The sequence below is a fragment of the Hemicordylus capensis genome, chromosome 3 (genome assembly GCF_027244095.1).
Source record: "Hemicordylus capensis ecotype Gifberg chromosome 3, rHemCap1.1.pri, whole genome shotgun sequence".
In the NCBI taxonomy this organism is placed as follows: Eukaryota; Metazoa; Chordata; class Lepidosauria; order Squamata; family Cordylidae; genus Hemicordylus; species Hemicordylus capensis.
Genome location: NC_069659.1, coordinates 347,599,451 through 347,671,325, shown reverse-complemented (window position 1 = coordinate 347,671,325; position 71,875 = coordinate 347,599,451). Strand labels below are relative to the sequence as shown.

General features: G+C 46.6%; 3 long non-coding RNA genes across 5 annotated transcripts in view; 1 reads left to right on the top strand and 2 right to left on the bottom strand.

The window, feature by feature from the left end:
- LOC128349236 (uncharacterized) overlaps window positions 1–2,093 on the bottom strand; it is a 4,737-nt gene extending 2,644 nt beyond the window's left edge. The window contains exon 1 of the long non-coding RNA XR_008318645.1: window positions 1–2,093. This exon is cut by the window's left edge and continues 549 nt beyond it. This is a non-coding gene — a long non-coding RNA (uncharacterized LOC128349236).
- Window positions 2,094–33,115: 31,022 nt separating this feature from the next.
- Window positions 33,116–51,300, bottom strand: LOC128351585 (uncharacterized). The gene is made up of 3 exons (XR_008319893.1): window positions 51,028–51,300; window positions 38,213–38,314; window positions 33,116–35,388 (listed from the first exon to the last, which is right to left on the bottom strand). It is a non-coding gene; the product is annotated as an uncharacterized LOC128351585 (long non-coding RNA).
- Window positions 51,301–51,740: 440 nt separating this feature from the next.
- LOC128351583 (uncharacterized) lies at window positions 51,741–71,157 on the top strand. Of its 3 annotated transcripts, XR_008319885.1 has the most exons (4): window positions 51,741–55,966; window positions 57,810–60,028; window positions 60,969–61,099; window positions 69,037–71,157. It is a non-coding gene; the product is annotated as an uncharacterized LOC128351583 (long non-coding RNA). The 3 variants fall into 3 exon arrangements; XR_008319884.1 differs by lacking the exon at window positions 69,037–71,157 and having other exon boundaries at window positions 60,969–61,122; XR_008319886.1 differs by lacking the exons at window positions 57,810–60,028; window positions 69,037–71,157 and having other exon boundaries at window positions 60,969–61,122.
- The last annotated feature ends 718 nt before the right edge of the window (window positions 71,158–71,875 follow it).

Below are 71,875 nucleotides of genomic sequence, written 5' to 3'. Positions count from 1 at the left end.
GTGTGGAGAAAGCCCTAAACACATAATGTAGTCACTGGCCATGATATAATTAAAAGAAAGATCAGAAGGATTATCCACTGAGATGTTCAACATGGAATAGCTGTTCTTTCTGCTCTAGTTGACGATTGGGCTGGGTGGGATTCTTGTACAAATTCTGTTATTAGGAGACCAAAATGTCCTTTCCTAAAAGAGCAAAAGAAGCCCCTCTGTCTGTCCCTAATTCCAAGTGCTGAACATGGGGAGTGCATGTTTTCTTTACTTATGGTTTCTGGCTAGGGAAAGAATTCCCCCTTAATGCTAAGGCTGTAGAGGAGCAGGGGAGTTGGGTGTTTTAGCCAAAACAGCGAGGTCATGGCGGACTCCTTTCAGGTTGTCAGTACTTCAGGCAGACTCCTGGCAGTGACTCACTTACTAAGGCCTTGTCTTATTAAATGTCAGGAAAAGTTACTCTTTTCCAAGCTGCCTGGATGACTTCTTCTTCTTATTTTTAAAAATAGCTAATGTTTGCAAATTTGTATGCTGGAGCATCATGGGCAGAATTGTAAAGCAGGAGGAAATCAAGAATTACAGCTGTGAATATTGATATATTGCTTTTTAACAACAACAACAACAAATTCAAATCTGTTCACACAGAAATAAATAAATAAAAAGAATAGCATGGCTCCATAACCCCAAAGAGCTCACAATCTAAAAGAAATGTAAGGTAGTCAGACACCGGCAACAACCACTGGAGGGATGCTGTGGCCGGGTTGGATAGGGCCAATTGCTCACCCTCTGCTAAATATTAGAGAATCACCATTTTAAAGATGCCACCCTGCTGAGTTAATAGGGGATTGTACCTTAAGTGGCGCAGCGGGGTGGTAATGCTTGACTAACAAGCAGAAGGTTGCCGGTTCAAATCCCTGGTGCTACTATATCAGGCAGCAGCGATGTAGGAAGTTGCTGAAAGGCATCATCTCACACTGCGTGGGAGGAGGCAATGGTAAATTTGTCCTGTATACTGCCAAAGATAGCCACAGGGCTCTGTGGGTGCCAGGAGTCAAAATCGACTTGGCGGCACACTTCACCTTTACCCTTTATTCCTTCCAAGCCCTTGCCCAAAGTCAGGGCTGCCTAAACACTTGCTCTTTGGAGCTCAGAGCAGGAAAACTAGACCACAATGAGCCAAAAGCAAGGAGCAGCTGCACTACATAAAGTGTATAGAGCGCAATAGTTCCAGATGGCTCATGCAAGCCAACCAAGTCTCACTCTGCAGGGGAAGTGAAAATCAATGGGGGAGGGGGAACAAGATCCAATGTCCCCATATCCTAGTGTCTACGGACTAGAAAGTCTACAGGATAAGCTCCCACCTCCAATATGGGGTAATAAAACCAGCTGATATACTGCGCAACGCAATGCATGAAGTGGAACATAACATCCACACAGCTGGCAAGCACTAAAATTGCACAAATGGAGTTGTGCAATATTACTGCTGTTATATATAATGGCTGCACTGTTGCAGAGGTCTATTTGCAGAATTTTGTGCTTGCACAACAGCACTCTTGTGCAACTGAGCAACTGTTGCAATCCACTGCATGCATAATGTTGCTCAGTATGTTGGTCACAAATCTATCTTATATAGTTGTTGTAAAGGATACTGAAATAATGTATGTGAACCTATTCTTCCTTAGCTTGTGTCCCCCGCTTCCACCATATTGAAGGACCAAAATAGGCTGAATTAAAATAGATTAAAATAATAAAAATGCCCATTTTGCCCATTTTCAAGGAGGAGGAGCAAAACCAGCTAAAATGTTCATCAGAATATGGGCAAAGCATTGCTCTTACTCTTATTTGGCTTTGTGATATCGCATAGCCAATTCTGACTTGGTTACATGGTAGCAATGCATACTGCCCTTTCTCTGATTTGGTTTAGTGATGTTCTGTAAGCCAAATCTGACTGGATGTGTGCCAATATGATACCATCATGGTCTCTGTGAGATTCCCTGATTGGCTGGGATAAACTTAGGAAAAAGTTCCTGTTTCATTTTTATTTTAAATGTTGTCCTTGGCCACATTCACACATAATGCAGAACTGCGTGTCCAATGTACCTGCATTTCCACCCCATCCCCACCCCCTGCTCTCCTGTCTGCAGTCAGACAAAATGGAGAGTGTCCTCTCTGCACTCAGCAAGCCTGCTGTGGGGAACCTGCTGTGTGGGTTTCCTTCTTGCTTGAAGGGCAGCCCACACAGCCACTCCTGCAGGGAAAGAGTGAGGAGCTTCCTCCCTCAACTCCACTCCAGCCGAATACAGCCTCCAGTGCTGCATTTGGACACAACGCAGGCTTCACAGACCCTCATTTTTAAGCTGTGAAACTCACTACAAGCTGAGGGTACAAACTGGAGTCTTTGGAAGGAAAGCCTGGGTCGTGAGGGGGACAGGACCGGAGTTGCACGAGTTCGGATGTAATGGGGAGGGAACCTCAGGCTCCTGCAACTCTGGTTCCCTGTTATGTGTGAATGTGTCCAAAGCTTCAGACTGGGGGAAAGGTATCTGTGAACAAAAGACAGACAGACAAAAATATGGCACAATCCTGTATATCTCGGCTATCCAGCAGACTCCTCAGATGTCTTTATTTATGGGACATGAAGGATGGGCAAACTTGGCCCTCCAGCTGTTTTTGGACTAAAACTCCCAGCATCCTTAGCCACAGTTTATTGTGAGTGGTGAAGTCAGGAGCTGTAGTCCAAAAACAGCTGGAGGACCAGGTTTGCCCCCCTCCCGAATAGGGAGGGATAGGGGAAGAGTGGAGAGGGTTTTGTGAATGATTGAAACATGAAATACTGTAGTTGGTGTTGTACTTAATGTTAAAATTGAATAAAACTTGAATTACTACTACTACTACTACTACTACTACTATTACTACTCCTAGAGCAAAAACACAATAAAAAATCCAGGATCACCAGCTTGTCTAATCTGGGGCAACATATAATCCCAAATATGGTGATTAATTGATGGTAAGCAGAATCCACCCATCTCAAAGAACTTTTTAAAATATTGGGCATTCTTAACACAAAAATAAACTTTCTAGGCGATACATAACTCATCTAGCCCTTCTTTAGAATCAAGTATTTACTATCGTTGCAGTGAATTTTCACCTGAATCAAAATTCAAAGTGAATTTAGAGGGTACCTTCCCAAGTGGGGGGGGAGTGAAAATTTTGAGGTACTGGTCTGACTTATTCTTGGGGTAGAGTGAAGGGAAGTGCAGTTGTAAAACTCAAGTGAAGAAACGTTAGCAAGTTGTCACCTCACAGCATGGCATGCTGGGAAGTGGGTTGACTTGGCAACGCTGTTAGTTAAGCAAACTTGACACGTGAAAGATACCAGGCCCAGGCCTTGAAATCTGGACAAAACAGCCTGTAGAGATGGCTTTGGGGAATTCTCTCTTACAACCCGGGGAGGGGTATAACTGTAAAGCCAAATGAAATACCACAAGCCAATCCAGGGTAAACACTCAGGCCTTTCAGAGCTGTTCACAAAGAGCAGATGGAGGGAGGAGGGAGGGAGAGAAGGGGGGAATGCAATGGAAAGGATACCGAGGAGGAAAAATATGTAAACAGGTCTGAGCAACACCAAATGGAAGGAAGCACCATGTGAAGGGCGTGCCTTCAGACTCTGCCTTGCCTCATGAAGGAGCTGTGTTCTCTCCACTCGCTCACACACACACAACACACACACACACACACACGGTGGTAATGTGGCACAGGGCTGTGATGTAGCCCTGCAACGGCAGTCATTTGCTGGCCTGGTTTCCATAACACTGTCATCTTCAGCCTTGAGAACTTGGCAAAAGGCACACTCAGCAGAAAAACGGGTTTCGTTTTCTCAGTTGGCCAAGACAGCTCTAATTCCAGCTGCTGTCTTCAGCAGACTTGGGCTAGCTTTCCCCCTCTTGGTTTACCCTGTGGCACTCCTTGGGGCTTAAAACAGGCCAAACAGCCCCCTTTCTTTCAAACCCGGAACACATGGAGGGGACTCACTGGTGGGTCTTGACATGAGTTGTGGCACAACTTCGCAATTCAAAGCAGATACCAGTCGCATAGCCGTCAACCACTAACTTTTAACAGTGGCCATATTTTGAACCCTTTCTCACGATTGGAGAAAGGGCTCAAAAGGGGAGAGGGAAGGAAGCTTAGAAATGCTGACCTCCCTTGCAGATGACCCTTCTGGCTGGGCGAGCTAATCGCTTGGCCAGACGTTCATGGCTGCTATGGCAGTTGAGAGGTTGCTGGGAGGTTTGGGGGCTGGAAGTCCCCCAGAACTCCCATAATGCACTGAGTGAGGGCACTGTGCATTATGGGGAGTCTCCCGATGCAGGCTGGAAGGCTACCCATGTGTAGGTGCCACACAGAGCAGCAGTTAGCAGTTGATCAGTTAGCCAGGGGTGAGAGCGCACTCGCACCCTGAACCCTGGCTAACAGCTGGGGTCCCTAAAGGATTCGCCACTATGCTACCACCGGAAGCCATGCAGCTCCTGGCTTCCTTAGCCCAGTTTTGCCTGTGTGTGAGAATAGCCTCTTTGTTTTGAGCCAGGACTGAAAAACTAGCCGCATCAGTCCTGCTTACTCCAAGACATATGCAAAGGGATCTTTTCTGATGTTGTGAACAGCAACCAGAGCTTTGGCAGAGCTATCTGCATGGTCAACTCATACCCCAGTTAACTGGACAAAGAGGTACCTTTTTGATGGTGCTCATATTCATCAGGGGGAGAGCAGCTGCCCCTCTCCGTCCCAGCATAGCTGTTGCTGGTGCATTTCTTCTTAGGTTGTGGGCCCTTCTGAAATAGGGTACCATGGGCTCATTTCTTTTGCTATGTAAACCACATTGAGATTTTTTTTGTTGGAAAGCAGTATGTACATAGATTTAATAAGAGCTTCACTCCTATTTGCTTGTGCCAGTCTGCATGCATGGGGATGGGGGTGCAGCTTAATGGTAGAACATCTGCTTTAAATGCAGAAAGTCCCAGATTCAATCCCTGGCATCTCCAGGTAGGGTTGGGAAAGACTCCTGCCTGAAACTCTGGAGAAGCTGCTGACCGTCTGTGTAGACTGAGCTAGATGGATCAATGGCCTGACTCAGTAGAAGGTAGCATCATATGTTCCTATGGGAGGTGACAGTGGGGTCTCTGCCAAAGCTTCTTTTGCTATTCACAGAGGAAAGGAAGGGGTAAAGAGCTCTTTGCCTTTCTTGTTTACATGGGAGGAAATGGTTCATGTGCATAATGGGGGAATCCTTTGGATCAGGGCTCTGCTTGAAAACCCCCAGGACTAGATTCAGGACTCCTCTTCAGGAGGAGAGCTGGTCTTGTGGCAGCAAGCATGAATTGACCCCTTTGCTAAGCAGGGCCCATCCTGGTTTGAATTTGAACAGGAGACCTATGTGAGCACTGTAAGATATTCCCTTGAAGGGATGGGGCCACTCTGGGAAGAGCATCTGCATGCTTGCATGCAGAAGGTTCCAAATTCCCTCCCTGGCATCTCTAGGATAGGACAGAGAGAGACCCCTGCCTGTAACCTTGGAGATGCCACTTCCAGTCTGTGTAGACAATACTGAGCTAGATGAACCAATGGTCTGACTCAGTATATGGCAGCTTCCTGTGTTGCTATGAGGCCTTGGACTACAAGTTGCCCATCCGAACCATAGATCCAGGCCAGACTTTCCCTGCGCAGACAACATGCAAGAAATGACAGCATCAGCATCAGGCAGCAACAACGGAGGGGGAGGAGGGCAAGGCAGAGGGAGCACCCTGTGCCCTGTCAAACCTACCACTGCTTTGTAGCTGTCTTTGAGAATCATTAAGCAGATAGCTCAGGAAACACGCTGACGTCTCTGATTAATCTGCTGATTAGTAACATCCGTAGTCTATTTCCTGGGCATGTCAGAACTGGACAAGAGAGAAATTCTGTTTGCAGTGAAGAAAAGACCTCTCTGTGACATTTCTGCGGGGAAAAGGGAGGGACAATCTGGGCTTTAGTGTAGCGGCAAGGAAGAAGGACGACATTGCTTGCAAAGGATTTCCAAACTGCTGCATATTTTAAGTGAATGGTTGATAGTTCAGGCGATGCCATTAGCAAAATGGAAGCGCCTAGAAAGAGCTGTGGATTTAAAGGAACTATCTACAATGAAGCACATGAAGGACATGCATGGAGAGAACAGCCCGGAAGAAGTGCATTTGAGAAGATTCACCAAATGAAATTAAGCTTCAACAATCAAGTTATATTTTGTACCATATTTAATTAAAACAGGAGGCCAATCCATTGCCCCTGTTCATATAGTAAACATAATTAAGAAAATACACTGGATCTGAAACAGTGGCTGACATACAAAGCAAGGATGCACTGAGAACAGTGTAAAAGAACTTCCCAACTAACTGTGCAGCAACTTTTGATGCCCTCCCCTTCCCCAAGGAGCCCTCTCTGCCACCCGAACATATGTCCCCGAGGGCTGTGCAACCCTCAGCGACATACTTTGTGCATCCTTGCTCTGTATGTAAGTCATTCCCATTAAGTAGTTCCATTGATTTCAGTTGCAGAAAGTAAAGTGTGTGCCTATTTAGTTCTCCCACTGAAATTAATGGCACTTACTGGAAGTAAGTTCCATTGAGAGCCAGGCATAATGTGAGAGTTCCATCGTTGGAACTCCCAACATCTTTTTCTTTTACAAAAGCAGATGTAACCAACTCCCCTCCCCAGATGTAGATTGGTGATGTAATGAGGGAGGGGTCTAACCCTTCCCCCCTACGCCATGACCCCTATCCAAATCACTCCCCCAAAGCTGCTATTAGCTGTAGATGGGAAAACCTAGGTGTACAAAATTTTCTCCTCTGTGGCTAATAAATAGTAGTTTTTGAGGACATGGGAAGAGAGCTGGTCTTGTGGTAGCAAGCATGATTTGTCCCCTAAACCTAAGCAGGATGTGCCCTGGTTGCATATGAAAGGGAGACTAGAAGTATGAGCACTGTAAGATATTCCCCTTAGGGGATGGAGCCGCTCTGGGAAGAGCATCTAGGCTCCAAGTTCCTTCCCTGGCATCTCCAAGATAGGGCTGAGAGAGATTCCTGCCTTGGAGAAGCTGCTGCCAGTCTGTGTAGACAATACTGAGCAAGATGGACCTATGGTCTGACTCAGTATATGGCAGCTTCCTATGTTCCTATGTTCCTATGTTCCTACGAACTGGTGTGGATGCAAAGGGAATGAAAAATACATCCGTGATCAAGATCCCCTGTATTTTTTTTAAAATTAAAATCAGACATGGTGGGGGAAATCAGATTAGGACTGTAGCACTGAAGAAGAGTTAACTCTTTCCCCCAGCATTGTTCTGATTAAAATTGCTCCCCCAGGTGCTAGGGTTTAAAACTGCTCCCAATGGAGGTGCTCTGTTGAGGAAAACATGCAGATACCGATATTTTAAACACATATTGCTTTAGTGACATGATCCCAATCTGATCACTCCTCTACCCCATGGCTTTTCAAAAATAAATTAAAAAAAATAAATCCAAACTGTGAGAAATCAGGATCACAGACATCAGGGGTGGAGCCACCATTGGGCAAATGGGTTCAAAGAACCCAGGCCACCACCAATCAGGGGCCGCGAGTGTGGCCCCAGACAAGCCCCCCGTATCTGACGTCAGATGCGGGGGATGTTATTTCGGCCCTGAATGGGGCTGCGCGGCCCCATTTGGAGCCCAAATCAGACCATGCTGCATTGGGCAGTGCAGCCGGAGTGACTCTCCCTGCCTTAAAGGCAGGGAGAGCCGCACCTGGTCTCACTGCCAACGCAGCCGGGCCGATAGATCTCCGTCCCAAACGGGGCCATGCAGCCCCTGTTTAGGAGATAAATTGGCCCACGCTGCATTGGCTCTCCCTGCCTTTAAGACAGGGAGAGTCGCTGCGGCCCACGCAGCCCAATGCAGCGCAGGCCAATCTCCCTTCCAAACAGGGCCACGCAGCCCCGCTTGGGCGGGAGACCACATTCCCCTCATCTGACATCAGATGCGGGGGCCTGGCTAGCCAGCCCCCTGCGTCTGATGTCAGATATGGGGGGCGGGGTCACAGGGCCTCTGCGGCAGCCATACACGAGCTGCCACCAGCATCATTACGCTCCTGACAGACCTCCCATATGACATCAACTCGCACCATGAGTTCAATGAGATTTATTCGCAAGTGAGTGTGTATAGGATCACAGTCATAATGTGCTTAACCTTGGCTGGATAGTGTCATGTTTTTAAAGGCTTTTCTCTAACCTCAGATTCTGACACTTGAAACCTAAGCAATATATATACTAAGGCTGTTCAAGCTGTATCTGCCAACATTTGAAAACCAAAAAAGGGAGATGTAATTAGACTCCTCTTCCTGATGTTGAAATCCCCACCCCTTTCCCCCCAGTGCTTCACTCACAGTTGAAAACAGTTAAAATGTGGGAGATGTTTTAATATTTGCATTCATCCAGGATTGCATTTCTATAAGAAAAAAATATAAAAGAAGGAAAGATTATTATAGAAGGCTCATTTCATTGATAGATAGATTGATTAAACATATTTGTATGCCATCCAAAATTCATCTCATGTCCATTTACCACAGTGTAGGTTTTAGGACTGGTCAAAACATTCTTAAATTTTGATTCAAAACATTTCAATTAAATATATATTCATTAAATTGAAAATTCATGCTTGCATAATGTGGGGATTTGTTTGCAACCCTCCTCTGCAGAAAGTTTACTTGTCCTGTAGAAAACTGTTGAACTTCCCTAGAAAATTCTCAGTTTTTCCTCTTTGGGAAACACTGAAATTCATTTAAGATTTCACTTTGTGTGAAGTGTCTTTTCCAGCTCTACAGATGGACCTATATCTTCTAAGAAATTGCATGTTTATTATAGAAGATTTTCTGGCTTCAGATCTGAGCAGTGGCATGTAAAACCACAGGTTCTATTCATGGCATAAAATAAGTGTCCTAATTTAATTAATGCTATTTGCATCTAGACTATCTTGCATGAAGCTCAGGGTAGTATACAGAGAAGCTATTCTCATGACGGGGGGGGGGCGGTTTCCGCCCATCGTGAGAACCACCGGTCTCCCAGGCAAGCCCGGTGGTTCTATGGCAGCTAGCCCACCAAAGAAGCCCTCCCCTTAAACAGGGTTAGCGGAGCAAGCACTCCACTAACCCCGTTTTTCCCATCGTGAGTCACCACATTGTGGCTCCGCGTCACAGCAATACATGAGGAGACCCCTGCCGGGAGCTAAAACAACCCTCCCTGTGTCAGGGATCTCCCCAGAATACCCCACGCACTCATGCGAGGCATCTTGGGACTTCCGGGGTCTGGGCAGCCCCTGATCCCTGCAGGCCCTACCAGCTCCATGCCGGTAGTCGTGTGGGCGACCAATCCGGCCGCCCATCAACAAGTGGCTGCTCATCCAAAGGGAGAGCGGGCTAAGCCCATTCTTCCTGCAGAACCCTCCTAGGCTCTACACACAGATCATGTGCAGAGCCTCATAGAGTTCTATTTTATCTTCATAACAACCTTGTGAGGCAGGAGAGGATGAGAGATCAGTTACTTGCCCCAAATCGCCCAGTAAGCTTGATGGCTGAGAAAAGAATTTGAAGTGAGGTCTGCTTCGTTTTCCTAGTCTGAGTCCAATGTTATCTGTGGTCCATCCCTAATCTTTGCAAGGTAGGTTGGATGTCGAGACCCTTGAGAAATTTAACTTCTCTTACAGAAGCTTATTTGGCATCCCTAGAAAATTATCATATTTCTGCCTTGGGAGGAATCCTGAAAATCACTTTGAATTTCATTTGTATGAAATTTCAATTCCAACCCAGGGATTTGCAGAAACTCACTGAGAAATTTCACTTGCCTTATAGGGTAGATTCAAACAACTGCCTGTAAGTACTGTACTTACAAAGTAGGTATGAAAGGAACCATGTTACTGGGAGTGCACACTCCCATTGGGCATGAAATCTGAACATCCCCCCCCCTCCAGCTCCTAAGCCCAGTTACCCACTTCTATTTTAGATCTCACCAACTTTCTGCATCGACTTGAAATTCAGGATTTGAAGCTGGCTTGACAAAGAAGCTATTCAGACGAGGAGAAAACAGGGTTACCTCCTGAAAGCAGATAGAACTCTATTTTTACCTCATAGCAAACAGATGGGCACACGCTGCAAACCCAGCAGGGAGTGTGAGTGACAGACGATTAACATTTTAAGGTACTCTCCAGCCATTTGCTAGCATTGTTGGTCCTCCAGCCCCGCCCATGGCAACAGCAGTCCATGAGTGGACAGAGTAAGCATGTGACCCAAAGAGACCACTCAGAGGGCTCCAAACTGCAGTCCCTCTTTGCTGCTCCCTGATGGGTAGCCTCAGTTAACCCTTTCTTGGCAATTGCAGCACTGTCAAAGGAACTGAACTCCGTCCTGATGCCCAAAAGGAGAGAGAAGACTAGAGCAGCTGCAGCTGCCAACCAGCCCCAAAGGAAGAATCACACACACACCCAACGCACTCCTCAGATCCAGGAGGGACACAGCAGATGCCCCCTGGAGCCATTGCCAGATACCGATGAGAGCAATTGCAAGATGCCCCCATAAGTAGCCCAGGCACAAGGCACACTCCGTACACCACAGCATGATTTGGGAAGGCAGAAGGGGGAACCTTCCCCTCGCCCGGTCACCCTCCCTGCAGCTGTGGCCTCCGTGGCACACACCCCACCCCACTGTATAGTGTGTGTGTAGAAGGTAAAAAGGAGAACCCCACCCCCCCACTGCCGCCGTAGCCAAGTGTTGACTCTGCCTCCCTACTAATCTGCCACTGCCACCCCTTGCTAGCCTCTCTGGGCGTAGGAGGGTCGGCATGTGGGAGAGGGTGTCCCCATCACCCACCTGCCCTGATGCTGCCACTTGGCACTCTTGCAGTGCCAGCAGGGTGGGAGAGTGATTGGCAAAGTGTTGCCCACACCTGCACACCCTCATTGGCACTGCTACTCTCTGCATCTTGATGATGGTGCAAGGGTGGGTGGGTGGGTGCAGTGTCACACCGAGGCAAATTGGGCACCTGGACTGCCCCCGCCGTGAGGCCCTCCGCCGCTGCTGTGAGCCCCCTGCTGCCACTGCGAGCCTCCCCCCCCCTGCGATTGCCTCCATGAGGCCGAACCAGTGACCTTTGCATGGACAGTCATTCCAGCAGTTGCTCCCACTCCACCAGCAGATGGAAGGAGGAACCGGTGGAGCCCAGAGCGGTGTACTACATACTCAAGTTCCTCCTCACAACCCTGTGAAGTAGGCTAGGTTGTGAGAGAAGTGACTGGCCCAGAGTCACCCAGCAAGTCTCACGGCTGAATGGGGATTTGAACTCGGGTCTCCCCGGTCCTAGTCCAGCACTTTAACCACTACACCACGCTGCAGGCAAGGGCAGCTGCAGGCAAGGGCAGGGACACTCCTGCTCTTGTCCAGTGACTTGCAGGGGACAGGAAGGAGCACAAAAATCCCCATTCAGCCATGATACTTGCTGGGTGACTCTGGGCCAGTCACTTCACTCTCAGCCTGACCTACTTCACAGGGTTGTTGTGAGGAGGAACTTGAGTATGTAGTACACTGCTCTGAGCTCCTTGGAGGAAGAGTGGGATATTCTATATTATTAATTCTTCTAGATGGGCCATGTGCCCTGCGGGGCGGCTGGAAAGCAGTTTGACAGTTGGATCGGGGGTGCTGTGAAGCAGCAGGGAGCTCGGATGCTGGGGGCAGCTTTGGGAGCTGGACAGTTGGCTCTGAGGGCTGCGGGCGGCAGACGGTTGGCTGAGCTGCGCCGTGAAGCGGCAGGGAGCTCAGAGGCTGTCAGGCGAGCAGATGACAGTCCCTGGCGGTGTCAGGGGGAAGCAAGGACTGCGAGACAGATAGAAAGATGGAGGACAGAGAGCACGAGCACGAGTCTTGCGGTGGGGGGAGACTTGTGGGGGGGTGAGCGGGGGTGGCGAGAGCAAGCGAGTGAGAGCATTGCGGGAGTGGTGAGAGACTTGCAGGGGAGAGCGGGGTGGCAAGAGCGAGTGAGAGCGTTGCGGGAGTGGTGAGAGACTTGTGGGGGGAGAGCGGGGGTGGCAAGAGCAAGCGAGAGCATTGCGGGAGTGGCGAGAGACTTGCGGGGGAGAGTGGGGGTGGCAAGAGCGAGCGAGAGTGCAATGGGAGTGGCAAGAGACTTGCGGGGGGAGAGTGGGGGTGGCGAGAGCGTTGCGGGAGTGGCGAGAGTGGGGGTGGCGAGAGCGAGCGAGAGCGTTGCGGGAGTGGCGAGAGACTTGCGGGGGTGGTGAGAGCAAGCCAGAGTGTTGCGGGAGTGGTGAGAGACTTGCGGGGGGAGAGCAGGGGTGGCGAGAGCGGGCGAAAGCATTGTGGGGGTGCAATGCCACAGGCTCAGTGCAAGACCACACAGATGCTCTGTTCAGGGTCAGCTAGTAAAATGTAAAATGAATGAATAGTATGACATGTGTCTGTGCAACTATTCCCCTTAGGGGATAGGGCTGCTATAGGAAGAAGGATTTGAGCTCCCTGCCTGGCATCTCCAGGTCGGGCTGAGCGGGAATCCCGCCTGAGAGCCTCGGGAAGCCACTGCCAGTCTGTGTCGACAGTACTAAGACAGTACTAAGCTGGATGGACCAGTGGTCTGACTCAGTGGAAGGCAGCTTCCTATGTTCATATTTTCCCTTGGGCTCATTTGCAAGGTGCCTGCCACTTTAAGGAAGCTCAGTGCTGTTTGCTGGACAGGCTTTCCCCAAGCAAACTTCTGCTTGCTTTTCAGCCCACTCTGTTATCCAGTCTCTATGGTATCCCCGGGGAGGGAGCCTCAAGCAGCATTCCACAGTGTTCTGTGGCTCCACACGGGCACTGGGAGAGGGTAGGCAACCTCCCCTGCTTGCTGAACCTGGTTTTAGAGGAGGGGCTGGGAACTGGGTGACCCTCTTTTGACAGAGCCCTGTTTGGGAGTATGCTGAGGTTCCACACGGTAGTGCTAACCCCGCCTTCAGACCTCAAGCCCTGTTTTTTCTGGTCGTGAGAATAGCTTCAAAGTCAACAAAGGCTGCATTCGCACGTAATGAGGAATCAGAGTTGTAGGGGCTAGAGGTTTCTCTACTGTTACATCCAAATGAGTGCAACTCCGGTCCTGTTCCTTCAGCGACCCGAGGTTTCGCTCCAGAGACTCCAATTTGAACCCTCGGTTTGTAGTGAGTTTTGCTGCTCAAAACTGGGATTCCCTTCCTGGAGCATTAAGTGCGAATGCAGTACTGGAGGCTGCATTCACTCCAACTGAAGTTGAGGGAAGAAGCTCTCCCTCTATCTGGCTTAGCTCTGTGGGCTGTCCTTCAAGCAAGAACGAAGTTCGAACAGCTAGTTTCCCCTCGTCTCTGCAATCTCTCCATTTTGGCCGAATGCAGACAGTAGAGCAGGTGGGGGGGGGGGAACTGCAGCTCCATTGGACCCACAGTTCCAATATCTAAGGCAGAAGTGGGTAACTGGAATTGGGAACTGAATCTGGGCTGGTGAAGACACCATGCCCAACGGGAGTGTGTTTTATCTTTTGCACCTACTTTGTAAGTACTTGCAAGTAATTGTGTGAACTTGCCCAGAAGAACCTGTCCAATTTCCCTTGAAAGTTCTCAGATGTTCTTCTTTGGGTGGAACCTTGATATTCACTTTGCATTTCACTATGTGTGAAATTTCGTTCCCCTCTGAGTTTGCATGGCTCTGCCCATCCTTCTCATCAGTCAGAAATGAAACTGCTCATAAATGTGAAACTCTATAAAGCTCTCTGCAGAGGCCAGGTTTCTACCTTAGGACTGGCTGAAGGAATTAAGAAGCCTTGTTTCTGAAGAGGGAATTGTTTGCAGTCACAGACACTTATTGGAGAGAGTGAGTAAAGACTCCTGAAGGGCCCACTTTGGGGTTTATATTGGACATTCGACTTCTTCAATAGCTAGTTTTTCTACAACAAAATTCAATGTTTATTTCCAACAAGTGGCTGAGGGGAGGGGGAAGCAGGGGGAAGGAAGGGAAAGGAAGGACACTTATTGAATAATTGTGCAACCTTCAAGAAAAGCCATAAATTACCCAGCTCTATCTGTCACTATAATTTCCAGGCAAAGTCCTAATGAATCTTTCTAAACAATAGTGTAAGGACAGGTTGTAAAATGTATTGGACCTTATAAGCACTTGGGTAAGCAAAGCAGAAGCATTAATAATAACCGGGAGTCATCCAGAACCAAAACTGTGCCAACCACGGGGGCTGGACTGCCTAACATGGTTAAAACACAAAGGCCCAGTTTCATTTAGTAACTTCTGGCAAAATTCTCCTGAGGGGATGACGTTAGAAGTAGGGAGGGAGAAGAGCGAGGGAGTCCAGAGTCAGAAGTGCAAAGAGAGAGGGCTTTCAGAATTATGCCTGAGCAAACTAGGAGGCCCTGTTTCAAAAAACCTTTGCCCTCAGCTACATACAGTAAAAGAGGGTCCCACATTTATTGATTTTGGAGGGATTCGAAAGAACGGGAGAAAATATTTGCCGCCAGTTGTCACTTGAAAGGAGGAGAGCTGTAGCACAATCCATTGTTTGACCCTTACTCTGTGCCAGTAAGCCCTTTGCCAACTGTCAAGACGCCTGCTAGAGGAGGAGGGGAGAGCTCACTGGGGCTGAATCCTTGTCTGGAAGGAATTCGCAGCAGGCTGTCACCATCCACTTTATTTTAATGTGGCACAAACCACTCTTTCCACATAAGATTCCTGGGGGAGCTTAAAGTGGCAAAACCTCCCCCCACAAAAGTCTGCCATAAGCCTTCAAAGGTGTGCAACTAAGACGGGCACAAAATGAAGAGTAGCACACTTCAGCAACAAGGTTTTATTATTAGAGTAAAAGAAAAAGGTATACAATAAGGACAATTGTCTTTTCATGATTTTATTTATTTAGTTAGTTATTTAGTTATTTAGTTAGTTAGTTAGTTAGTTGATTCCTATACCGCCCTCCCAAAAATGGCTCAGGGCAGTTTACACAGAGAAATAACAAATAAATAAGATGGATCCCTGTCCCCAAAGGTCTCACAATCTAAAAAGAAACATAAGAGAAACACCAGCAACAGCCACTGGAAGGATGCTGTGCTGGGGCTGGAGAGGGCCAGTTACTCTCCCCCTGCTAAATAAAGAGAATCACCATGTTAAAAAGGTGCCTCTTTGCCAAGTTAGCAGATGACAGATCATGAGAGAGTTTTCATAATAATAATACAGATCGTAAGAGAGAGTTTTCATGAACCCAGCAATGCAGATTCCAAGCAATCAGTAAAGAAAAATAACTTCCCTCACACGTCTAACTGACTTGGTCCTAACTTATTACTTACAGGCCTTCCCATTTCCCCAGCAGCTCTCAGCCTGCTGCTCCCTCAGGGCCCTCCTTGGACAAAACTAACAGACCGAAGCTTTCTCTTTTCCAATAGGTGACTGAGTGTGTAGTTTCCACCCTGTCCTCTGGATGGGTACTTCTGCTTTGAATTCCCCGGGCTTTTTTGCCTTTTAGGAAAGGCCCACCATCCCAGCAGTCACTCTAAGTGAGGCCTAGTCCTCCCTGAAAGCTTCTCCATCACCACACCAACAGAAAGGGCCAGGAGCGCAGTCAGAAGTGAAGTTCGAGGAGCAACTCCTCACTTAAAGCTGGGGGAGAGAGGAAAGACATTTTGCATGCTGGGGGTATGGGTTATTAGGTTTGATGGAGTTCAGTAAAATAAAATGGTCTGCTCCCCATGGAGAGGGAGGTATGCAGACCATGCTGTGGATCACTCTTTAAAGTGGCAGTCCCTGCTTTGAAAGAGGCAATGTGCAATGTAGCTTTTGCCTTCTTTTGGCAAGCACCTTGCTGAGAGAGTGGGGAGGGATTGTGTTATGCTGTGGAAAAACCAGCGTTGGGGAAGGGCTGTAACTCAGCAATAGAACACCAGCTCTGTGTGTGTGCGTGTAGTCACAGGCTGAATTTCTGGCAGCATCTCCAGAAAGGGCTGGGAAAGATCCCATTCCAAAACACAGGAGAATTGCTGCTATTCCATGAAGACCAGGGGAAATTGTAGCTGGGGATGATAGGAGTTGTAGTTAAGCAACATATTGAGTAGCACAGGTTGGGAACCCCTTGAGTAGACAATACTGATCGGCATGGACCATTGGTCTGTCTTGGTAGAAGAAGAACTTCTTATGTTTCGGTCTTTGAGAAAATGGTGTTTTGGTGGTGTAGAATCCAGAGGAAAGAGTTGTGGTATGCAAGGACAAGGCAGTGGAGTGGAATCAGGAATATTAATAGTTTAATGAAATAGATCTTATGTACAGAGAGGCAAGTGCAGACTGTTTTTCATTGCTCTTGCTGCTGGTTGTTTATTAGCTCCATCTCTACTTCAGGACTGGAATACAAGTAACTAAAGCCCCATTCAAAAGCTGGCCTGGAATTGATTAACCAAAAACAACACACAGGTGGGAGTGCTGCCTTCTCCCCTGACGGTAATGGATGTTTACTGTGCCTGAAAGACAAGAATCCAGGATCGCCAACTGCAAATAGGATCAGGGTAATGATGAAAGAAAATTCCACTATCCCCTTTCACCTAGTTGTGTTACCTACAAAATCCCTAAAGGTCACAAGTTTCTGTTATAGGGCCCCTTTTCCTGGAAACAATACTTTGTCCCACCTAACTAGAGGTAAGCATCTGTTGACCATGCCTTGCCCTGCCTGACTAGAGATAAGCACAGATAAAGCTGATTGGTGTATTACTGCTGGTTTCTGCCTTATAATTGGTTCACCTTATCTACCAATGGCTAAGTTTTATTCTGCTTGTACTAGTATGATTAGTGTCTAGACCATGAAACCTTGGCCTCTCATAGGCTCTGTACTCAATCCTATAGCTTGTATGTAAACAGTATCAAATACTCTTGCCAAAAGCCTGAGGGTATGCTCACTTCTTGAAAGAGAGACACCGTGCATGTCATGATCAATAAAAGCTTGAACCTGATGGACGGTGTTGGCCTCTGCTCATTAAACGAACCCAGAGTTCCCAGAATTTCTCCTTCAGTAAACACAAAATACATCTTCAGATAACATATAATTAACTTTTGGGATGCAAAAATGTGGGGATAGTAATAAGCTTTGGGCCAATTTATACACTCAAGAGAATCAAGTGCTACAATGAAGGTTGTTATTCCATTATTCTCAGATCTGGGTCCCTTTCTGTCTAATCTAAAATGCATGGAAAATAGGTGAGATTTTTCTGGTTTAACATTTTTCTTGCTTCTCTTTCAGCAAGCATGACTTTGCTTATCTTGCAGAGTCTGCACTAAGATGCAAAACTAGCCTTGTCTTGAATCTCAAACCTAGCCCACTTTTGCAGCATCCCCGCAGGGAGCTTTTTGTTGTATGTACTAATTGGCAAGTACATTTTATTCTTTTATTATAACTGTTATTATAACTTCTATTGTTCTTGGGGCCATTTCCAAAAACCTGGCTGGTGCAGGTGGTAAAACCAAATTTGAGAACCCCTACCATATTCAGTAGGAACATAGGAAGCTGCCATATTCCAAGTCAGAACCTTGGTCCATCTAACTCAGTATTGTCTACACCAAGGCTGCACCACTAAAATTCCCACAATCCCTGACTGTTGGCCATTGTGCTTGGGGATGATGGGAATTGTAGTCCAAAAGTAGCTAGAGGACCAAAGTTGTGCAGCCCTGGGCTATAATGTTTGGCAGCAGCTCTCCAAGATTTCAGGCAGAAGTCTTTCTCAGCTCTACCTGGAGATACCAGGGATTTAACCTAGGAACTTTGGCATGCAAAGAGAGCTTCTACCGCTGAATATGACTCCATCCCCAAACCCTGTTCAGTCAACCTAATTCCGCAATAGTAAATGCATGCAGGGTGTGTGTGTGTGCATGCGCACATGCCGCTGGCCCTGAAGAATGTTGGTGATTTCCAGTAGTAACAAACATCTGAATCAGTGACAGTGTGATATGGCCAGTGCATGAAATGATGAAGCTGTAACTTGGTGGTCGAGCATCTGTTTTGCATGCAAGTGGTGTCTGGTTTGTGTTGGAGATTTGACTCCATAGGCATCAACTTTCAACATCAATAACATCTATTGACCATTAGAGACATAAGGAGTAGAGCTAGAGAATATAGAACTGCTCCCTTATAGAGATGTGTGAATCGGCTTGAGTTGGAACCAGTTCACCATCTAATCAGCTCGAGGGTTCACCCTAGTCTGGCTTGACCTCAAGACGATCCCCCTGGGCTGTTTCGAAGCTGGTCTGGGGTTCAAAACGTTTTGGTTTTTTAAAAAAAATTACAACTCACTGCTGGGCCTGTGGTAATTTTGCCTTTCTGCATGGTACTGCCATGGCTACAGGTGTGTCTCTGTGTGTGTCTGAAGCTTACCCCTCCCCCTGCCAGACCTCCCCCTTTCCGCACTGGAGTTGAATAGGGCAGAGGTTGGAATTCATGTACGTCCAAATGCGTGAAACTGCAGTTTCACGGCAAATATAACCTGTGGTTTCCCTTGCCAAACTGCAGTTTGAACTTTTGGTTTGTAGTGAGTTTCGCTGCTCTAACCTGAGGTTTGAAGGCGGTAGCATTATGTCCGGACTCAGATGCCATCATAACCAGGGTTTCATGTCATTTCTGGAAGTGAAAGCATAGAGAGTGCAGCCCAGACCCAACCAGGAATGTGCCCTGCCACTCCATGCCTGGTGTGCTACTTACTGGCTGCCACTTCGAGCACTTGTGCTGCCCCCCCCCACCCATCTCCATGTTCCTCAAGCTGTTGCCTGGCAACAGGGATGCCACTGGGTCCCATCCCAAGCGTCTAAGCCTGTCAAAAGGGGAAATCACATTGGGGGATGCCCGCTTTCCATTGTCTCTCTTGTTCCCCACCACCACCAGCAATCGTAGCAGAAAGGGACAGGATGGCAAGAGGGGCACGATGTGTTTTGTTCACCAGAAGTATGTTCACAAGCAAATGAAGTCATGGTGACACCATAAACTGGGCAACCTGGGCAACCAAGGTTGCAAAGATAATATATGGCAGGGCAGCAATACCTGGGGTCAGGTTTAAGAGGCAGCCCCACCCAGGAATTCTTGAAGGGCTCTGCTCTGTGTTTTGTACAATGAAGTTGAGGAGTAAGGACTCAGCAAGGTTGGAGTGAGCCCAGAGACAAGATTTTAAAATGCTCCCCCCCCCATTTAAGCTCAGCTCATGAAGTGAAGAAATCTTAAACGAGGCTGAATAGTGGTAACAAAAAGCAGAGTAACTCCCTATATAAGAGTAACTCCACATATAAAGCATATGTGTCACAATAGAACATCATCCTAAATTATTTTTAAAAAGGTTTTGTAAATTGTGGAGGATGTAAGCCATTTAATGGTACTAGAGAAAGACATGCTGTTCTGGTAGCTCCAGGTCTTAACACTCACATCAATTTCAGAGGATGAGTACAACTGAAGGAAGCCCGGGTAGGTGGGTGGCTGGGGGACTCAGTCATGTGACTTACATCTGGGGAGCCCCCCAAGGCAGTGGGTCCCCAGACAACAGTCTCCCCTTGCCCTATTATAGTTACACCCCTGGGCGCAGCCCTTTCCCCTTGGGTAAAAGCATGCAGACTCTGGCGTTACTCATGAGAAGAACCATCCAGCAGGAGCAGTATTGCCTGCAGTCACTGGAGAGTTTCTTCCTGTGTGATGACAGCGGATGCTGATCCAGAGCAGACCGCTCTCTCGTGAGATGACAGGCCATGGAGACACATATGCAGGCTGGATGGTATCTGTCGCCCAGCCTGGTTGCTCGACACAAGCAAACCGAGGGGAGAAGTAACACAGCATCACCTTTCCCTCTTCTTGCATGCCGATTTTGCCTGCAACGGCCAACCTACATTCCTTGGATCACTGATAATTTGGGCTCCCCTCACCCATGGTTCCCCGCGGCAGCCAATCTGCATACATCGCAATGCTGGTCCAAACCCAGGAAATTCAAATGAGAGTAAAGATCTATTCCCGGTCCCAGTGTTTCCCTAGTCTGCCCACCCAGGACCCCTTGGAGTGACCACTACACCTTGGGAGTATGACAGGGTTGCCTGGAGGAAGGGGTCATGGTGTGCAAGTTCTATTCTTCATTAGAGAGAATGGGGGTCCCACACAAATGGGGCCAGCTTGATTTTAATGGCCTACTTCATGAGAGTGCAGACCAATGGAGGCCCAAAGCTCACTGAGCCTTTGGTCCTCCCGACTGGACTGGCCCTCTCATGAGAGGCCTAATCCCCAGCTGGAAAGCCATCACAGGGGCAGGAGTATGCTTGGATGTTCCTGGACTCTTTGTCTGGGTCTGCCACCACAAGAGCATTCTTTGTCACAGTGGACCAGACCCCAGGATCCTTTTCCCTCCCTCATAGACATATTCCCTCTTTAAGTGTGAGACTGTTTTGATGAGGGGCTCTTCCAAGAGCAGCGGTGCAATGGCTGTTAGGAGAAGGGTTGAGATCTTCTGACAGGAGACGGGATTTAAACACCCTTTCCCTGCCAAGGGCAAGCAGTCCATCTATTCCAAAATGGCACAATCGTGCTCAGCATGACCAGTTGAAGCCTGTGGCTTCCAGCGGCATCTGGTGGGCCACTGTGTGAAACAGGATGCTGGACTAGATGGGCCTTGGGCCTGATCCAGCAAGACTGTTCTTATGTTCTTATGTTCTTAAGATCATGGCCAATGTCTACCGCTATGCAAATGTTCTGCTGCCTTGCCACTGTGAACACAACGCTGGCTGGTATTTGTTCCCAAATGGGGCATGTGGCCCCATTCACAGCACGGCCAAGAACACTTTCCCTGCCTTTAAAGGCAGGGAGAGTAGCTCCTGGCCATGCTACTAGCGCAGTGCTGGCCAGTATTTGCTCTCAAACGGGGAAAGTGGTACTGTTTGCAAGTGAAGCCACGCCTCCTATGTCTGATGTCAGATGCAGGGGGAGTGGCTGTGGCACCAGGATTGGCAGCGGCCCTGTTTCTTTGAACCCGTTCGCCCAATAGCGGCTCCGCCCCTGCCGTACAGCCAATCTCTCCTCTTTTCTCCAGTCTCACTGACTACAGAGAGGATACTCTCCATTATGTCCAAATTCAGACAGGAGTGCGAGGGGATCGGGGAGCAGAAACGCAGTTCCGCATTATGTGCAAATGCAGCTCATTCAAGAATAACCAGCTAATTATCTGGCTGCAGGAATCTGGTATTTTTATTATTTTTGAATGACAAGAAAGTAGGAAAACGCCTTCTATGGCTTTAAATGAAAAAGAGAAATAATTGTAGGGAGGTGAGGGTGCAGAGCAAGAAGTCTCTACTTCTTCCTGAAGTGAAATAATGGAGATGCTTCTAATGAAGAGTTAAATTGTACACCCTAACCAGCTGTGTGTGTGTGTGTGTGTCCACTAGTACATCATCACGAAAGTCTATATATGTCAGAAACATTTATAAATCCTGAAACCCTGACTTACGCCAACAAGATAAAGGATTTATTTGAAAAATTCATACATCATTCATTATTATCCTGCTTTAAATAAAATTGCTCAGGCATCCAATCAGAGGGTGGGAACGAGACCACATGACCTCTGTGACAAATCGCAAGCTGTGGCTATAATGAATAGATTAGTGAACCTTGTGAATAAGCCATTGGATGGAATTCATTTGCATAAGACAGTCAGAGAATAAATACATATTTTTATTAGCATTAGCATGAGTATCGTTTCTGGTAAACCAGCCCCCTCGGGGCCTGGCGACAGGAGGAACACGGCAGCTTTTGATGGGATTGTTTCAGAAAGCTGTGATCTGAGGGTACAAAAAGGCCTATGCTGGGATGGAAAAGAGGGACAAGGAGAGAGAGAAACAAATATACACAGAGTTTACTCAAAGCTACAGGGGAAAAGATAAGACAACTAAAGAGGAGGATGAGTTAGTGTGAATTAAAAGGTTACAGGAAATACGAGGACCTTTTATGGGTATCAGGGGGGAAAGAAAGGCTACAGAGACGGCAGGGTATTAACAAATGAGTTGCGGCCTAAAGTGGATGAATAGCTCTAAAATGGCTGTTACCAAATTGCTTCCCCCCCACCTTTTTAAATTGCTCTTTAGGAAGATAACTAAAGAGAAGAGGCAGTAGACAATTAGGGAGTAATGAAGGCCTTGTAAATACACTTACTGATAAAAAGCACGTAAGGGAATGCTTGACAAAGCAAACATATACAAATTGGCGGCTGGTCGAGGCAGGACGCGGCCGGAATTATTAAAGGGCTGATGTAGAGAACCAAAGATATTGCTCCTTTCTCTGTGTTTCTCTCTCGCTCTCTTGCTCTTTTGCATTAAGCTGATGCAGGTTGCTGGAGAGAGCTAGGCATGCCTTTGTGGGAGTCTGTGGATGCAGGTTGTCGTCATCTGAGCCCCTTGGCTGCTGTAGCAAACTCATGCCCCTTTGTTCTGGGTACTTCACAGGTAGGGGAAGGTCTAAACCATCACCATGGACCTCTTCTTCTGGACCTTGTTCCCTCAGATTGGCTCCTCTCCAGACCCACAGCTGAAGACCTGTCCTGCCTCCTCCTCGATGCTGCCTATTCTGCCGTGAAGAGCTCTCTGCATCGCTGGCCATCTCTTGAGAATGCCTTGCCTTGTCATGAGTTGTTGGTTGAGCCCTGTGAGATTCCCTTGTGCTCCCTGGCCCTGCTCTTCCTTCCTGCTGTTTCCATGGTGGCTCCTCTCCCGGCTTCCCACTTGTTTCTCCTCCCAATCTGACCCTGTGGCACTAAGATGTGGCCACCCAGGCTCCCCTCAGAGTCCAGCTCATTTCATCCAGGTCCTCATCTCCAACATAATTCAAGGCTTTCCCCCATAGAACTGTGTGTACTACATGATCCTGTGAGGTACCACTTGGTGCCTGCCACTTTCTTGACTTCTGGGATCAGTGACACCATCTAGAGGTCAGTTCCAGTCATGTACACTGTAGGTCTAATTTCAGGTATGCTATATTCAGTTCCCAACTGAAACCCGGTAAGCCCTACTCATTAGCCCTATTGCCATGTTCTGCTCAATACTCATGCAGTCTGTGCACAATGCTCACACAGATCTATGTGCAGGTACAGTTATTCATGTCGGCTGCATTTGCATGTAACGTGAAACCGCAGTTGAATGGGCCAGAGGTTCCCTGAACGTTACATGCGAATGTGTGCAAATGTGGTTCTGTGAAAATGTAGTTCTGTGTGGCAATATATTCGAGGTTTCATATTTCTAATTCCTCGGATTGTAGTGAGTTTCATCACCACAACCCCAGGTTGGATGCAGCCTGCATTGTGTATGAATGCGGAACTGCAGGCTGCACCCCCTTCAACCAGAGTTGAGGGAGGAAGGTCCTCCCTCAACTTCAGCCATGATTAGCTGTGCAGTCTGTCCTTCAGTCAAAAAGGAAGCCCGCACAACCAGTTCCCCTGCTTCTCTGTAGTCTCAATGACTGCAAAAAGGACACTCTGTTACATCTGAATTCAGATGGGAGAGTGCAGGGAGGGGGATTACATGCAAATGCCACATTCCATTATGTTGAATGCAGGTGCAACAGTATACTTTCTATCTGTGACTTGCATTTCAAGGGACCTGCACCCAGGTTCCCATGAGCACAAGTACAGTCATTCACATAAACCCATGTACAAATGTGCAGGTATCTGAACCCACAACATAGCATCCGAACAGGGCTATAGAAATGTACACGTGAGCCCTATTCAGACATTGCATTGCCCCTGAATTCCAATGTCTATACACATGGGAGGGCTCTGCAAGCCCAGGTGGGGCTGCTCATGTGCATGCCCTTCTTATGTAAAGTATCTGGAACCTATCGTGGGGTAGCAGATCATGGCACTCCCTGCATACTGTGTGTCACCAAGAGTACTATCTTGCCATTTTGAGAAGATTGTATCAGCCCCTCAATTTACCAATGGGCAGAAGATCTTTCTAAACTGGCTTCATCTGAAGCCACAACTTACCATTGTATATGGAAAGAACAGAGGAACATAGAAAGCTGACAAATACTGAGTCAGACCTTTGGTCCATCTAGCTCTGTATTGTCTTCACAGACTGGCAGCGGCTTCTCCAAGGTTGCAGGCAGGAATCTCTCTCAGCCTTATCTTGGAGGAGCCAGGGAGGGAACTTGGAACCTTCTGCTCTTCCCAGAGCGGCTCCATCCCCTGAGGGGAATATCTTCCAGTGCTCACACATCAAGTCTCCCATTCATATGCAACCAGGGGTGGGCCCTGCTTAGCTAGGGGGACAAGTCATGCTTGCTGCCACAAGACCAGCTCTCCTCTCCCTAGACTCTCATACTAAGATTTGATAGGACTATTAAGACTTATTTGTGGTAATTTCTTCTTTTTATTTCGGATTAAGAATTGTCCATCCTCCTCCCCCTCATTTTTGTTTCTTTCTGCTTTTCTCCCATACCCCCCCCCCCATCTTGTTTCTTATAACTTGGCAAAATCTGAATAAAAGTTGTTTTTTTTTAAAAAAAAATTGGAATATATGTACCTGTGTATAGATCTGCACCTGTGCATGCACAAGCCTGACTCAGGCATTATAAAACTGATGCATCCTTGCAATCATGGAAGTGCTGCCATCACAGGTAGTGCTCTGCCACCTTCAGGCAAGCCATGCTGTAAGCATGAGTGGCAGGGCACAAGAGTGATTGATGCAGTGGGGTCAGATTTCTTCCCACAACACGCCACTGTACACAACTACAGTGGTGCAATTTTATAATAACTGAACCAGGCTTGTGTGTGCACATAGAGAATGTGTGCATAGGGCCCTGGTATCATGATTGCTGGGACTGTGCATTAGCCAGCATTGTCAGCTGCAGGTGCATGGGACAGGTGACCATCTCCTGGATAGCAGGCCAGGGAATGGGTTCTTCTCAAAATTCAAGTGAGTGACCTCATCCTAGAACAAGAGTGAAGCAGAAACTTCAGATTTGGATATGAAGTCCTCCCAGCCTGTTCAGGTTGCAACCGATGCAATTCTCATGGGCATTTAATTAAGAAAATGACCAGGACCTAAGTTCAGGGAGGTGGAGCAGCAGTGTGACCTCCTGGAAGAAGAGCTAATCTGAAATTTCAATGACTCGTAATTTAGAGATATGAAACCTTCTCTGATACATTCTCTGATTTGCAAGCTCTACAAGTGAAATTCCCCTGGGCTTTTAATTAAGAAGAATGGCCAGAGAAAACAATCAAGTGGCCGAACCGGATGACTGAACAGAACATGTTTTGAAATATAAATTCAGCTCGGTTTGATACGATCACGTCACATGATGTCATACCTCAATTTGTGAGGAAACGAATCAAGGCAAGAGAGACAAAACAAAAGCAAAGGGAATTTCCCTGAGGGATGGGGTGGGAGACATGAACCCCCAAATTGTCAAAGTGTTCCAAAAAGAAACATGATTATTTCACTCAGTTTCACCTCTACCCAGAACCGAACAACTCAAAGTTCAAGGGTTATGCTAGTGCTGCATTTCTGCTTTGCCAATTGACCATCTTTCGTCTCAGAGCAAAGGCAGGTGAAAAGATCATAAAAGGAGAGTGATTTTGAAAATTAATAGCCTATAAATTAGATTCAGACTGCTTGGAGGAAAAAAACACAATGACCTGAGATTGTGAAAAGGAAATCTTGCAGCATCAATGGCCTCTACAGACTGTGGAATTATATGCCAAAAAAGATACGTTCAGAGGAACCCACACAAATCCAATGTAATTGCTGTTTTGTGTAGTATGTATCACACTCTCTCCAGAGGAAGGAAATGGGCAGATTAAAGATTGCTTGATTTCAGAAAAAAGAATGTATATCAGCATCTTTCAAAGCCTTACTTGGGAAAGTTAATTGGCTTGGCTGTGACATCGTCACCCCAGCTGAATTGAGGATGGAGGGAAAATGGCAAAATATTCATAACGAGATAGGGGAGCGGGGGAAGTGATGCCCCTGGTGACTTATTTGGGACCGCTATCTGGCCCAATTTTATGCAGCAAGTGCATTAGCGATTAAAGAAGGGGATAAATGGTGCACCAGCTTCATTTGTAGCGGAAGATCAGTTGGGACCATGTCACCAACACTGTTGAGCACGAGGTTTCAGGCAAAGAAAATTGCCGCGAGAAGGTTCAAACCCTGGAGGCATTTGAAGCACAAGTACTGTGAGTGGAGGTGGAACTGAGAAAACCATCGCTACACGCTCCGCTTATTCTTGAGTGACAACATGAATTCCCTTTGACATTTTGATTTGTTACATATTCAAGTGGTGAATCACAGGGTGGCTCTGGATGCTACCCAGACATGTGGAGGGGGAGCAAAAGGGTGACTTGTGCTTCTTGTATAACACTCAGAGCAGAAGCTTGCTCAACTCCCTTGCAGGGAGATGCATAAGCTGTAGCTGCATCTGGAAAGCAACCCTTTCTCCCATTTCTGTGAAACCAGGCCAGCCCTAGATGATGGTGGGTCCTTAAGAGTGAGATCTACAAAGCCCCTCCAGGGCAAGGGAGCTAACCCACAGCCCCATTGAGCACTTTATCAGCCCTCCCTGCAATTATCCTCAGTAGTTGCTAGGGTGGATTAAGGATCATGCTAGAGCAGGGGATGGCAGCCTATGACGTGTGTGTCAAATGCGGCATACACTATGATTCTGCATCACACTCACATCCCTGACACCCCCCCGCCGCCGTGCCCAGGTAGTTGATAGCCCTGGGTGGGCTGGAGCTGATGTATCCCTGCTCTCACTTCCCAAGCCCAGGTGCCGCTCCTAGAATGTGTTGTCATTGCCACACACCCAGTGGGAGGCTCGCTCGGGCTCCTCTGAGCTGCCTCTGTAGCTAGCGGAGGCAGTGGCAGTAACATTCTGTGACCCTCACGTCCAAGCGAGAGTTGAAGAATGTGACTGCCATTGCAGGGGAGGAAACAGCTTTTTGGCTTAGGCAACCTCTCAGAAGTGGTGCTCGGCACACCATTTTCCAAAGGTTGCTGACCCTTGTGCGAGAGCTTAAGGAATCCTGCAGACACACACAGGCTCCAAGTAGCTACTGCCGGGCCTTGGCCAACCTCCAAGGTAGGCTGCAGGTAGTGGCGGGTGGGATGATTCAGAAGCAGGCAGATGAGGATGAATGGGGAGCAGAGGCCTCAAACCCAGTCAAGGCAGGCTGGGATTGAGTACCCTTGCTATCTGTACAAAGAGGCGCCTTTTAAAGTGGTGATTCTCTAATATTTAGCAGGGGGCGAACAACTGTACCTATCCATCTCCAGTACAGCATCCCTTCAATGGTTGTTGCTGGTGTCTATCTTATGTTTCTTTTTAGGTTGTGAGACCTTTGGAAACTGGCAGCCATTACTAATTGTTTTCCTGTGCAAACTGTTTTGAGAACTTTTGTTGAAAAACAGTATATAAATACCTGTAGTAGTAGTAGTAGTAGTAGTAGCAGCAGCAGCAGCAGCAGAGTAGATGGCTGAGGATAAAAAGGGCCAGAGGCAGAAAGTGTGGCTGAGGATGTGTTGCTGGTCAAAGGCAAGGCAAGGCAAGGCAGTCTGTATAGCATCTCAGGAAGAGCTGCTCAGACTGAGGAACCCTGTTTAGAACAACTGTGATATGGAGTCAGCCAAGTCCCGACTGCATTGTTCCTAACTGCAAGGCCCCGGAGCAGTGTCCTGTCCCCTCTAACCGGGATTCCCAGATGTTGTTGACTACAACTCCCAGAATCCCCAAGCAAAAGCCATTGAAGCTGGGGAATCTGGGAGTTGTAGTCAACAACATCTGGGAATCCCGGTTGGAGGGAACACTGCCCCGGAGCCATTGGTGGCTCTCATCAACTTATCTCATCTTAAGTGCAGCTCCCTAATTATTTATTAGGCCTGTACTCTGCTACAGAGTAGGGCCCCCTAGCACTAGAGGTGACCATTCCCATCCTGCAATGTTGCCTTTTGTCCAGTACCCATAGGGCTTCTTTAAGATAGCCCTATGGTAGCCCTGTCTCCAACCTGCCCTTTTGGGGCAAGGTGATGGAGCATGTAGTGGCGTCCCAGCTCAGAGGGTTATGGATGATATGGATTATCTGGACCCTTTTCAATCTGGCTTCCGCCCCGGATATGGGACTGAAACTGCCTTGGTCGCTCTAGTGGATGACCTACGCCGGGAACTAGACAGGGGGAGTACGTCCCTATTGGTTCTGCTGGACCTCTCAGCGGCTTTTGATACCATCGACCATGGTATCTTTCTGGACCACGTCTCGAGTGTGGGAATCGGAGGTACAGTGTTGGAGTGGCTCCGGTCCTTCCTTGGGGGGAGGGTCCAGAAGGTGGTGCTGGGGGACTACTGCTCGGCTCCGTGGCCATTGGCCTGTGGGGTCCCGCAGGGTTCGGTTTTGTCCCCCATGCTGTTTAACATCTACATGAAACCACTGGGAGAGGTCATCCAGGGATTTGGACTGAGCTGTCAGAAATATGCAGATGACACTCAGCTCTGTCTCTCCTTGTCACCGGATCCTAGGGAGGCAGTGGATGTCCTGAATCGGGGGCTGGAGGCTATTATGGGTTGGATGTGGGCTAATAAACTGAGATTGAATCCGGGCAAGACGGAAGTAATGTTAGTCAGTAGGAGAGCCAATTGGGATGAGGAGATTTTACCGGTTCTGGATGGGGTTGCACTCCCCTTGAAGGAGCAAGTACGCAGCTTGGGGGTATTACTGGACCCGGCTCTGCTTTCGGAAGCTCAGGTGGAGGCGGTGGCCAGGGGTGCCTTTGCATGGCTTCGGCTAGTGCGCCAGCTGCGTCCCTTTCTCGAGAAGGCAGATCTGGCTGCAGTTACCCATGCCTTAGTCACGTCACGGCTGGAAACTGCAGCTAGTGCAAAATGCAGCAGCCAGGGTTTTGTCTGGAGCTGCCAGGTGGGAGCATATCACTCCCCTTTTGAAAGAGCTGCACTGGCTACCACTGTGTTTCCAGCTCCAATTCAAGGTGCTGGTTTTGACCTTTAAAGCTCTTAACGGTTTGGGACTGGGGTATTTGAGAGACCGCCTGCTCCCAAGGGTTGCTGCCCGCTTGACGAGGTCATCTGGGGGGCTCTGCTCTGGGTGCCAACAAGGAAGGAAGCTTGGTTGTCGTGCACGCAGGACAGGGCCTTCTCTGTTGCTGCCCCGAGACTTTGTTATGCTCTCCCAGTGGCTATTCGCTCCTTGGTCTCCATCATGGCTTTTAGAAAACATGTGAAGACTTGGCTTTTTACTCAGGCTTTTATGCGATTGTCTCCATTGCTGCTTCTTTGTATATTGTATCGTATTTTCATGTATGTATTTTAAATGTTTTAATATTTTAGCATATTTTAATTGTGTAATTTTTATAGTCTTGTTTTAATTTTTTCTATGTGAAACACCTTGTGATTATTTGAATGAAAGGTGGTATATACATTTAACAATAAATAAAATAAAAGATAAACCAAGCCCTCTCAAGCCCCAGTACCATCTCAGAAGGCATGCACAGTGCACTTCCCCCATAGAGTTCTATGGGAAATACTCTGGGGAGGATGATGCTTCCCAGCTCTCCATGCCTGATGCACACCTTCCAAAATGGCACTGGGGCTTGACCAGGCTTGGTTGCTCTTAAAGGGCCCCTCCCCAGCTCTGACAAAACTGCATGGAGGCCAGTGTAATAAATGGCTCTTACACAGAAGGGTTTTTTTTTGGGGGGGGGTGCCAAAGTGGCCTTCACTTGAACAATAGGGAAGATCATTGCCCTATTAGCTCCTCAGGTCACCTGGGCTGAAGAGTTGCATTACCGGCTACAGCCATTATAACAAGGATGCTGCAGCACAGCAGAGATCAGGGTGGTAACTTCTTTGTCTGGGAGCTGGCCTAATGGGAAGGGAATAGGACACCCAAGCCCTGCTTCTAGAGTCCCCTGTTGGAGAATCTTGGTGCCAAACAGCTTGCCACACTGGATAGGTGCTGATGCCAGCCACATGTATGGCACCTAATGCTGCAGTCTTAAGTATTGTGGATCTCAAATCTTGGCAGCTCGTTCCCCTGACCCACTGCAAGTACATCACCCAGCTGTTTCTGCAGCACTGGGAGACAATCCAGCAGATGTGGGAAGTCAGGTGACCTGTAGGCTCCAATAGCAAGCCACCTCTCACTACATAATTGTCTCAGCACTCAGCCTGAACATCTTGTTGCGAGGAGTTGGCCAGAAGCCTGTCATGACTGTTGGCTTCATGTAGACATTCCTTAAGTGGTGTAAAATGTTATCTAAATTGATTTTGCTGGCAAGGGATAGGGTGGAGTAGGGAAGAATAACTGACATATTGTTACCCACTTAAAGATGGGATGGGCTACATAATAAAAGACAGTCAAGAATGATATGAAAACATTATGAAGTAGGAATGAATAAGTTTTAAAAGAGAGAACAGATTTTCGTGTTGCTCAGTTAACTCAGATGTTTTTACCTGTTTTCTGACAGAGCTTTTTCTAGATTCCTAATCTCCCTAGTTGTAGGGATGTGCATGGAAAAGTCCGGCACTCCCTTTCTGGAGCACCGAACCTATTTGAACCAGGTTTGAGCAAGCTCCATGGGTGGTGGAGGGTGCCTTAAAAAACCAGGTAAGGTGCTTCTTTCCTGCCCCCCCCCCACCGCCGCTTTCACCTCGCTGGCACTCAATTTTGAAAGAGATGTGCTGGGCTGCAGCGTTCCTTCCTGCAGCCCCAATCGGCATTGGCACACACTTGGCCGGGGTGCATGTGTGCTGGCCATTTGCATGGCCAGCATACCATGTAAATGGCCGGTGCACATGCACTCCGGTCATGTGCGTGCTGACACCAATCAGGGCTGCAGGGAGGAATGCGTCTCTTTCAAAATTGAGTGCTGGAGAGGGGAAAGCAGCAGGGAGGGGGCGGACAGGTAAGAAGTGCCTTACCTGCTCGCTTAAAGGCACCCCTCATGTCACACTAGGGAGTGCATGAACTGTTCGTGCCCATCCCTACCTGGTTGGCTTGCAAATAAATAAGTCACAATAAAGCTGCACTATTAGCTCACAGAATCGCCAGAAACAAAGAGAAGCAAAAGTCAGGCACCGACCACCTCTCTCAATTGCATTCCACAGATCTGGGTGAGCAAAACTGTTTTCAACTGCCTATGAAATGAGAGGAGGGAGAGGACATTGCGAATCTCCACTGGTGGGAGGGCATTCCGTCATCTGGGGCCAGTACCTGAGAAGGCTCTACGTTGCATGCAAGGCAGCTCTAAGTTCATTGGCATATAAAGCAGAGCAGTGGGGCGGGCATGTGTGTGCAGCATCACCTTGCAAAAGGCATTCCTCCAGGGAGCTGGGACCCAAACTGCTTAGGATTTCAAAGGGCAGAGCTTGCACTTATTGATTGATTGATTGATTGTTGAATTTAGAATGACTTAGAATGACGATGACAATGAGACTACAACTATTCAGTGGTGGCTGGTCCAGGCGCCGCCGGGGGCATGGTGGTGGGAGGCACCTTTAAGGGTAAATTAATAGATACTTACCTCCCATACTGTTGTGCCTGAAAGCTCTTTTCAGCAGCGGCACACTGGAGGATCAGCTCCACACCTACTCATTTACCCTTTAAGGTGTCTCCTGCTGCCACCAACCGCCACTGCTACTGCTTCTACTGCTATTATATTCTATGAATATTTATATACCACTCTTCAACCACAGTTCTCAAAGTGGTTTACAAAGAAAAATAAATAATCCAGAAATAAGATAGTCCCTTGTCCCCACTGGCCCTTTCCAACCCCAACACAGCATCCCTCCAGTAGCTAAAGGGCTCGCAATCTAAAAAGAAACGTCAGGTAGACACCAGCAGCAGTCACTGGAGGGATGCTGTGCTGGGGCTGGATAAGGATAGTTGCTCTCCCCCTGCTAAATATAAGAGAATCGCCACTTTAAAAGACATCCCTGCACCTGAAAGCAGATAGGAAACCAGTGCAGGTTCTTCAAAACCAGAGCAATATGATCATTCCATGCAACACCTGACCACAGTCTAGATGCCCAACAGGAGTGTCACAATGTTGGAGCGGACCTTGGGACAAGAAGTGAAGATGGCTCCTCCAGCTGTGCCTTTCCTTCAGAAGAACCATAAGGGGGATATGGTGAAAAACAAAGCATTTTGGGCAAGCCATTTCTCTTGCTCCTATGCAGATAATGCCGCACACTCCCCACACATGCAGACACTTTCACACATACACACTTGTGCATGTGCATTTCCCTGGCTCAACGTAAAATCCTCTGGCTCAACATGAGACATAAAAACTGACTACAATCTGTCCCTCAGCCAGAAGACCTCTCTCCTGCAGGGGCCCAAGAACATCCCCCCCCCACTGCTCTGCTTTATATGTGTAGAGTTGTCTTGCACGCAGGACAGAGCCTTCTCAGGTACTGGCCCCTTGGGGAAATAGAACAGCCTGGATAATTTGGGTGTGTTGCTTGCTTGCTTGCTTGCTTTGGGGGCAGTTACCAGAAAATCAAGAGGCAAAGGGGCTTCCCGCACTTTGGGCTGATGGGAACTGCCACTGGATCTTGGGGCTTACAGTGAAGAACACTAGTCATAACCTGCTCAGTTTAAAAACCTCCTCAAATCCTTGTGAGGCTTGACAGTCAGAGGTTGAGGTATACAGGTCAGCTGTCTTTGCTTAGTTGAAACATATTCTAATTTTTACTTGGATTGGATTTAACAAAAGCAGAAATGTTAGCTTTGGTGTTTGAAGTCCACAGTTTTTCAAGGAAGACACAAAGCATGTTTAACTCCCTGTAGTTCAGTTGCCAAGCAAACGAGAAGCTAAGATTCTCACTGAGCTCATGAAAATCCTGTAGGGGAAGAATGGCAGTTCAGCCCCCCAAATAGCAGAGCAAAACCGGTTTGGTGAGAAAGCAGCAAAGCAAGAGGTGTTGAGACAGTTCTCTAGTATTGAATAATTATAAGGATTTATTGAAAGAAAATGTTACAAACCAATGTGAAAAAGCCTGCAGCTTAATTTCAGCTGTAGCTCGTGGCTAGAGAGACCAAAACAGCCATCTCTGGAGAGAAAAAATGGAGACTAACACCTGAAGAACAAAGAGTCCAGCACTTTTATCCATGACCCTAACCCCCCACTAGTGGTCACTATGAGGCATTGCAGCTGAGAGCTGATGCTGCCAGGCAAGATCCTAGCTCCAACAAAACCATCTACCAAGAAGAGAGAACCAAACTCAGAGTGAATTTTATAATTGTCTCAAACTTTTTTAGTAGTGGGTTATCTTTTGTAGCTAAATTACTGATAGGTTTGCAGAAACCCCAAAGACATTTCAGTAATCTATTTTACAGAAACCAGAAAAATGCAGAGCTTTTAATCAAAATCTAACCACAATTAGCCTGGCACAATTCCCAGATTAACAGTTGCTTCCCCTTTACCTTGAGTACTGTCTCTGACATGTCCATCCTACGTTTTAACATTGTGTACAATCTTATTCATTCATTCATTCATTCATTCATTCATTCAATATATACACTGCCCTTCCTAAAGTGGCTCAAGTGAGGACACCATGCAAATGGCCTCCTCACATGAGCAGAGTCCGCCACCATGTCGCCACCATGTGGACAGCTTGCTAACAAGGCATCACATACACTTGATGCTGAACTGGTTTGCCTGAACCATGTTTGATTCAGTTCAGTCCACAATCGAACCACCAAACCAGCCTGATATCAGGCAAACCGGCTTGACATTGAATGGTCTGTGCAAAACCCTTCTCGGGTTGCTTTACATTAAAATAAAACAAGGAAAATCAGAAAATATTTGAATCAAATTAAAACTCATTAAAATTAAAATTAATCTTCCATTTTGCATTCAGCTCCAGCCAACTTACTTATATTATCCTAATGCAAAGCACAAGACTGCACAGTTCAAAGGAAGCTTAAACTGGACAATAGATGACTGGGCCAGGACTGTGCACTAAACCAAAATTCTGCACCAAAGTAACCCATATTTTGTGCAGGGGCGGAGCCACCATTGGGCAGCCCCAGTTAGGAGAGAGATCGGTCCCTGCTCCATTGGCTCAAAGCAGGGTGGGCCGATCTCCTTTCCAAATGGGGCTACGCAGCCTTGTTTGGAAGGGAAACCATGCCTGCCGTGTCTGACGTCAGATGCGGGGGCATGGCTAACCAGGCACGTCTGACGTCAGACGCGGGGGGCGGGGCCAGAGGGCCGCTGCCGCCAGCCTGGCTCCGTTCCTGATTTTGTGATCACACAGACTGGATTCTGCAACCGGTAAACATTATGCAAATTAAGCAAATGGGCATAATTTGTGAAGAAGGCAAAAAACTAAGTCGAACACCCAATGCTCAAGGGGAATCTTCCTCAGCAACTCCATGAGCGGCTGAGATTTCAGCAGACATTTCCACACACCTTCAAGCATATTTCCGGAATTATCTGAGGAGTGTTTAGGGTTGTCAACATTTTTCCTAGTCCCTGCTCCTCTACGTTTAGTAGTAGCCTGATCTGCAGAAACTTTAACCTATTGGTTTCTGCAGATTGGGTTAAAGGCACAGGAGCAGGCCAGGCAGTTTTTCTGGCCAGTTAGCCACCTCATAAGCTTGATTTTTTTTAAGGGCCCGTGAAATTAAATTCTACCGTCAACATCATATTTCAAAGTTTGCTTCTTTGCTTCCGGAGAATCACAGAGTACATACATACCTCACTGCTGCCAACAAGCTTTGATCCCATAACATGTGTCCCAGAAAAGGTGCAGGGGCAGCCCAAGGAATCGCAGTGCCTGAGGCAAGCTGCCAAATGCTGTCTTGCCCCATGTCCCTGGTTGGGGCCATCCCCCTTTCAAAACTGACCCTTGCAAGCTTTGCATAGGTGGGAAGAAAACAAGGTTGCCAGAAGCCTCCTCGTTTCTCGTGGAGCTTCTTACAAGCTTTGCAAAGGGCGTGAGGATAGGCACAAAGCTTGCAAGGAGCAGATTACTTCCAGAGTGCTGCTCTGATTGTAGCAGCAGGGAGGATTTTGCCGCCCTGCTGGTGCCCCAATAATCTTCCACCTAAGACAATGGCCTCACCTTGCCTCATGAAAGGGCCGCCCCTGCAAAGGCAATGCTTTGCTGTGTGGCAACAATTGAACACCAACAGCCAGGACAAATGTCCTATTTAACCAATGGGTAAGATTCGATCAGGAGTCCAGGAGCATCAAGAGTTCATTTTCAAGTTTGCAAGACTTCCAAGTGAAACCTTGCGTGCCCTGGGTTGGTCTTTGTTCAGGGCCCTCCACCACCTTTGGGGAAAGTGCAAACAGATTTGTTTAGTGCACAAGGAAACCACCTCAGATTAAACAATAAACAGAGAAGAGGAAAATGAAAATAAAAGCGGCTTGCCCCGGCAGAGAGGGTGTTATTTGGGAGAGCTGTCAAAGCTCTCACTCCCAAGGCGCCTCTGTTTCTCATCGGCCTGATGGAAGCTGACGTTGTGTGAACCCTGCCGAACAAACCCAAATTATTTTAATTTTGAAATCCAAACAGCCCCAATTATATCATTTCCCTTGTGTGGAGCTGAAGGAGCCAGGTAATCCTCCTCTCCCTTCATTTCTTTTCTATCGGGATCAACATCTCTGAATGGAGCACAAAAAATGGGGGTGGGGAGGGTCGTAACATTGGCAAGTCCAGGAAACCCATCTAGGAATTAACTCACAAAGTGCTGCAGGATTAGAACTTGAGCAAATGCTTGCAGGGCATATCTAATTTGAAGTGTTTTCATTCCTAAGGAGTAAATCCAAAATGTTCTTTTCGACTGGCAAACTAGCCAGTCAGGATTTGCAGAGGTGTTATTTCACTTTATTTACCTTGACACTTTGTTGGATCTTGCTTGCTGTTTGGAAACTGAGACAGTCGGGGTTCCCAAACAGGGAAGCAGGTTTCCTTCATGAAGTGTGTGAAGTTGCTAGAATCAAATACACAGAGTTCCCACAACTAGGGATGTGCACGAATCCATTTCTTTCAGTTTGATTTGTAACCGAATTGAATCACCCCCATTTGTTTGGGGTCTGAATCTTCCCTCCCCATCACCCCAGATTCCATTTGTACCTGAATTCTCCGAATCTGAATCGATTTGGGGCAAAAAAAAGTGTTCTGGGGGCAAAAGAATGGGGTGGGTGGTAGTGCCCAATGGGTGGAAGCTACCACCCACATTTCAAAGAAATTGGGCAAAGGGGTGATTTTAAAAGAATTTTTGGTGTGTCTTTAAGCTTTTCCTCATAGGGAATAATGGGGATGTCAGCAGCATTATCGCTCCATGTGTGGAACACCAGGTGGCCCAGAGAGGGTTGTAGTAGGTGGTAGTGCCCAATGCATGCAAGGAAGCTACCACCCATATTTCAAAGAAATTAGGCAAAGAGGTAATTTTTAAAATAATTTTGTAGTTAACACCTCTTTAAGCTTCTCCCCATAGGGAATAATGGGGATTTCATCAGCCTTAGTTATAACCCCCCGGGAGAGGGCACCAGGGTGATCCAGAGCAGGTTGTGGTACATGGCAGTGCCCAATGGGTGCAAAGAAGCCACTCATATTTCAAAGAAATTGGTGAAAGGGGTGATTTTAAATTTTTTTCTGAAGTTTGCGCATCTCATTTCCTACCAGAGAATCAACTCTCAGAACACCTCAGACTTTGAAATCAACAAAACCCAGGGCCCCATGGGCTTGTCGTTCTGGGGGTGGTTGGCACCCTGTGTGAGCAACACTGCAGCCTACTCTGGGCCACCCTGGTCCCCACCCCCAACCCTGTGGAGTTATGGGGCAGCTGAAATTCCCCATTATTCCCTATGGGGGGAAAGCTTAAAGATGTGCAAACTTCAGGGGAAAAAATTAAAAATCACCCCTTTCACCAATTTCTTTGAAACATGGGTGGTAGCAGGCACCCATTGGGGCACTACCACCTGACCCACTCTTCTGCCCCCAAACCCCTTTTCTCCCCAAATCTGCCACAAAGAAATGCCAACTTAAAAAAAATTAAAACAACCCTTTGCCCAATTCCTTTGAAATAAGGGTGGTAGCTTCCTTGCACCCATTGGGCACTACCACCCAACATACTTTCGCCACAAAATGGAGGTCAGAATCTCCGAATTTTTCAGGTCAGAATCTAAGGTGATTTGTTTTGTATCTGAATCTGGGCAATTGAGCACAGGGGTGATTTGTTCTGCCTACAAATCACCCGAATCAGTCAGATTCGGGTACAAATCATTTTGTACCTGAATCGATTCCCACACCCCTACCGGCACTGCATCCATATCAAGAAAAGCTGCACAATTTGCATGGAGCTGTGGGTTTTTCCTTCTGAGCATGGAACACAAAACATCTTGGCATGAAGGCTAGATCAAAACTTTGTTAGTTTTCATCACTCCGTTCATTTTGCCCACTTAAGAAAATCAACACTGATCTTTTGACCTTCTTCCATTCGCCAAATCACTTCAGCTTTTTAAAGCAATGGCCTTTAAACTTTCCAGACCCAGGATGCACCTTTAACCCCAACCTACAACATGGGACCGATTTCTAAGGGTTTTTTTTACCCCACACATTATTTTTACTTGAACTGAGCAAAAACGACTTACCTCGTCTTGTGTTGTTTTTATGAGTGTTGAAAAGTGTTTCCTATTTGATGTAATTTTTAATAGTCGTGAACAGATTTAAGTCCCTTCTATGATACTCTTCTTGGGGCTTTCTCCTCCTCCTCCTTTTCCCTAACTAACAATTGACTTCATTTGGCCTCATTGCCCTTTGATTGAATTGGCTGAAGCAATTCATGTGGTTTTGCTATTGATGTCTCAGTACTGCATCTGACATTACATTAAAGACATCCTTAAACAAAGAGAGAGAGAGAGGGGGGGCGGGTGGGGGGTGGGGGGGGTAGGGGGGCCACAGTCAATCAGATAACGTGGTGTGGGCAAATGCTGAGGAAAGTGAGGAGAAGGAAGGAAAACAGCACCAAGAAAAAAAGGGAACAAAAAGGCACTGAATGGCATCAATGCACCATGGCACAAATATCAAAAGGAAGTGAGTATTTGAGGGGGGAACTTGTTTATCTAGTGCAGCCTTTATGTATATACTTACAGCTCATCTGGCGGTGACTCGGGAACAGGCCTTCTCTGTAGTCACTCCTAGGCTATGAAATGCACCCCCGATAGATGTTCGTGGTTTAACATCCTTACCAGCCTTTAAAAGACACATGTTTTTAGCCAGGCTTTTAGTAATCTTTGAATGTTTTAAATTGTTTTATATTGTATTAACAGTTTGTCTTATTTTGTTTTTGTTGTGTTTATTTTTGTGAAATGCCTAGAGCCTCTGGAGTCAGGCAGTATATAAATTTAACAACAACAACAACAACAACAACAACAACAACAACAACAACATAATAATAATAATAATAATAATAATAATAATAATAATAATAATAATACAAACTGATAGGCATTTAGCGCACAATAACTGGATCTGACAGAAATCGAGAAGAATCAGGTTCTGATAATTGATACTGCAATCCCAGGGGATAGACGAGTCAGCAAAAAACAATTGGAGAAAATAACTAAATACAAGGACATTCAGATTGAAATTGAGTGGCTCTGGAAAAAGAAAACAGTAGTGGTGCCAATAGTTGTTGGTGCCCTTGGTGCTGTACAAAAAGAACATGAACACCATCTTGACACCTTGGGCATTGATAAAATCACAACACATCAACTACAGAAGGCCACACTACTCAGGACAGCACAAATACTACAATGCTATCTTTAATTTTTCTTTGGTTGTCCTAGAAACTCTTTTCTTTGGTTACCCTTGGAAAGGGCCCAATAATTAAAATACCAAATCCAGTCAATAACATCTGGTAGACCCTGTGTAAATAGCATCATCATCATCATCATCATCATCATCATCATAATCGGCATTAATAGTGAAAAGAGGGAAAATAACAAAAACAGATGGAATAGAACTGCCCAATGGAAGCAAGATCAAGAACCTGGAAGAGAAAGAACCTTACAAATACTTGGGCATTCTCCAGGCTGATAACATTGCACACACTGAAGCTAAAAGAAAAATTGGAAGTGAATACATCAAGAGAGTTAGAAAAATCCTCAAGTCCAAACTCAATGGCGGGAACACCATACAAGCCATAAACACCTGGGCTATACCTGTTATCAGATACACTGCAAGAATAATAGACTGGACCCAGGCAGAGCTAGAGACGCTAGATCGTAAGACCAGGAAAATCATGACCATCAACCATGCTCTGCACCCCCACAGTGATGTAGATAGGCTCTACCTCCCTCGCAGCTCAGGTGGAAGAGGAATGCTGCAAATCCATCAAACAGTAGAGGAGGAGAAAAGAGGCCTTGAAGAATATATCAAGGACAGTGAAGAAGATGCACTTCAAATGGTCAAGAACGAGAAACTATTCAACACCAATGAAACAAAGCAGGCCTACAAGAAAGAACAAGTCAAGAACCGAGCAGAAACATGGAGAAATAAGCCCCTGCATGGTCAATATTTGCACAATATAAGTGGAAAATCAGACATCACCAAGACCTGGCAATGGCTTAAGAATAGCAACTTGAAGAAAGAAACAGAGGGTTTAATACTGGCTGCACAAGAACAGGCACTAAGAACAAATGCAATAAGAGCAAAAGTAGAAAAATCCACAACAAATAGCAAGTGCTGCCTTTGTAAAGAAGCAGATGAAACCATGGACCACCTAATCAGCTGTTGTACAAAGATCGCACAGACTGACTACAAACAAAGGCATGACAAAGTAGCAGGGATGATACACTGGAACATTTGCAAAAAATACAAGCTACCTGTAGCCAATCATTGGTGGGACCATAAAATTGAAAAAGTTGTAGAAAATGAAGATGTAAAAATATTATGGGAATTCCGACTACAAACAGACAAACATCTGCCACACAATACACCAGATATAACTGTAGTCGAGAAGAAAGAAAAACAAGTGAAAATAATCAACATAGCAATACCAGGGGATAGCAGAATAGAAGAAAAAGAAATAGAAAAAATCACCAAATACAAAGATCTACAAATTGAACTTGAAAGGCTGTGGCAGAAAAAGACCAAAATAATCCCAGTGGTCATTGGCGCCCTGGGTGCAGTTCCAAAAGACCTTGAAGAGCACCTCAACACCATAGGGGCCACAGAAATCACCATCAGCCAATTACAAAAAGCAGCTTTACTGGGAACAGCCTATATTCTGCAAGGGTATCTGTGACAATAAAATTCAGCCATCCCTGGTCCTTGGGAAGGACTCGATGTCTGAATAAAACAAACCAGTCAATAACACCTGTCTGACTGTGTAAACTAATAATAATAATAATAATAATAATAATAATAATAATAATAATACTCGATGTCTGGATAAAACAAACCAGTCAATAACACCTGTCTGAATGTGTAAACAAGATAATAATAATAATAAATAATGATGATAACAGCCTATTTTCTGCAATGATATTTATAATAATAACAGCAACAATATTGATAATAAAATTCAGCCATCCCAGGTCCTTGGGAAGGACTTGATGTCTGGATAAAACCAATCAGTCAATAACACCTGTCTGACTGTGTGACAACAACAATAAAATTATTATTATTATTTCTTGTTTACACAGTCAGACAGGTGTTATTGACTGGTTTGTTTTATCCAGACATCAAGTTCTTCCCAAGGACCTGGGATGGCTGAATTTTATTATCAATATTGTTGCTGTTATTATTATAGATATCGTCGCAGAATACAGGCTGTTCCCAGTAAAGTTGCTTTTTGTAATTGGCTGATGGTGATTTCTGTGACCCCTATGGTGTTGAGGTGCTCTTCAAGGTCTTTTGGAACTGAACCCGGGATTGATGATGATGATGATGATGATGATGATCAAAAACGTGCCTCCTTTCTTCCATTCTTTCTTGATTTCTTTGGTCTTCCCTTCTCTCTCTCTCTCCCTCTCCTTCCCCTGCCCCAGCTTCCCCTCTGCCCCTAGTTTCTCTCTAGGTCCACCTTTCTCCTGCCTTCCCCAAAAGATTACTGTGAGTTGATTTTATTCACCTGCCATATGTCACGTTGTGACACAGTTCTGGGTCGCAACCCACCAGCTGAAGGTATGCCAAAGGCATGCAAGACTGCCGTGATGTGATGATGTAACCATATGGCAGTGGATGTGATTGGCTAATCGTTTCCAGTACTCTCTCCTCCAAAGGACACCGGCCCTTCAAAGGCTTTGCCTCCCTATGATTCCACCCAGACAGAAAATGATTGGAGCCAGCAATTAGGAAGGAGCACAAGACCAAATGGAACAAGCACAGCTCTCTTCCTTCTCTCTTTCCCAGTCCCCCCACTCTGGCATCGTCCTCTCCTCAGGGTCTTGCAGTTAAAGCTGGCCTGTCCACTTTCCGGATCTAGTTACTTCGAGTGTCGGGATTTCCTCAGTTCTGTTTCACTTCACTGTGTCTGGCCTTTGGCTTCCCATGTGCTTTCATTCTTTCTGCCAAGGTCTCCAGTCTATTGCTCCACCTCAGACTACAGGCTGGGGTCCCCTTGCTGGTTCTCATTTAATCCTTGCCCCTGCTTCCTTCCACCAATCAAAGGTCTTTGTTAAAAGCATTACTTTTCACTCACCAGCTTCCTTCCTGGTAGAAGGCATTCTTGTTACACAGCACTGTGTGGTTTGGCTATTATGTCGGCCTAAGAGAGGTAGAGTCCCCCTGTCTCTCTCACATTTCAGCTTCACCTCACAACACAGCCTCTGTTCTTTTCCTGATTGAGTTTTCCTCATGGGCACTGAACTGCTTCTCCTTTCAGTTGTAAGCTCCCTCCTTGCTTGGAACAGACTCCAAATAAGTAGGGTGTCTAAGAGTACGTGCACTCATTTGATACACAGCTTATAACCAACTGTGCATTTGATTTTCACACCAGTAGAGACACATGGCAGTCTTGTCCTCTACAGAAGTCTCATGCCGAATTCAGACCTAACAGGAAAACGGAGGTCCTTTCACCTGTTTCCTAACTTGCGCATCCGAATTTGGGGAATTTGGAGTTTGTGGGGGGAAGGGACGCGTGGTTTCCCTCCCCAAACTTCAATCTGAACCTTCAGTTCAGAGTGGAGTTTGGGCGCTGCGAACTCAGTTTCTGCGAGCTTACATCTGAACATCATTTACATCTGAACGCCGGCACTGCAGTTTGGGTCCAACGGGACCTAAGTCGAGGGAGGAAGCTCCTCCCTCACTCCAGCCCGATTGGCTGTGCGGGCTGTCCTTCTGTCAAGAAGGGAGCCCACATAGCCAGCTTCCCCGCCTCTCTGAAGTCTCTCTGATTGCAGACAAGCACTTCTCCCCAATGTCCAAAAGCAGACGGGAGAGTGGAGGGAGGGGGGCGCAGAACCGTGGGTCCAGCGGACCCGCAGTTCCACATTACGTTTGAACAGGGTCTCAGTGTCACTGACAGCCATGTAAATATACCCATTTTCCTGTGTGAAATGCTTTACAGCCTTGACCCTCATATATAAAGCTGACTCTTCTTGTTTGCCCTAATTCTGCTCAGCAGAGTGAGAAGCCCTTGAGCACGTGCAGATATCCTTTCTCTCAGGTGGAAAATTTCCCCCCTAAAAGGATGGTCCAAAGGATGTGATGACTTTCCAGGTGTGCTGTGGAATCCGTTGTCCAGCACCTCACCCTAAGGCTGCCTAACTGAATTGGTGGCTGCAGAAATGCTGAGTCAAACAGCAGGCACTCACCCACAGAGAGGGCGGGTTCAGAGCTCTTTGTGGGACTGACTGGTTGACCTGCCCAATAGTGAGGAGGCAAAGCATGCTTGTCCAGTCTCACACAATGCATCCTGCGGAATGGTGGCAGCCTCCTCTACAGTCCTTTTAAAAATGTGCAGAGCTGTATGTGGTGGCTAAGTGCATATTTGTATTCAATAGCCTAGGCAGCTATGCCACACTAGGCGTGCAGACACTGGCTGACATCCTGACTAACAAAATGTGCGTGTTCTCAGAATCTGCAGGGGCGAGCCAGATGGGCTCCTAGCAGCGAGCACGAATGGTCCCTTTGCTAAGCAGGTTTTGCCTTGGTTTGCATTTGGATGGGAGACTGCAGGCTCTTCTCTCACACAGCCTAACCTAGGCTAGGGAAGCCCCGCTGCAGTTAGGCTGTGTGTGAGAACCACCGGGATCGAGCCCAATCCCGGCGGGGCAGTGCGCCTGGCCTGGCTGTTAGCTGAGGTTAAGAGATCCAGTGCTGCCTTAACCCGGGCTACCTGCACGTGTGTGAGCACTGCACGATACACACAATGCATTGGAGGTTCTCCCCAAGAGACGGGAGGAGCTCTAAGTGCCTGTCTCTCTGTGTGTGGCTGGGCTGGAAACAGCCCAGTGTCGCACAGTGCATTCATCCCAGACTCTGGGGCTGCCTGCTGTGCCATGCAGAGCTGCTCATCTGGGAGTGTGGTTTGCACTCCTGAAACAATTACTCGTCTGCAGTTTACCCAGCCTCCCCCATGCCTGCCACCCCGCCTGCCCGGCCGTGCCAACGGCCGCTGCATGTGAGCACTGTCTGCTGTAAGATCCTCCCCTTAGGGGATGGGGCCGCAGCTCAGTGGTAGAGCATCTGCTTTGCAGGCAGAAGGTCTCAGGTTCAGTCCTCAGCATGTCCATGGAGAGCTGGGAGGGACTCCTGCCTGAAATCTTGGAAAGTCAGTGCCGACAGGACTCAGCTAGGTGGACCAATGGTCTGACTCGGTATAAAGCAGCTTCCTATGTCCCTATAACACCACTCTTCCCCCTGCGTGCATACTGCGGTGTAAGAGCTCTTAGAGTCTGGATCGCTCCCTGCACTCCATAAGGGCTCTGCAAGATTGGAAACCCGTCACTGGCCCAGCGTGCTGTGCTTCTGACCTTGCAGCGCCCTGCTGGCATGCCGGAAACGCTCCAGACTCTTCAAAGCGGTTCCCACCACAGCATGTGGAAAGAGGAAGCTGTGTGAGGGCTCCGGCCATAGCCCTGCGGTCCCTGAAAACATGCATGCTTTATGAGTCAGGATCTCAGCCACTCGTTTCATGGCGGAGGATACACATGTGCATTCTAAGAGCTCACACTCGAACTGGGCAGGATCCAGACCAAGTTTGTGATGATGAAATCCCATTGGCTGACACAATGAGGAAAATTACTCCAAGTAGTCCCATTGAAATTAAACAGACAAGTTAGGCATTGCTTCTTTTAATTCCAATGAGACTACTCGGAAGAATTTCCCTCATGGTGTCTGCCATTGAAATCAATGGGACTTAAGTTAGTCGTGACTAACTAGTCCCATTGATTTCAATGGGGCTGAGTCACAACTAATGTAGTCTGGATTCTGCCTATTAACAGCACTTCAGAGCTCAGCTTCATTCCCCACCCCCCGGCTTTATATCCTTCAATTCTGGAAACTGAATTCCAGTTTCCATGCTAGGAATCATCAGGAAGGGGACTGAAAATAAAAATGCTAATATTATAATGCCCTTATACAAATCTGTGGTGCAGCCACATCTGGAGTACTGTGTACAGCTTTGGTCACCGTATCATAAGAAGGATATTGTAGAACTGGAAAAGGTGCAGAAGAGGGCAACCAAGATGATCAGGGGCCTAGAGCACCTTCCTTATGAGGCAAGGCTAGAGCAACTGGGGCTCTTTACCTTGGAAAAGAGGTGACTAAGGGGAGACATGATTGAGGTGTATAAAATTATGCATGGAGTGGAGAGGGTGGACAGAGAGAAACTTTTTTGCATCTCTCACAACACTAGAACCAGGGGGGTCACCCCATGGAACTGAAGGTCAGGAAATTTAGGACTGACAAGAGGAAGTACTTTTTCACACAGTGCATAATTAATCTATAGAATCCTTTGCAGGGGATGTGGTGATGGACACCAGCTTGGATGGCTTTAAAGGGGGCTTAGACAGATTCATGGTGGACAGGTCTATCAGTGGCTACCAGTCTGATGGCTGTGGTCCATCTCCAGCCTCAGAGATATGATGCCTCTCAATACCAGTTGCAGGGGAGCAACAGCAGGAAAGAGGGCATGCACAAACCTCTTGCCTGTGGGCTCCCCAGAGGCATCTGGTGGGCCACTGTGAGCAACAGGATGCTGGACTAGATGGGCCTTGTGCCTGATCCAGCAGGGCTGTTCTTATGTTCTGATGTAAAGCGGACCTAGTCAGACCAATAAAGTTCTAACTCAACAACTATACCCTCACAACAACCTTGCAAGGCAGGCCACCATTGTTATCATCGTCATCGTCGTTGTCATCTCCATTTCAAAGAGGATGAAACTGAGGCTGAGGGAGATACCTGTCCAGCATAATGAGTCTATAATAGCAGCAGCAGATCTTGAACCCAGGGCTCATAGACCCTAGTCCAGCTCTCTGCCCACTGGACCACGCTGTCTCTTCTTTCAGCATGGCAGTTCTGCATCGCATTCTTTCCTCTTTATCAAGTTACCGGGGGTGTGGGGGAGTAGGTGTCATGTGAGATCCTTGCATTTCATTCACTAAAAAGCAAGGGAGCAATTTTTTCTCTCATTAAAGGAAATGGGGTGGGGGCATCTTTCTCAGAAGCTAATGAATTGCTCTTGGTTTCCCTTGCAGCTGTTCTGGCTTCCAACCGAGAACATGGTGATTTGCAAGCCGAAGGCCTCTCTCTAGCTTTGGGCCAATGAAAAAGTGAGAAAGACACCACATGTTTCCAGAGGGGAAAACACCGAGACCCCCTTCCCAGCATCCCTGCTCTAGAAATGGAGGAGAAAACGTCTGTGAGAAAAAGCCCGGTTGTTTTTCTTGGAACAAAGTGAAAACCCTCAGATAGGGGTAAAATCCTGATTCCACGAGAAAATGAAGTGGTGTAGATTTCATTCGGGTCTGGTGGATGGTTTATTTCCCTCAAACGAGAGACCTCACATAAATCACTAGACTCTCCAAGGACTTTTCAAACTGGTGATGTAAAACAGAACCTCCAGTGTCCGCAGCCTCGTCACTGTCTGCGGAGAGTGTGGCAGAAGAGCGTCCTCCTCAGCCTGAACTCCAAATCCCCTCCAGTTAACTCTTTTCCTTTCCTTTTGCAGGGCTTTTCCTCAGTCTGGCAGAACCGTCACCTTAAGAATATCAGAAGAGCTCAGCTGCAGGAGTTCTAAACTTGGGGGGTCCCCCAGTGTCGGACTACAACTCCCATAACCCCCAGCTGCAATGGTCTTGGATGGGGTGATGGGAGTTGTAGTCAACAGCATCTGGAAATCCCTGATACAGGGAACACTGCCTGGGAACCTATGTTTGAGAACCCCAGACATGCTAGGTTCCATCTAATCCAGAATCCTGCTTCCCGGAATGGTCAAGCACACATGGATGGGGCTATGGACCTTGACATCTTCTTTCCATGCACACACAGGTCCTAGGATCAGTCCCTGGCTACATCTCCAGGTAGGACTGTCCAAAATTCCTTCCTGAAGCCTTGGAGAGCTGCTGCCAGACACAGCAGGCAGTATTGAGCTAGATGGACCAATGCTCTGACTCAGTAGATGGCAACTTTCTATCTTCCTATGTTGCCATGTCTTGTACAAACTGGAGAATGGCAAGCCATTGACCTCACTGGAGCTGAGTTGTCAAAGCATGTGGGGAGGTATTTGCTTGTGTTTTGATAATTAGCTCTTTCTTTAAACAATTTAGCATGGCAGCATCACAACAACTCTGCCTCATAACTCAAGTTGAGAATTAATGACTTCCACAAGGCTGCCTACCTAAGGAGCTACATGACAGCAGGAACGTGAACTAGCCAGGATTTCACTGGCCTGACCAGCATTTTATCAACTTGTCTAGTTGCCAGAATTCAGTGTGGCAAAGTCAGGGGGAGTAAACCAAGAGGCCCATTCTTGCCATTTGTATTCAAGGTCTTGGCCTTTAAAGCAATACACGGCTTGGGGCCGGGGGGGTGGGGCGGTACCTGTTGGACCACATTCACCCATATGAACCAGCCAGGGCCCTCCGCTCATCATCTCAGGCACGGCTCATGGCCTCACCACTAACAGAGATCTGTATGGCAGGGACTAGAGACGGGGCCTTTTCGGTTCTGGCCCCTTGGCTTTGGAATGCCCTCCCTGAATAGCTTCACCATGCTCCCTCCTGCAGTTGTTTTTTTAAAAAAAACAAACAATTAAAAACACATCTTTTTACAGAGGCCTTTTAAATGTTTTATCTGCTGCTCACATGTGGTAGTTTCTTTAGTTTTTATAGTTCTCAGTTTTTAGCTTTTCATTAATAACTTAATTTGAAACTTTTTTTAAAAAAAATGTAATTTTAAATGTGGTTTCAGCCTGTTTTTTAAAACTTCATTAGTCTTTTTTTTTACATTGTATCTATTTTGTTAATGTTGTCAGCCTCCCTTAGCAGTAGTGTACTGGAGAGGTGAGGTATAAATATTTTAAATAAATAAATGTATGCAAAGATGGTAATAATTCATGCTTGTGCACTAAAGTGTTACATACATGCGGGTGGCTGGATAGCTATTACAGTGTGAAAGCTGTCCATTGTGAATCCATTTCATGTACACTGCCCCATAACATGAAGGTCTGCATGTAAAGAAGAGGATTGTGGAGGCATATTTATTTATTTATTTATTTATTTATTTATCAATCATCTTTTTATATCACCTGATATGTATATCTCCAGGAGGTGTACAAAATTTAAAATATTTAAAAGTCACACATTAAAATACATGGCAATAAAAACAATAGAATAAAATTACTAAAACAAGTTTTTTAAAATTATTAAAAGGATACCATTTTTCAGGGTCCATTGGGCAAGACTACACAGATGTGTGTGTTTGATCTTAGGTACCATGCTGATGAGTCAGCCACCCCAGAGTAAATCCCAAGACTCTGCCTCCCCGCCAATGGAGTGATTGCGTGGCATCTCATAAGAAAGCTCCTTTCTCTGCAAAATCCCTATCACTCAGTAAGATCATCAGGAGAGGTCTGTCTTCCGGTGCCACCAGTTCACCTAATGACAACTTGGGATCGGGCCTTCTCATTTGTTGCCCCTAGGTTGTGGAATGCACTCCCTGTGGATATAACAAGTTTATCATCTTTGGAGACCTATGAGAGAGCCACAAAGACCCTTTTTTCCCCCCAGCCTTGCTTTTCATAATATTTAAGTCAGGGATTCTCAGACACTGAGGCTGAAAGCTAAGTGATTATCACTAGCTCAGCTATGGTGGGGAAAATGGTTTTTACTTGCAATTTTATTAGTAATTGTTAAACTATTGAGAGCCAGAAGACCTTGTCAATCTATTGCACATCACCCAGAGACACTAAATCCCAATCTACTTTCTGTCTGCCCTGCTACAGAGGAATAATCCAATAGGGTCTAAGATTAGAGGAGGTGATGGCTCCACCCACCTCATCCTCACTACCTGGTGCCCCTGAATGCAATGTAGCAGCAAGGGCATGGACTGAAAATTACACCAGCGTAGAGACCAAACATCCCCGCTTCAATGCGCTCTGCTTCAGTGGGCAAGGAAATCTCCTGAATCCGGCATTGAGGCGATTGTGCCCTAAAAGGGAGTTTGCAGCTGTGGCGTATTTTCTCGGTTATGCTTTGTGCAATTGTGAAAAATCTCCATAATGAGAACATACCAAAGACATGATGAAATGTCTATAAAATAAAGTATAGGGTGAAACATTTTACTTTTGAGGTTTTTTTAAATGTAAATCTTAGATCTTACTGATGAATTTTAAGGCATTCATGTTAATTATCAATGTATGAAATTCAATATGCTTAACCCTATTTTTGCCTTTAAGCTGCTTACATCCAATAGCATCTATTGTCTGCACACATGAAGTTGCATTAAAATGAGTCAGAACATTGTGGCCACCTTCAGAGGTAATGCAGAACTGTGGGTCTGATTGACCCACAGTTCAGTGCCGCCTCCTCTCCACTCTCCTGTCTGCATTCAGATGAAACGGGGAGCTACCTCTCTGCAGTCTCACTGACTGCAAAGAGGAGGAGGAACTGGCTGTGTGGGCTTCCTTGTTTCATGAAGGACAGCCCACACAACCAATAGTAGCCGGAGCAAGGGAGGAGCTTCCTCCCAAATACAGTTGCTGAGTGGGGGAACTGTTGTGCCAGTGTTCAGACATAACGCTGGCACAACAAAACAAGAGTTGGAGTCAGCGAAACCTTGCGCAAACTGAAGGTGCACTTTACAGTTCGGGGAGAGACTGGAGATGAAGGGACCTCCGGTTTTGTGTTATATGTGAATGTGATTCATGTAAACTCGTAAACTCTTTCAGGTAGTGAAATCCAAAATGGATTGTGAGGAGCTCCAAAAGGATCTCTCCAAACTAGGTCAGTGGATGATGAAATTACAAATGTGGTTCAGTGTTGGCAAGTGTAAAGTGATGCAAATTGGGACAAAACCCCCCAACTTCACATATATGCTGATGGGATCTGAGCTGTCGGTGACTGACCAGGAGAGGGACCTTGGGGTCTTGGTGGACAGCTCGTTGAAAGTGTTGACTCAGTGTGCGGCAGATGTGAAAAAGACCAATTCCATGCTAGGGATCATTAGGAAGTGGATTGAAAATAAAACTGCTAATATTATAATGCCCTTATACAAAACTGTGGTGTGGCCACAACTGGAGTACTGCGTACAACTGGTCACCACATCTTAAAAAGGACATGGTAAAACTGGAAAAGGTGCAGAAGAGGGCAACCAAGATGATCAGGAACCTAGAGCACCTTTCTTATGAGGCAAGGCTACAACACCTGGGGCATTTTAGTTTAGAAAAAAGATGACTGCGGGGAGACATGATAGAGGTCTATAAAATCATGCACGGTGTGGAGAAAGTGGATAGAGAGAAGTTCTTCTCCCTCTCACAGAATACTAGAACTAGGGGTCATCCCATGAAATTGATTGCCAGGAAATCTAGGACCAACAAACAGAAGTAGGGTTGTGCGTTTTGTTTTGTTTTCTGTTTTGTTTTTGGCCCGAATCCGAAACACCCCCGTTTTGTTCTTTGTTCGAAATCACATCCCTAAACAGAAGTACTTTTTCACACAACGCATAATCAACTTGTGGAATTCTCTGCCACAAGATGTGATGACAGCCAGCAACCTGGATGGCTTTAAGAAGGGTTTGGATAACTTCATGGAGGAGAGGTCTATCAATGGCTACTAGTTGGAGGGCTATAGGCCACCTCCAGCCTCTAAGCAGGATACCTCTGAGTAACAGTTGCAGGGGAGTAACAGCAGGAGAGAGAACAGGCCCTCAACTCCTGCCTGTGGCTTCAGGGGCGTAATTATAATAGGGCAAGGGGAGACAGTTGTCTGGGGGGCCACTGCCTCAAGGCCCCCCCCCCAGAGACAAGTCACATGACTTCTCCCACCTGCCTGCCCAGGCTTCATTCATTATTAATTAAATTGGTTCTTTTTTGACCTCTTCCTAGTCAATCCTTAATTTCTGGGTTGCTTTTCTCAGAAACAAGCCTGGAAACAACAGCTCTTCTCAGAGCAACCCCACCCCCAAATAGTATATCTTACAGTACTCCCATGGTCTCTCATCCAAACACATACCAGGCACTGATATGGTATGGTAGCAAAGAGGCCAATTAACGTTTGTGACCACAAGACCAGCTCTCCCGGTGGGCTTCAGCCCAAAGACAGGGTTAGCTCTCCCCCAAGTGCTGCTGCTGCCCCCTCCACCAAGTGCTGCTTGATGAGTGTCCAAAGTAAGAAAGTAAAGTAAGGGTAAGAAAGTAAGAAAACTAAAGTATGAAAAGTGGGCTTGGGTGGTGGTAAGAAAAGTGGGCTGGGTGTGGTGGTAATTATGAAGATGAATGTGGCTGTTGTGTTGCTTACATGAAAAAGTCTCTCTGTAGGCTGGTCATTGCATTGGACTGTGCTGAGCATTATCGTGACTCTGCTCTAAAGAGTTCCAGGGAGGGGGCCCACTCCATCCCATGGACTTTCTTCTTTTTCTCCATCACATCTTGGATGATATTTTTTTCTGTCTTCCCTCCCCTTCCCCCCACCCCTCTTGTATTAGGAGAGGAAGGCAGTGACAGGGGGTTCCATTTTAAAATCTCATCTCTGGGCCCATTCCAACATTGCTATGCCCCTGTGTGGCTTCCAGCGGCATCTGGTGGGCCACTGTGTGAAACAGGATGCTGGACTAGATGGGCATTCTTGGGCCTGATCCAGCAGGGCTGTTCTTATGTATCTCAGTCAGCACTGTCTATGCAATAGCTTTCAGGCAAAGATATTTCCCAGCTCTGCTACACAAGACCTGGAAACAGGAAATGCCTAGGATTGGCTCCCGGACCTTCTGCATGCAAACCATGCACTCTACCACTGAGATGGAGAGATGGAGCCATAGCTCAGTGGAAGAGTATCTGCATGCTTGCATGCAGACAGTTCCCGGTTTACTTCCTGGCATCTCCATGTAGAGCTGTGTGATGGTTGGCCGTGGCACCAGCACTGTCAATCATCTTTTGAAGTCCAAGGAACCGCCCTCCCGGTGGGATTCCGGAGGGAGGGGCTTTAGAATGGAGCAGAGGGTGGCAGTTAAATGGTCTGTCAGTCTAACTGCCGAACTGTCTAATGGTCTAACCGAGAGAGAGTGGTAGTAGAAAGGGCTTGGAGGAGCCAGGGGACGGCAAGGGATAGGGACTCTAGTGAAGGTCTCTGGGTTGGTGGGTTGGATATTGAGAGGTGGGTAGGAAGTGGTACACAACTCTGGTTAGCAAGTGTGACTCTTATGTATGAATGCTGGATGTGTATGGTATATTAACAGATCTTCAACCAGGGTGGTTGTTTCCTGTAAAAGGGCTAAGAGTCAGGGAACGCTTGTTGAATCCAACACAGAGAGCCAGCGTGGTGTATGAGAGCCAGCGTGGTGTAGTGGTTAGAGTGCTGGACTAGGACCGGGGAGACCCGAGTTCAAATCCCCATTCAGCCATAAAACTAGCTGGGTGACTCTGGGCCAGTCACTTCTCTCTCAGCCTAACCTACTTCACAGGGTTGTTGTGAAAGAGAAACTCAAGTATGTAGTACACCGCTCTGGGCTCCTTGGAGGAAGAGCGGTTTATAAATGTAACAACAACAACAACAACACAGGTGCCTCAGTGACATATAAGTATAGCTCCTGTTAAAGGACTAAGTTTGATACAGTGCTATAGAAACCATTATGCTCGTACAGCCCTGCTTTGGAAGAGAGAAAGCTCTAAGCTACTGTACATAAATAAACTTAACCTTGTTTTATTTTAAAGTTCACTCAGTGAGTCCTGTGAGTTCTACTCCACCCCACGCAGCCCTCAGTTATGCTACCGAGAGATTGTCAGGATGCAAACCTAAGCAAGAAAAGCTTAGTGAAAGCTTTAAAAGGGAGGAAGAGAGAACATCACTCTCCATAAAACTGGTTCCCAAAGACATATGATTATTCGCCCCCCTAGTTTTGGGAACAGACCCCACTCATTAGCAGTCTCAGAGTGGTGAGCAGGGTATATGGCTCATCACAGGCTGGAAGAGACTCCTGCCTGAAACCCTGGAGTGGAGAGCCACTGGCAGTCAGTGTAGACAATACTGAACTAGATGGACCAAGGGTCTGACTTGGTGTAAGGCAGTTCCCTGTGTTGTAGAGAATGAAGGGAATGGATTCAGATTGGGTGGTTATGGGATTTTCTGAATGGTCCATAAGCCCAGGATAGGTGCCATAAAAACACCTGTTGTCTGCCTTCCTTCTCACATTTCTTCATCTCTTATCACCACCACCACTTGGGTGATCTGAACCTGAAGTTGCTCAGTAGTATCACTCAGGAGTTCCTCTATAGGACTCCTTAATTCCAGTAGGACTGCATAGGAGTAATTTAGTCTGGACGCTGCCCAGACTAAATAATATATCTTTATATATTTAGATATATTTATTATATATCTAAATAATAATATGTTTATAAAATATATCTCTTTGTAGAAGCCAATATCCAGATTAACCTTCCATGGATGCAACAGATTTTGAGGGGAGCAGTGATGATTTAAGCAATTCCCCCTGCAGCCACCTATGTCTCCCAAAAACATCTCCTTGAGGGTCCTCCAACTCTCAGACACCCTTTGGGAGGCAGAAGCAGTGGCAGTGGGGAAAGAAGATTGCTGGAAATCCTCCCTCCCCCATTGCAAAATGAAAGGCGGGGGGACCTGGCATACTGGTGGAAGATTTTTGTGGAAGATGAGTCTAGGTGTCAACCAATATTTATTATATCACAAATCTAATAAATAATACATGGTTCATATAATTAGAATTGTTTTAAATATTTGTTTTGACGGTGGCACATTCAGTACAGTTAAATAGAAGAGCCATCTCCTTAAACATTTGCATTGCTGCAGTTGTGTTCAGCAACCTTCTGTTCCCCTGTTCATTGCTGCTGCTTGAATAGTGTGCAATGTATGCAGAACAAAACAATACTGTCCTACATACATGAAAATTGCACAATTGGAAGTTGCACAAGAGTAAACCCACTGGAAATAATTGGCAACTCTCATTGCATGATTTTTGCAAACTGAAAACATGCAGCATTACTAGGCTGATGTAATGTTGTGCAGTATGTCGGCCAATAATAATAGTAGCAGCAAAAGCAACAATTTTATTGATAGAGCCGCCCCATAATGATTGTTCTCTGAGTGGCTCACAAACAAAACAGTAAAACCATAATAAAACATACCATTAAAACAATATATTTAAAACAAAAACTATAAAAACTTTAAAACTTATAATTCCAAAAAGCCTGAGTGAACAAAACAGTCTCCAGCTGCACCTAAGGTCCACAATGATGGTACCAGGTGAACATCACTGGGGAAGGTGTTCAATCAGTGGGGTGCCATCACTGAAAAGCCCTCTCCCTAGTAGTCACCCACCTCACCTCATTGGGCAGGGGCACTTGGAACAGGGCTTCTGTAGAAGATCTCAAAGTCCAGGCAGGAACATATGGAATTAGGTGCTTTTCAGGTAACCTGACTGCAAGCTAGGGCTTTAAAGGTTACAACCAGCGCTTTGACCTAGGCTTGGAAACAAACTGACAAAGCACTGGCATGATGTGATCAAAATGCCCAGTTCCAGTTAACAACAAAAAAATATTTATATACCACTTTTCAACAAAAGTTTCCAAAGCGGTTTATATAGAGAAATAACAAACAAATAAACAAACAAATAAGATGGATCCCTGTCCCCCAAGGGCTCACAATCTAAAAGAAATGTAAGATAGACACCAGCAACAGTCACTGGAGGCACTGTGCTGGGGGTGGATAGGGCCAGTTAGCAGGGGGTATCTTGCTAACCATCTTAGCCTAACCATCTTGACAGCCATTTTTGGACTAATGTAGTTTCCGAAACATTTTCAAAAGCAGCCCCATGCACAATGCACTGCAGTAATCGAAACACAAAGTGACCAGAGCATCAAGACAGCATGTATGCATTTGCAGTAAGTGCCAAAAATAGCCGAACACGGGAGGCGCTTGTGCACAAAAATATACCCCAAAATGTAGTAAGTTGGTTCAGCTCAGCCTGAGTTGCCAGGTCACTTCTGACCCACAGGGCCTTTTGGTCCATCAGGAAGACAGTCTGTCTGTCTTCTTCATTGTAAGGCCTGGAGACGAGTGGGGGGAGGCATCAACTCTAAGTGCAGCTTCTTGACGCATTGCTTATTGGGCCTGGGTGAAGTTTTGGCCAAGGCCGAACACTCTCCACAGCCCCGCTGGCACCATGTGCAGGAGACCGTTCTCACTGTGCAGGGCTGTGCTTTGCCCAGTGCTGTGGGACTCCTTTCAGGAGAAACAGATCCCTCTTGAGCCCCTATACCATCTTGGAAGGTGTGCACAGTGTGCTGGGAAGTGTAGTCCTTCCTAAAGTTCCCCCCACAGAGCTCTTAAGAGAGGAGATCTGTCTCTCTTAAAGGGCCCTCTCAGCACTGAGAAAAACGCAGGGCTGTGCGGAAATCAGCACAGTGGGAAGTGGCTCTCACACTGATGGTATCTTGCCGAAGTGGTCCCCACTTGAAAAACAGCCAAGATCACTGCAACATGTGTTTGTCAAGGACGGGAAGAACACGGGAGATCAAAAGAAGTCGTAGAATTGTGAATGATGTTATAAAGATGTGTGGCAAGCCTCATCATTTAGGGGAAGACCCCAGAGAGGAAGAGGGGTGGGGGTGGGGGAAACAATGACATGGAGAACAACAAGGCCCCCAAATCTAATAACCGTTTGTGTCCTTTAGGTGATAACAGACGCAAATTTCAAGGGAAACCTTGGAGCTAATGAAAGGCAGCCAAGTTAAGCAGCCATGGAAATGCCAGTGTAAAGAAGAAGGGGCCACCAAGCAGACACTAATGGAAACTCAAATCCCCAGAATGAAAGTGGCATGTTGGGAGTCCAGAGGGGGAGGAAAGAAGGGCCTGTGTGTGGTCTGCTCGGACAGTGGCGGGGCTCTGGATTACCCAGCTGCCGGCTTGTCAGAAGCGGCCCTGTGAAAGAGGCAGAGCAAGTGACTGCCGCCACCGAGCTCTGACTAGGGAAAGCAGATCCTGGAGACGGGGGGTGGGGAGGGGAAGGGAGGAACCCAACAAGTTGAGAGCGCAGGCCTTGACCCTTTCTGCTTTACAAATGCTTTTCTTTCCAGAAGTGCTGACTGCGAGCCTTGGCTCCATAATGAATTCAGCCACTGCTCCGCAAGAGCCCTGGCTGGCACTGACAGACCATTTCCCGTCAAGCAGTGGAGAGAAAATGGGATTTCAGCTTTTCCCTTTTTTCATGGTAAATGTTTCTGATTTCACAGGCTGATGTGCTCACCTCTGGAGTTAATAGACAATAAGCAAAGCAGTGGGAGCCCTTGTTAAGGCGGCAGAAAGGAGCGCACACTGAAATGTGGTGCAGAGAGAGCAGCGCGGAAAAGCACCGTACCGTGCCAAAAGGAAAATTCCCCGAGTGTCACCTTGGCATTTAGCTGGGATCAGGTAGAAGCACGTCTCTGTGTCTGTGTGTGTGTGTGTGTGAAGAGAAGAGAAAACCTGTCTTACTCCCTTTCACTATGAAAATAGTCAAAGACAACCAAATTATAGCAGAAAAGGGCGCTCTTGTGACATTCCCTTAAGAAAACCAAGTCTGCTATAACAAGTGGATTTTTTAAAAAGAAAGTTAACAAATGACACTTTGCAGTATATACTTGCTGGGTGCCTTCCATCGGCAAACAGAGAAAAGATTGTCTTCTTGCTCTCTCACTCTCTCTGCCACTTTACGCCATGTGCTCACAGCTATCTCAGTTTAACAACACTTAACACACTTTAAAGCTATTCACATGGCTGCTGGGCAGCCAGGCAGAGGAGGCTGTGCCCAACTTACCTCCCCCTGCCCATGATCCTTTCACATTGGTGGGGTGCGCAAATTGCTCTCCCACATGATACTCATTGCTTGGAGCACAGCCAATCTCTGCATCACAATGCATCCCAGCCTCCGGATATCCCACAATGCACTGTGTGATGAGTGTGGTACATTGGGGAAATCCCCCAGGAGTTTGGCGCTCTAGGCACTCAACTCTGCGTGCTTGGGCTGCATGCAGCCGGAGCACCCACACAACCCCGACACCGGGGTTAAGAGAATGCTCAGGCCCTGAACCTTGACTAAAGGCTGGAGTTTAAGGTAGGGTTAGGCAGGTGAACAGCACCAGGCTGGGCTGCAATTCTGGCGCTGCACGCCAGCAGCCTAACCCAGGCTGGGCTGCCCTGCTCATGTGAATAGCCTTGTTAACTCCTATAACGTTGTCACAGGAAGCCTATTCAGATATTATTTTGTAGGTATCTGTAAACAGTACATGTTTTTGAGTGAAAGACTGTACATTTGTGTTCATTGCATAAGTGAACCTGGGTACAGGCACCCTCAGATGCAGGGTACAGAAAGGAAGTGTACTGCTATATGTGCACTAAACGTAATGTGTGAATCAGGGGCATAGCTAGGGGAGAGGGGGCCCGTGTTCTCTCTCCGGTGGCCCCTCGAAGTGAGGGAGATAATGAAGAAAATAGGGAGGGGTGGAGCTGGGGGGCCCTCCGGAGCCGGGGGGACCATGTTCTTTGAACCCATTTGCTCAATTATAGCTGCGTCCCTGGTGTGAATGACTGTACATGCATAAAGATTTGTGTGTGTGGCCACTGTGCACAGAATGTACGTGTGTTGAACATAATGTGTGAATAGGGCTAGAAAGAAGAATGAATGTGAGGAGGAAGCCGGCTTTTTCTAAGAGTGGCATGTACATCTAGCCTAACCCCTTTCTCCATATGGATATTATAAGACCCGTGTATGCTGGTTTGACTCTTTCCCAGGGTGCTTCTTCCTTCACCCCCCACCCAAATACTTCTTCTAGAAAGCAGTGCAGAGGGGAATTCTGGGACTATGTCATGTGACATCACTGAATGTGGCCCTTTCTGAGGTGAAAAAACCAAGGAATATTCTCCTGCATGTAAATCACATATGAATGATTTAGAAATGAAGCTGACATTTCTGAATAACCCCTATAGAAATACCTGGATCTATTGTTTCTTATATGCCACTACTATTGGGTAAAGAAACACCTTTCAGGGTGGTGATTCTCTTTATATTTTCGCAGGAGAACAACAACTGGCTCTGTTCAACCCCAGCACGGCATCACTCTGGTAACTGTGGCTGATGTCTACTTTGTACTTCTTTTTGGACTGCGAGCCCTAATGGAATGAGGAACCACCACCACCACCACCTCCTCCTCCTCCTCCTCCTCTTAAATTTGAATTTTAAAAGACATTAGACATTGCCTAACTTGTCCTTTTAATTTCAGTGGGACCACTCTGAGTAATTTTCCTCAGCATATCACCCATTGTTGTTCTTGTGGTTGTTACTCAGAGCCTCTCTAGACAAATAGCTGATCTTGTCTCAAAACAATTCTTGGTAGGTACCACTTAAACAGCAGCTAGGAGATTTCATGGCTGAATGCTACCTGACACACATATGCTTGCACACACACATACACACACACGGCAATAGAGCATACAATGTCTTCCCTAACCACCCAGTGCATCATCCCTGGTGGTGCCCTGCATATAAATGTAAGAACAGAATGCCCAACTGCCATCCAATCATGCTGTTTAAATCAACCATATGATTAGCTGGCACTCAGATATTCCATCCCTGTGCATAGAATAGAAAAGGCTTATTGTTGTACCCACTGGTCATAACACAATGCAGCACAGCATAGCATAGCACAAGCATAAAAACTATTACAAACTACTACTACAAATACTTATATACCACTTTTTGACAAAATTTCTTGGAGGTTCAGAGAGAGAGAGAGAGAGAAATACACACACACACAATTTAATAAATAAATATGGATACCTGCCCCCAAAGGGCTCACAATCTCAAAAAGTAACATAAGGTAGACCCCAGCAACAGCCACTGGAGGGATGCTGTGCTGGGGATGGATAGGGCCAGTTGCTCTCCCCCTGCTCAATAGAGAATCACCACTTTTAAAAAGTGCCTCTTTGCTCAGTTAGTAAGGGACATAATGTAGAACTTTTTTAAAAAAATGAAATAAACCCAGTCAAGTAATAAAATACAAATCAAATTGTGGTGACCTTGAATACCTGGATGCAGTTAAAACTCTGATAGACTATAACACGTGAATACATGTGTTAGACGGTGTAGGGCTAATCCTAAAACACAGGTGCGTAGCCAGGGGAGAGTGGGCTCCTGTTTGCCCCAGCAGCCCCTTGTGCACATCAGCCATGCCTCAGTGGGCATGGCCAGCACCCAGAAGGGCCCACACGGCCCTGAAGAGCTCATTTCCGAGCCGGAAATTTGTTGGGAATGAGGAAATTTGAGAATGAGGCAAGGCTGGAGCTGGCGGTGGGGACAGCCAGGTGACTCTCAGGAACTGGGCTGCTTGGGTTCTTTGAACCCGTCAGCCCAATTGCAGCTCCACCCCTGCTAGAATACAACTCAGCCAGATGTCTGGAAGATTTAGTGGATATGGATTTCTAAAGTCAATAAAGCAAAGATGGCTGCTTGTTAGCTGGCATAAGGAATCCCATCTGCGGGAAGGTAGTGTACACATGTGTAGATACAGGGAAAGCCAGAGTCAGCCAGAAAGGAGTGGTGTGCCATCACTTCCCTTCACACAACGGGCTGACATGTGGCAGCAAGCATGAATTGTCCCCTCTGCTAAGCAGGGTCCACCCTGGTTTGCATTTGAATGGGAGACTACATGTGTAAGCACTGTAAGATATGCCTTAGGGGTTGGGCCTCTCTGGGAAGAGCACCTGCCTGCTTGCATGCAGAAGGTTCCAAGTCCCCTCCCTGGCATCTCCAGATAGGACTGAGAGAGACTCCTGCCTGTAAGCAGAAGAAGGAGAACTGTGTAAACAATACTGAGCTAGATGGACCAATGGTCTGACTCGGTATATGGCAGCTTCCTATGTTCCTGTCCAATCCAGTCCACCAAAAACTAGCATGTCAAGAAGAAGGCTGGGGTAGAATCTTCTCTCTGACATCTAGTCTTCAACATTCAAAGTATTTTTGTAACAGGGGGTGGTCATGCAGTCATGCATTCCCCCAGCTGCTGTCTGAAATGGTACCACTGGGAAGTGTTTTGCCGTATGACTGAGAGCCTCCCAGCCTTCTTTGCATCAGTCCCTTCCTTCTTTCGGAAAGGAGCAGCACAGCACTGGCCTTGTGTGTTATAAATTGTGTCTCACTGGAAACAGACAAGTGAGAGGGACCCAAATCATTGAGCCACCATCCATCTTCCTCAGCAGGCTGTGAAATGCCAATGGGCCAGCCCTGGACCTAATGAAGGTAACTCGGGCAGAGAATGCCTTTGAACACAAAACACTTATTAATTATCCATTTAAAGATCTGCCTTAAAAAACAAACTAATTTCCACCCTGAGCATCATCTTGAGTTGAAAAACTAGCTGCTTTAAATCTTAGAGCCGTTTTCCTGGTCCCTCGCACAGTAAATAGCTTACTTTGGATATTCCTTGGAAAAGCGTTGATGGTTTCTGCTTTGTGTAAATGCCAAGAGAAAGGCATTATTCCACTGGCAGTTCTGGTTAGGGTCGAACAAGACAATGGGTTAAGCATTAGTGCTGATGTGCTTAACTTTTCTTTTTAAAGTAACAGCTGAATCACGGTCCACACAAACACAATCAGGGCCATGGAGGGACAGAGTGGCTAAAAGTCTATCTTTGGCTAGGTCTTGATCAGGATCAGCCCTGTTACTGCTGTTTGCCAAAAAAAAATTATGCTCCCATTGCAACAATGGGGCAATTTTCCCTTGGCAAATACTAGTCACAAAGGGCTCCAAGGGAGTTGTAGTCCAACAACATCCGGGGATGCAAGTTAGAGAACCCCTGGTATAATGTAACCTGAAGTCTAGCCCTTAGCTACTGCCCATGTATACCCCCATCAGTTTATATATGATGTTGGAGTTTTTATTTTTGTTTTTATTTTATTTGATTTGCTCCAATATGCATCATTCTATACTTATTTATACTGAGTATCCTTTGAAGTTTAAAAGCAAGGATGTTGCATATTTGAGATCATTGATTCGTTTGTGCTGGGAGGGAAACTGGGAGGATTTTGAGTTACAGGTAGGAAATCTACAGATTTCACTGAAGTTTTCAGTCAATAGGCTGGTTCTTATTTATTTATTTATTTATTTATTTATTTATTTCCCCACCCCCCACCCCCAAATACAAGAACTATATAACATTCCTCTTTAATGTCATTGACAGGGTGAAATCCACAGACAGGGAGACCTTGTTTTAACTGAAAAAATAAGATGAATTTGCTTTTCGTCTATCCTGAGAATCACACAGCAGGGGAAGCAACATTTGAAGTCTTCAGACCTGAGCTCACTCTTAAAGTAAAGTAAAGTTGTGCTGTTGAGTCTGTGTCGACTCTTGGCAACCACAGAGCCATGTGGTTGTCTTTGGTAGAATACAGGAGGGGTTTACCATTGCCATCTCCCGAGCGGTATGAGATGATGACGCCTTTCAGCATCTTTCTATATTGCTGCTGCCTGATATAGGTGTTTCCCATTGTCTGGGGATTTGAACCAGCGGGGATTTGAACCAGCAACCTCTTGCTCCCTAGGCAAGTTACTTCCCTGCTGCACCATTAGGTGGCTCATGAGCTCAGCCTTACTGCCTTCTTAAATATCTCATGACAACCTTATTGTATGTGATGGTGATCTCAAAACAGGTGAATCTGGAAACAATGCCAGGCACCTTACCCCCTATTGGCAGCTTTCCAGAAGAAGGAACTTCTGGTCAATTCTCTGTTGCCCTCCAGCACCACCACTGCTGATGGCCAGAGGGAAGTACTGCAGTCTTCTGTCCAGTGGGTATCAGATGACACAAGCAATAAGACTTCCTCTGACTCTCTAAAGTTACTCACTCGGACTTGGCTTGGCTCCTCATTCTGAAGAACTGGTTGCTCGGACGCTGGCTGAGCTACTCACAGGCAAATGCCCTGCCTGATTCCTTGCTAAATCTCCTGCCTTCAAGCCATGAGCCCTATACTGGACCCACAGGCAACCAGCACAGGGAATGGACTGCATTACTTCAAGCTGCCAGGGCAATTCCCAGTTGCCAGGAAGGATGGGATTATTGAGAGGAGATGCAAATTGTTTAATGTATAAAGCCACCTTAAACTGAGTCAGATATATTCCAAAGAGCACCAAGTTTCCTCAAGACACCACTGGAAACCATTGATCTTTAGCAAACTGCAGTGCAAATCCCATCTGCAGTAAAGAGCCATATGAGCATGCTAGTGAAACGGCTTGTCGTTTGCAAGCATCTTAATGTCTTATCTTGCTGTGACTCTAGTCTTTTCCTAGCTCTATGTGGTCTCATTTATCATGCTTTCCAATGGAAGAGTTTCTTTGGAATTTCCGGGTAAGTAATGATTGTTTAGGGTTTGGGAATTTTTTTTTGGTAGCGAGAGCAAGGTCTAGAACCTTCCAGCGAAAACAGAATGTTTTTGTCTTTTGTGGTTTGGTCTGGGAGTTTCATGTCAGTGAGTGAACGAATCAGTAAGTGAATCAGTCAGTGAGGCCCAAGCATCTTTATATTATAGCTGCAGCTGCCTGATACTGAGTCAAATGGCCATTGGGCCATGTTCAATACTATCGACTCTTACAGACAACAGCTTTCTAAGATCTCAGGCTCATTTCCTGAAATCCTTTTGAATAGAGTTCTCAGGACCTTCTGCATACAAGGCATACGCTGCCACTGAACCTTCCTTTCCAACCATTTCCCATTCCCACCCCTTGAAGACTCCTTTTGTGCTCTGTGTATGCCATTGCTATACTGGGGCTAATGTGCTGATTGGCCACCTTGGATGAATCGTAATTTGAAATTTGAATTTATTTTCCTGAGCTAGCCTAGTGGGTGGAGATGGGAACCTCTGTCTTGGGAACTCTGCTTATGAGGAGCAGAAAACTGTGAATACGAATATGATGGATATTAATATACCACTTTTCAACAAAAGTTTCCAAAGTGGTTTATACATACATACATACATACAAACATACATACATACATGATGGTTCCCTGTCCCCAAAGGGCTCACAATCTAAAAAACAACAACAACAAAGACACCAGCATCAGCCACTGGAGGGATGCTGTGCTGGGGATGGAGAGGGCCAGTTGCTCTCCCCCTGCTAAATAAAGAGAATCACCACTTTTAAAAGGTGCCTCTTTTCTCAGTTAGCAGGGGACTTGCTCAGTTAGCAGGTTGGGAATACACATATGGATGTAATGATCTTTACAGAATTGACTCGCTTTGCTGGAGTGGAGGCATTAGAACATGCGGAGGGCTGAACTCTGCCTTGACCTCAGCAAATCTGTACATTCATGAGCTAAGAGGCTCAGGATTTAAGATCCAGAGAACTGTAATTTGAAGCAGTGGTTCGAAGCGAGTTAGAAAGAAGCAAGTTAGAAACAGAAGCATTCTCATTCATTCATTCATTTATTCTCGCTCTCTCGCTCTCTCTCTCTCTCTCTCTCACACACACACACACACACACATCCAAAGAATGCTGGGGCATTAAAGAAGACTGATGGTGAACATTTTCTGTGTAGACAGATAAAACGTTCATCTGTCCGTGCATGCAAATGCCACAGGAGGCTGCAGCTCATTTAGCAGAGTAATTAACTGTCTCATCCCCTGCACTGCATCTAAGGAAGTTTCTGAACCCAAATGCATTGCATAGGTAAATTAGCTTTCTAATTAACTGCCTCCTCATCAGAACTGTACCTAAAGAAGACACACGGCTCCTCGCTTGGGATGAAAATGTATAACATTGCCAAAGTGCAGCAAAAGCCAGGGATACCCGGGGGAGGCAAGAGAGATTATTAAATAAGATGCAGAAAGAAAGCAGGGAGGATCGGAATGGAGGCAGCAATGCAAGCAACAATAGCAGTGGTGGATGTTCAGGAACACAAGAAGCTGCCTTATACCGAGTCAGGCCATCGGTCCATCTAGCTCAGTATTGTCTACATTGACTGGCAGTAGCTCTCCAAAGTTCAAGGCAGGAGTCTTTCCAAGCCCTACCTGCAGATGTTGGGGATTGAATTTGGGATCTTCTGCATGCAAAACAGATGTTCTACCACTGAGCTATGCCCTCTTCCTCAGATATTATAAGGCAGGGGGCCCAGACTTGGATCTTCCAGCTATTAGGAACATAGGAAGCTGCCTTATACTGAGTCAGACCCTTGGGTCCATCTAGCTCAGTATTGTCTACACAGATTGGCAGCAGCTCTCCAAGGTTTCAGGTGGGAGTCAGATGCTCTACCATTGAATTATGGCCTTGCCCTCTGCATTGCTTGTTCTGAGCAACTTGAAGTGCTCTCCAAAGGTCTCCTGCTCCCTCAAGCAACTCCTCCATTTCTCCCTCACTGCCCCTTATGCCTAGGACCTACTTTCAGAACATCCCCATGGTGCGACTCTTTTACTTCCTTTCAAGTGCTCTGTGACCTTCAGATGAACAGCCTTCCCACACCTGATAAATAGTCATGCCAGGGACGTGTCAGAATGCCTGTGGAAGATGCACCAATGGACTTGGTTTTGGTGTGTCCCCTTTCTGATCACATGGGCTAATAAGGTATTATCTGAACCAGCCCATAATGTCATAATACAGAAGGGAATGTTGGTACCATACATGGAGGCTTGTTTCACATGATTCTTCCACCTCAAAACAGGGTCAGGAGGTGAGTGTGGGAATCAAGCTTAGGTATCTGTGGCCCTTCTTGAGTGTAACCCTTTGCACACAGTATACTTGATGAAGGGAGGGTACATGGTTTCTTCCTCTATAGCACAAACAATGATTAAGTAAGTGTATTGGGTAAGTGGTAACTGGTAAGTGTATTGGGTGTAAATATCAATTTATTATTCATTTGCCTGTTCTTATTAGGGATTTGCAAATTAATTCAAATTCAAATTGATTCAACTCAAATCTGGGTGATTCAAGTGATTCAAATTTGAATTGAATCTACCCTCAAAAGGGCAATTTGATCCGAATTTGAAACAAAATTTTGATTTGATCAAATTTGATTTGAGAGCCATTTGGCACCTTTTAAAAACCAACCAGGCCCCCTGGTTAGTTGTGTGTGTTTTTTTAAAAAAGGGCATCAAAACAGGGTCAAAATGGTTTGAATTCAATTCAAATTGAATTTTTGGACCAAATTTGAATCTGATATGAATTCAAAATGAATTTTCAGAATTTGATTCAAATTTGAAATGAATTGAAAATTTTGTTTTGTACACATCTCTAGTTCTTATATCTCAACTTTCTGACTCAGAATGTGAACCATTCAAGGCAGCTAACAGTGGTCTGTAAAATATAAACATTAAACACACAGCAAACAAGCAGCAGATGAACAAACACCATAAAACATTAACAATTTTCGCTGACATACAGACGGATATTAGGCATCCACTGAAAAATGTTTTGCAAGTGCAACAGGGAAGGGGTGGTTTTTGCCAATCCTCCTTTCCTCTGCAGCCATTTGTGCCTCCCAAAAATATGTCTCTGAGGGTTCTGCAGTTCTCAGGAACATATTTTTGGGACCACAATGGGCTCCAGGGGGAAGGGAGAACAGCAAAAAACATCCTTCTCCTACTATGTGCACTAAGTGGTTTTTGGGTGTTAGTCTGGATGTCAGCTACTGTTAACATCAAGAAGAGAACCAGCATAATCAAGCAATGCATAAAAATATAGTCAGTACCCTGCTGGATTAGGCCAAGGCCTATCTGGTCCAGTGGCCATTCAGATCAGGGCTGACCTATCCACTAGGCAGAGCTAGGTAGTCACTTAGGGCACCAGGTTTTGGAGGGTGCTACTGCTACATGTCCCCCTTTCCTTCTCCAAGCAATTACTGATATTTGCTCTTTTCCCTGGAGGGGAAGCGAGGGGCACAGGAGGGGGTAGAAAGAGCAAGCGAGCAAAGCCAGCTTTGCCTTGCTTTGCTCTCTTTCTCTCCCATCCTGGTGAATGAACTGCCTGTGCAGCTCAAGTTAAAGCCAGGTCTCCACACTTGCTGGGAGGATGTCAAGCTTTGCCTAGGTGCCCCAAACCCTAGGGACAGCCCTGATTCTGATACCTCTGGGAAACCCTCTAGCAGGTGTTGGAATTGTGACTGCAACTCCATTATCTCTAGCCAGAAAGTAAAGGGTCCATGCTGCCTTTAATTCCTGAAGAAGAGGAATTGATATGTGAACCTGCATTCCAGCACATACACACTGACTTCTCCTTCCATCCCAAGCACATGTACTCCAGCTTTCACATCCAGCATATTTTCTGCAAGTTTAAAGTAAAGATGAGTTGTTACAGCTATGACTTGGTCTGGATTCTTCAGAACTAGTGCTAACAGCAGGAGACGAAGGCATGCCACCTTGCCTGCCATTGCCCCAGTGCACCCCGGGAGTAACCTATAGCCCTCAAGATTAGTAGCCATTGACAAATTTGTCCTCCATGAATTTTACCCAGGCTAAGGGTCTGCTCAAACAAACAAAATCAAGTGGCAGTGGAATGCAACTGGTCGGGGGTGAGGGATGGGAGTGGACCTTCCAAGGTGGGGAGTTATCTAAGAGAATCTCTCCCAGTGACCTGAGAATCTGAGTAGGATCATATGAGATGGCCTCTAAGCTAACCTGATCTTAAGCCATGGGGGACACATTTATCTAATCTTTAAAAAACCCATTTATGCCAGGGGTTCTCAAATTTGGGTCCCCAGCTGTTGTTGGCCTACAATTCCCATTGTCCCCAACCACAATGGCCTTAGGGGGACTCATGTTTGAGTCCCCCTGATTTATTGTATTAGCCATCACAACACGGTTTCTTTTTAAATTACTTTTTGGAATTTTTAAACATGCAGAGCAATAAACAATAGAAGTCATTGGGGATTAAATCTCCCCTCCCTCTGATCACAGCAGCAAATGAAAGGAATAACAACCAAACAGAATAAATATTGTGACAAGGAGTTCTATGGGCTGATGCATATTGTGACAAGGAGTTCTATGGGCTGATGCCTGAAGCCCAGAGCCCGTCAGTTTCTATGAATGACCTCAAGCTTTTGTCCTGCAAGGGAGGGAGAGGGAGATCTCTGATCTCGTATGCTGATCTCTTTTATGCCTCTTCTCACATGTCTTTTGCAACATCAAAAGGAGCATTTTGCATAATGTTCTATGCAAATGTGTTGTTGAGCATGGAGTTTTAAAAGCCCCAACGAATTAAATGTCTTTTCATAAGCAAGATGATATGTAACTTGTTCCATCACTGACATTACACATACAGCCTTTTTGCACTGGACCTCAAACTGGCATCGACGTCCGTCTCCAATTCAGAACCCCTGGCTGGAACGAACTCAAGATTTCCTCGACTAACTGGCTGTCCTCCCCCTCCTCTTGCTCTGCCTCCCTCCCCCCAGAAGAGTGGTGTGTGCTCATTATGCCCCCTCAGGCAAATTTCATATCCATTCATAATTTACTACATTTATAAGTTTATTAAATGAGTTTCCAACTACAGTGAGCCTAATCAGCATGCCACAGCATTGGAAGTGCACACCACACCACTCGTAATGTAGGCAGCAGACCATGCCCAGGTTAGTCAGGGCTGCACTTACCCCTCCATGAGCTCACCCGCTGGCACCCCCACATTCACCCTCCACTGCTGCTGTTGGCCTCTGCAACCCCGTCCATGGCATGGGTAATGACATCATGGTGACATCATTATATTGGGCCATAGTCAGCCTGCTGCTCTTTGCCAGCCATGGCAAATGCACTGGACAAGTGCACAGAAGCCTGCGGCTAGCTGGGGGTGGCGGCAGTGCCGGATTAACCTAGTCGCAAAAGTAGCATATGCTACGGGCCCCGCATTTCCAAGGGCCCCACACTAAATGTTTGCAAGCTGTCTGGTGAAATCGGCATCTCACCGAATTCTAACGATCTGGCAACGCTGTTGTTTCCATGCCGGTGGAGCTGCATGGTGCGTGTTGTGGGTTCTGCGTGTGTGCGGGCGTGTGTGGGTTGGCTCCTTGCTGTGTCGTGTGCAGGCGTGGTGTCCTTTGTGCTATCTCCCACGCTCCCAAGCCGCTGTAGTGTGCGCTGTTACGCCGCTGGAGAATGCGCCACCGTGGTGAGCCTGCGATAAGGGATGTGTGACTTCAGGGCTGGACACGGTCCGGGTGCGCCACCGTTTGAGCCTGTGACAAGGGATGTGCGACTCCAGGCTGGACTGTCAATTAATTACTGTCGCTTTGTGACTTGCTAGTGTGATTGTGTGCCGTGTATAAATGCCCGCTTTGAGGTCACATAATTTTTTCATTGTTCACTAGTCCTTGTTGATTCCGCTACTTAGTTTTTGTAACATAAACTGTTGATATGGTCCCCTTTAGGGCCCCTTTATAACATATGCTACAGGCCCTGCACTAGCTTAATCCTGCCCTGGGTGGCGAGGGAAAGGACTGGCAGGCATGAGGTGGTGTCCAGTGAATGGTGAGCTGGCGGGGGGGGCTGTCTTGGAGGAGGCAAATGCTGGGCATGCGGTGGCTTCCCACCTCGCTCCTTGTGGGGCCCTAGGAGAGTCCCCTTGCCCCACAGGACCCAGGGAGCCCATGATCTTGCAACATGGTTGCTCAGTTATTGATCCACCCTGCAAATTGTAGCTCTGCCTTCAGCTCATCAGATGTCTTCAGGTAAACTGCTAGCCCTGTGAGTTAATGCATGCAGCAGAAGTGCAAACTACATGTGCTCAGATGATTGTTCACTCATGTTCTCTTTGGTTAGGTGCATTCTGGTGTGCCAAAACAGGATGGCTTATTCCTACAGGGCTTACATGATGGACACATGCAGGCAAATATTTATCCAAAAGGCCTCTGCCTTTAACGTGTGTGTGTGTGTGTACTTTGTGCCTTCAATAAGTTATCCACATCTCCCATATTTGCATAATTCCATTTTTAGCTGTGGTAAGGACCATAAAGATGAAGCTGCTGTGAAACCCAATGGGTCAGAGGTAGGCAATACTGAGCTAGATGGACCAAAGGTCTGACTCAGTGGAGGGCAGCTTCCTGTGTACCTATGAAAAGGAAGTGAAAGGAGAAGGAGAAAATGGAGTCATTTGTGAATGGACCCTTACTTAAATTTATGTATGATTACTTTGTGTTCATAAGGGAAGCAGCTATAAAACATTTAATCAGTAGGATATTACATTTCAGAAACAAATAAAATATAAATAAAATATTTATAGCAATTGAAATGCAATCTCTCGACAATTGGAACCCCTCTCCCATTCCTTTCTAGCTTCTGAGATGTGACCAGGATTTAAACAGATCCTCCCGTCCCAACCTCTGCAACCATAAGGACTTGGACCTAACCAAGAGGACCTGAGATCCTGCAGTTCACTCACTTCTGCCATGATCCTGCTAGCCCAGTCCGCATGTCCACTCACCTTGGATATGTTGTGAACAGAGCCATTGCCACTCATCCTCAGAAGCCCCCACCACCCCCGCCCAAATCTGCATATGAAAATACAGTAATATCTCTGCCATGGTATGGTAAGGTTTACTAGGATGCATTATATGAAGCACATTGAAGCGCTTCTCACGATCGGTGGGAAGAGCTTCTTCTGGGTTTGTGGGGAGAGCAGGCTTAGCCCCCTCTCCCCACAGACGATCAAAAGGCAGCCCTGGATGGCTGGATCGGGGGCCATGGGGATCGGGGGCCGCGTGGCCCCTGGAAGTTCCAGGATGCCCTGCATGAGCATGTGGGGCCTCCTGCAGAGACCCCCGAGTCCTGGAGGCTGCTTGCAGCCTCCCAGTAGGGGGCCTACTTGTGTGCGAGAGAAAAAATGAGGTTAACAGAGCACTCACTGTGTTAACTTCATTTAATGGGAGGTGGAATTCGGTGGGCTAGCTGCCTTGGGAGCACCGGGCTCGCCTGCGAGCCCAGTGATTCCCACGATCCCTGGAAATCAGGCTAAGCTCCCTTAGCCCATATTCCAGTGATTGTAGGAATAGCCTCAGTGAATGGAAGAAATGCTGGTCACAATCCAGCAAAGACCTAAGCATGCCTGATGAGGTAGACCTTAAGGCAGGGGTTCCTAACCATGGACATTGTGGCTAGGGATGATGGGAGTTGTAGTCCAGCAATATCTGGGGACCCAAGGTTGGGAACGCTGCATTAAGGGGCAAGGCCACTGAAATGGGTGAGGCTACTGTGGGTCTATAATAATAGCTTTTAGATTTATATAAATTTGAAACATGAATTAAGCCTGGGAGCAACTAGTTTCTCCTATCTTCAGGAAAAGCTGACTGTTCAGATTGCTGATCTGTTGCTGTTATGAGAATCACGAAGCCACCTCCCTCCTACTGCTCCACCTAGCCATGATATATAGTGTTGATTGGCTGTTCCTTGTGACTGTCATTAAGGCACTCCTCCACAAACACACACCCAGTGAATAGCAGGAGCTGCCCCTCACCCTATAAAGATCAACTGAATGCCTGAATGAAGCTCCCACATATATAGCTATCTGTTTTGTGGGCCCTACCCATGCCATTGGTAACATCTAGGGATCCCTCTTACAGGGAACACTGCTGGGGATCCAAGGTTGGGAACCCCTGGACTAGAGGAGCAAGGGCAGAGGGAAGCCACAGCCCCCAAAACCCAGATCCATCCCTGGAGGGAGGCACATCGGGTCTAACTCTGCCTTGGATTATGGTTGCTAAGCCTGATGATTACTTGTGATGCAGACCATCCAATGCAGTATAATGCACTGCATAATAAGCTGCAATTTGTCTGACTCATAAGGTACAATATTATGCTTTCTTTTTGGGGGGAGAATGCCAATTAAATATTTTTAATTCTGATAAGTAACCCCTGCTAACTTGGTAAAGAGGCACCTTCTAATGTGGTCATTTTCTTTATTTAGCAGGGGGAGAGTAACTGGCCCTCTCCACCCCCAGCACAGTAATTCCAGTGACTGTTGCTGGTGTCTGTCTTATGTTTCTTTTAGATTGTGAGCCCTTTGGGGACAGGGAGCCATCTTATTTTTATTTGTTATTTCTCTATGTAAATCGCCCTGAGCCATTTTTGGAAGGGCGGTAGAGAAATCGAATAACTAACTAACTAACTAACTAACTAAATATGCAGTTTTAAACAAAAAATGAGAGGGAAGGGTTGGGCAGGGTGTCTGATAAAATTGCTTCTAGAAAAGTCTCTGTTGTGCTGTTTCTATTGCTTTGTGCTGTGTTTGCGCTCCAGAGTGCTGTTGGGTTTATTCTTTTTGTGATTTTAATGAATTGTATGTCATGTTTAGACTGCTTTGATCATATTCGAGAGAGCAGATGATAACTAAATTAAACGTTAATATGAAACACACGTCCCCTTAAACTTGGGCTTTTGCACCGTTTTCATCCATACCAAGACCTCCTGCTTTACAAATGGATTGCACTCCCACCTAAAGAGATAAAAGTCCTGACTTTGGTCCAGTCAGGTTTGCTCCAGTTCAGCCATCAAGGTGGCCAAGCCAGCTCACAGGCCAGCTTCGGCAATATATTTGTAAAGGGGATTCCCCTTGACAAGGAAAGGAGGATTCCCTAGACTAAAATAGGGGGTGGCGAAAGGGGAATATTTATTTATCTTTAGTTTCCTGCTGGCGGGGATTATTATTATTATTATTATTATTATTATTATTTACATTTATATCCCGCTCTTCCTCCAAGGAGCCCAGAGCGGTGTACTACATACTTGAGTTTCTCTTTCACAACAACCCTGTGAAGTAGGCTAGGCTGAGAGAGAAGTGACTGGCCCAGAGTCACCCAGCTAGTGTCATGGCTGAATGGGGATTTGAACTTGGGTCTCCGATGGCAGAAGCAGCTGTGGTGGCAGTGGTGGCGACATCAGAGGCAGCAGCAGAGGGTTCTCCAACACCCCCAGCCTCCCAATTGAAAGGCCAGGCCAGCTGCGGCTTCATTTGGGTATCTGCACGTGCACAGAATCCCAAACTGGGCTGCAGGTAGCCCGGCTGCAGCCAGTCCAGCTGGATTCCCCTTTACAAGTATGCCCCCACAGCCAGCCTGTGAGCCAGCTCTTCAAACCAGGGAGCAGTCGGGTTTGAACTTGGACAGCCCGAACCGGGTCG